We start from the raw sequence: 72089 nt of genomic DNA on the forward strand, positions 1-72089 counted from the left end.
GGAGTAGAAACTAAATAGTGATGCCAGTCTTTAGAGCAATAAATAAATAAATAGTGATGTAAGTCTTTAGAGCAAAATTTACGTTAGTCTTGATGCCCTACTTTTAGTTATATTAGATAAAGTATGTCCATGTGATGAAAAAACTAAAAGGAATGCCGTTCTTTAGAGTAAAACATATAATGCAAGCCCTTTTATGCATAATATATATACTAGCAGATGCTTTTGTCTTTTTTTTTTTTTTTGATAAATCAAAATTTTATTATCCAAAGTAGCAAAGTTCAACAACCAATCAACCAATCAGCAAAAGAACAAAACTAGATAAAAAAAAGAAACAATGATTGGTTAAACTATGCCCCAAGCATTACATAGGAAGAAATTAGAGCTATCTAGTATGTTTATAGATTTCCCTCTAAGCCGCGTGCTAACTACTTCGATGATTTTCTTGAGCAAATTATCAGTGGAACGGGATCGATCCTGGAAAATCCTTTGATTTCGTTCTTGCCACAAGGAGTAAACATAAGCATTCCAAGCAATTTTCAAGATAGTGATAATAAGAGCTTTCCCCTTCCATTTTAAGCAAGCTCGATAAACCATTTCTTCCCAAGGCAGAACGATGAAGTTCATACCATTCAGATGAAGGATAGCTCTCCAAAGATCAACTGCCAAGGGACAAAGAGAAAACAGATGATCCCATGTTTCGTTGCTGTTTATGCAATTAACGCAAGTTCCAGCAGTGGTGATTCCCATTGTTTGAAGTCGATCTCTAGTAGGCAACCTATTCAATAAGGTCATCCACGCAATCAGGTTCTGATTTGGAATGTGCATAGGGTACCAAATAAGCTTGTGCCATTGCACTTTCAGACGTTGTATCCGGATATTGTCCCAGATTTCTTTGGTCTGTAGGGTGCCTGTAGAAAAAAGGGGAAAAGTTGTGACCCTCAAATCGAGTATTCTACGAATACACTAGCTGGTAGAATTCCTAGCTTTTCAAACTGCCAAATGCTTTGATGTTTAAAAACATAGTGATTGAGCCAGGCGACCCAAAGCGAACCGTCTTCTGCAAGAATCTTCCTTATGAGACTTATTACGCAAGCTTTGTTACAAATGGGAATATTTTTCAAGCCTAAACCACCTTCAGACTTAATAGTGCAGATATGTTCCCAACTTACTCTTGCTCCTGCTGCCTTTTTGTCAGTCCCTTTCCAAAAAAAACTTGAGCATAGTTGCTCCACAAATTTTAAGATAAAAGCTGGTAAGATTAATTGTCTACACCAAAAGTTACCGACACTGATTAAAACTGGTCTGATTAGTTCAAATCTACCTGCATAACTAAGGTTTCTAGCATACCAATGGTGCAACCTCTGTCTAATTTTGTCGAGCAAGGGTTCACAGTCCTTCAGAGAAAGTTTCCGGTGACAAGGGTTCACAGTCTACCTGCTTGTCTTTTTTATAGATAAAAAAATGTTATTTATATGCCCCGTTCTTTCCCTTAATTCTAATTAAAAAAAGGAAGGAAAAGAATAAACCTGAAAATCTTCGCAGTCTGTTCCAAATAGGCTGGCTTTGTCGTGCAGTCATCGGGGTAACCCATAGTCACGTATTCGCTAACCATTGTTTGATGGGCTTACCATCAAATGATGAGGAAGAACAGGGTTTCAAAACAATGGCTTAGAGATGGGCTTGCAATGTTTCATTCTTCACATCCATCTGCTATAAGAGACAAAGTGACTGGAATTTCATTTTATAATTTTTTTTTATATTTTTCAACGTATTTACATAATTGAAAAGTTATATTCTTATAAATGTACTATGGTCTGATTGTTTAGGAAAACCAATTACGGAATTGGTTTTCTCCGAAATCTCATGTTTGTTTCACGTAATTCGTTTTTCGGAAAATGTTTTCCAGTGTTTGGTTTGAGGAAACTGGTTGGTCAACATAAAACATTTTTCTGATCAACGGAATTTCCTTTGTATTTTCTGGAAAATGACTTACGGTCTGATTTTCCGTAAGTTATTTTCTGAACTTTTCACTTTAAAGAATAAATATTCAAAATAATTTTATTTTATGAATTTAATATTAATACAATATTTTAATATCATTTTAATCAAAATATTAATTATTAAATATTTAAAATATATTTATTAATATTTATAATATAATATTATATTTTAATATTATAATAAAATAATAAAATAATCAATTATATTATAATAATATAAGATATTATATTTTTATTTTAATAATATATAATAAATTATTAATAAAAATTATATTATTTATTAATTTCATAGAAATAATATTATTAAATTATTAATAATGAATAATATTATTTATATATTTAATATTAATCTAATAATATTTTGATAAAGATATTTAAAATATATTAATTAATATTTTTAAAATATAATATAATACTATTACATTAATAAATAATTAATATAATTTATAATATTTTTATTTCAATAAAATATACCAATATTAATATTTTATTAATAAAATTATAAAAATAATATTTAATATAAATAAATATTTTTAATATTTTAAAAATAATAATACTAAGTTTTATGATAAATAATATTATTTATTGTACTTAATATCTGTAATAAATAATTTTTAAAAAACTCATCAACTAGTGGAAAAAATGTTTAAACATCTTCAAAAAATCGTAAAACATTTTCCATATGTTTTTCAGAAAAATTTAATTCATTTTACGGAAAACTTTTTCCGGAAAACGTTTTCAATAAATGTAATTCATTTTCCAAAATTCAATTTCCAATCATTCATTTTCCATAATTCAATTTCCAGAAAACCAATTACAGCCAAACAAACAAACCCTATATGTTTGTTTTTTATCCTTTGATATACTCCGTCATTTTAGAAAGATCTTACCTCATAATTATTCATAAAGTTCAAAAACAAATAACTCGTACTATCTTATAGATCCGCATAATAAGTCATAAAATAAAATTACTAAACTAGTAATGATTTAAGCTCAAATCTTATAATTTTATGTCTAACTTAATCACAATATAACAATTGGATCATCAAATACTTAGAGAACAAAGAGAGAATAATTCAATTACTCTCTTTTCCTATCGATAAGAGAATCTATTCTACATATATATTTTAGAACACAAATATTCAGTTACTCTTCACTTAAATAAAAAAACATAAATTACCAGATTAATGACTTTCTTTCACACCATTATCTATTATCTTACCCCTTACACATCAATAATTTTATTCTTCATGTAACCCCCTCAGACCGATGCGGTTAACCCGATCCGATCTGGAGTGTCAATTAGGGCACCGGAGCAACCCACCGTAAAAATAGCGAAAAATTTAAAACTTTTATCAAAACATATAACTAACAAAATGATTTATCAGTGTTCAGAAATAAAACAGGTTTTTAGACTCATATATAAAACAAAATACAATTACATGCCCCCTAATCATATGTATCATACTATATAAGGAACGCCGGAAGAACTCCCTTATTGATGTCGATAGCTGCACTGGTACAATTCTTTTAACCTGCAATGGTGAGTAATAGAGTGAATTTCGGAAAGCTCAGTAATACAGAACTACCAGATGATGCTACATGACATGCAGATAAATTGAAAATTCATATAATTTCCTTATTGAATCAAACGTATACCAGTTTGCGGGAAAATCTGGGGTTTCATTAGTAGTTCATCGAGTAGAAGCCATGAAAATCTCAGTTCACAGAAAACATTCATAGTATCACGTTTTCAGGAAGTCGAATAGGATGTCTAGTGTGTTCCAATCAAAACTAGTGAAAATATATAAATCTTTTAAAACCATAGTAGAACTCTCCAACCAAACTCCATTATGAAGTTCCCTAGAACTGCATCCGTAGGGCTTACCCTCAGCACATAGCAAAAGGGGAGCCAACCTAAGGATATACCTTGGGCCTATAGTTCTACCCAAGGATATCCTTAGATCCATAGGGTTACCTTAAGCACACAACAAAAGGGAACCAACCTAGGGATATACCTAGGGATGGCAATGGGTCGGGTCGGGTTTTTGGGCCACCCGACCCGACCCGAGAAGAAAGGGTTTTTCACCCGTGACCCGACCCGACCCGACGAAATTAAGGTTTCACCCGACCCGACCCGACCCGAATATATGACTTAGAAACCCGACCCGACCCGACCCGACCCGAAATAATAATAATAAAAAATTTATTCAATGAAATTAGTGACTTAATTGAAAAAAATTATATATGGAGGGACATTATTGTAATTATCCCTAAATATATAGGATAAAATTATATATATTTTTCGAGTCGGGTCGGGTCGGATTTTTTTCACCCTAAACCCGACCCGAACAGTACATTTAAAAAAAACCCGACCCGAACCCGAATTTTTTTTAAAAAAATCCGACCCGATCGGGTCGGGTCGGGTCTGAACCCGTCGGATTCGGGTTGAGTTGCCATCCCTAGATATACCTTGGGGCCTATGGGCATACCCAAGGATATCCTTAGATCCATAGGGTTACCCTAAGCACACAGCAAAAGGGAACCAACCTAAGGATATATCTTGGGGCCTATGGCCTACCCAAGGGTATCCTTAGGTTCGTAAGAACTTACCAACTGGATCAGAGTTGTGCCTCTATACTACAGATTTCTACCCATATAAAAAAATATAATAGAAATCAGTTTTAGCCGTAAATCATAATACCTGGATCGTGATCCAGTAATATGTCATAACCATGATAATGAATAAACCATATAACCAATTTCCACATGTACACCATAAGTAGTCTAATGATTAACCCAATGGAGTGCCTTGGGGCCTAAGAGCCTACCCAATGATCACCTTAGGTCCGTAAAAATAAATTTCCAGCTTGATCAGAGTTGTACTTCCAGATTACCCATATAATATTCCAATAAAATAATTCGAGTATAACCAGTGAAAAGAGAAAACCATAGTTCATAAATCAATAAATTTCATGTTTCCATAAATCATGAACAATTCATATTTTCCAGTGAAAACTGGAAACCCGATAACACATTTCAGGTACCATAATTCATAAACCACTAAATCAATACTTTCGTTAAAACTCATTTTAAAACATATAAAACCGTCATGTATTACATATGGAACACACTAGAGGATCCAAGTATTTTTCAGTGACATTTTATAGTCATCAGTATAGATAACAAGAAACTTATGAAATTTTGATTGGATTCCAGGAACGAGGTCCTATTGAAGAGAATCGATTACTAACCGATCTAATCAGACATTTAAGGTTGATACTTTAGAATTCCAATATGATTCATGTGCATCAGGAAAGTGTTCAGGAATCTTTATATAGAATAATTTTAGATTCAGATATGACCGGAGTGATTTGAGTTGTTAAGGGAGAAAATGCAGATTCAGAACATTTACCCTCTATATTGATCGATCAGATTATCGAACAACTCCCAGAATTGATGTCTGTTGACTGGTCAATTCCTTGTTCTTCTAGGGTATTCGCTCTTTAATACTAACAATTCTTGTCCATAAATCATCTTCGTAATCATCGTTGAATAGATCTTCCAATGATCTTTATTTTATTTCCACGTTTCAACGATATCATGAAATACTGACATACTTGATTTATGGTTCATGACCCATAAGGACAATACATCATGTAAGTTCAACAGTGTTTCCATACTCATCCAAATCACTTATTTAATCCTCAATCATTGAGGTTACTTAGTTCATTTAGCAATCAAGTCTATCCCGGTTACTTTAGAGTTTTTCAGAGTAGTTCAGACATTTCTGAATTTCGGATACATATTGTACTTTCGTTCAGTTCAATTTGGTATTAGTGGTTGATTTGTCTAACGAATATCCATTTTTTAGTACCGAATGTGCTCTAAAGTTGAGTTGACCTGAATATTCCAGCATTATCATCGATCCAAACTTGAGGAGACAATCAAGGATTCAAGTGGTATCTATGCTATTCAGGTACTGACATAGCATTAGCGATTGTCAACTAACTTAAGATGAGTTCCATAACTTTTAAGGGTAGTACAACACCTATATTTGTTTGAATTCCTTAATTAACCCCAAGACATTTACTTAGTCTAGGATATAAGGGCATTTTGGTCATTTTGGTGCTCAATGTTCTTCAATTCATTTCAAAGCTTGAGGATATCCATTCATTCATTGGCTTTGTGATATTCTTGAACCATTTCCATTACAGGGGTATTTTGGTTATTTTATATATCCAATGTATTTCAATCATTTCCTTCGTCTGATCTTATGATTTAATTCAGACTTATCATCTATTCCATTCCCTTAGTACAATTCTGACAGAAGAGCACCCTCGATAAATCATTCTTCAGGTATTTACTCACAACTCAGAGATTTCCAGGTTAAATGTCTTCTCAGATGTTACTAACGAATTATCAGGAATTTTCCATACAAAAGTAGGATCTCAACAATTAAATTAGTAATTTGTCGGTTTAAGTACAAATTCTCAGGTTACTTTCTCATTCAGAGTCAACTTGGACTATTTTTACCTCTTAAGGGCATTTTCATAATTTCGTAACCATATAATTTCGGTGTTAAACTCTTAACAAGGATAATGTAATTTGGAGATCCTAGGGTTAATTATTTTCTCGGAATAATCCCTGAACTTGAAAATTTATTTCTTATCAAACTTCCAGAGTCAATTCTTGTTTTTTTACAATATAAGGGTATTTTCGTAATTTTACCTAATCGAAGTATTCTCATAAATTTATCACTTAAACCGTATTCGGTTCGAATCTATCCATAATCAAACATGCATAATAGATCAATCATATATATCCACGCATTTATTCATTATCAACATGTTCCATAAAGCATAAAGAGGAAGTAATGTATTACCTCGATTTTCGTGCCATACTGATCGACCATTTAAACTCAATTCGAACGTCCTCGATCTTGAAATCAACTTCCAATAATTCCTCGAATACATATCAACAGAAATTTCATTAAAAACAGAGCTTAATTGCGTAAAATGGATCGAATATGGTGATAAATCAGTGAAAAACAGCTTATCAGGTTTGAATTTGATGAAACAGACTTTAGATTCGGATTCAGGACGCTGAAAAACATAAAATATGATTTTTCAAAAATTTTGAGTTTTTGATCAAAATCAAAGTCAACGGGTTTGACTAACAATTTCGAGGTTTTCGGGTTCGAATTTGGAAAAACGAACTTCGAAATCGGACTCAGGACATCGCAAAACATAAAATATGACTTTTCGGAGAAAAAATGACATTTTAGTCAACGGTCAACGATCGGTCAACCGGTCGGACCGGTCGGGTCAACTGCCCCAACTGTTTTCGAACCTCCTCCACTCGTAGGGACGGCGCGTGAACAGTGATACGGCGTCTGAAAAATTCCTGAAAATTTTCTAATTTTTTAAAAGCATTTTGTGACACTTACAAAGTTCGGTTCACAATTTTGAACGGTAGAGAACTCGATTCCGAAACATTGGAAACTTTGACTTCCTCACCCCTTCACGCGCCGACAATGACAAAGACGAGAAGGGCATCAGTGGACTCGGAAAGATGCAAGGAACACAATGGTGTTGGAGGTGTCGAAAACGGGTGGCCGGATCGACGTGAATTGACTAAAAACCAACAGAGATTGATTTAAAGCCGACGATACTTTCGATTAAGATTTACGAGAAATGACGTCGATTCACGATGAAAGATTTGAGGGGTTTTGTTCATCGGTCGACAACGAACACGATGATGGCTTCGGTTCGTCAAACGGTGACCGGACGGTGAATAGATCGGAGCTCAAAATGGGTTGACCGGATGAGAGGAAATGAAAATTTCTGCATAAAACATAGGGGGAGAGGGTTATAATTTTCTCCAAAAGAAAAATGGTTAAATTATGAGTTTAGACATTGAATTTCATGCACTTTATAAAATGATATTCTAACTTTGCGATTTTACACTTTAATCCCCAATTTCTTCCAAAATATCACTTTAAATTTAATACTTTATAAATCTTAAAATTTAACCCCTAAATTGGGGTGTTACACTTCAGATAGTATATGTCCTCTCATAAATTCTACATATTATGTGTCACTGAACATCATCTTTTCATTCCCTCAGTTTCCACCTTTAATTAAATATATAAAATACCTAACAATGCCTAGAGCCCTGTACTGCACCCCCACGAGAATGAAATTGTGATTGATAGAGTACGTGATGCCATGAATTATTAATATCCTCAAATATATACACTTCAATTCATAATTATCTTAAATTCGATAACATATAAACAAGATATAAATTCACAAATGTTCCAGTCCCACCAAACCATGAGCTGCAGAGAAACACACTTCAGATTGTTGCTAAAGACTGGGTATGTCTACTGAATTAAATCGCATTGCGTGGATATATGGATATGACTTTTTGTTTGTATGCAATATTGCAATGCAGTTCTAGGAAATGCATGTGGGACACGATCAAATGATTTAGGTTGCTTTTGACTTTGATAGACTCCAGCTTTCATTTGTTCCTCCTTTTCTAAATTACTCCATGCATGCTTGGGTTGGGCAAAAATGATCCATCTTTATCTATCCTTTGCAAACACAACAGCTCATACTTGTTCTTAATCTACCATTTACTTATATATATACGTTATGAGCTGGGCTGTCATTTTTTAGTCCTGAAGTACGTGGATTCTACTTTAATTAATGATAATTTACCGGCTAACAGCTGCTCATGCGTTCCTAGGTTGAAGCTCGACCTCCAATTCTCGAATATAAACAGTCATGTGCTCTGCAAAGTTACTCCCGTTTTATATTGCTTTAAACTAAGCAGCAGTGGGAGTTCCCATTCCCAAAGCAACAGTCGGATAATTTTATTTAAAAAAAATAAACAAATAATGAAAGTTAACGTTAATTGAGGCCTAATAGTAACAGTAAAAACCTAATCATAGGGTAAGTAACGTGATTGCCTTTTGCATAGAAAGGACAGAAAGGATGCGTGTTAGGTTACCTACAGTTTGATTACAACTAGTGACTCCTGCATGCCTTTTTTTTCCTTCCCCGTAATTTCGATATGAAAATTGAAAAAATTGGGAAAAGATTAAATCAGACGTAATATATTATTGTACTTTTGAATGCATCCTTTTCCAGCAAAAAAGAAAGAAAGAAAGAAGTTGACGTGTTTTACACTAAAAGATTTGGTTCCCTTTCCTTTATTTCTTCTTCATGCACTTTAATTTTAATGGAAAGCAAAGAAAATAAAATCACCACCTTCTCCTCTTTCTCAACTTTGATTCTTTACACACTGGTGATGATCTCAGACAAATAACAATTACTGTTACATAGATATTTATTTTGAATGGCCATATTGAATTTAGGAATATTTACTTCTCCATCCCATTTACTGTTAAACAGAATCACCCAAATATTCTTATTCTTAGAAAGAAAAAGAAAAACCAAATATTCATATTCTTCACTCTAATTGAGCATCATTTCAATTTGTAAGATTCCTCGAAAAGTTTTGGCTCATCTTATTTGCCCACACAATAAATGGCTTAAAATTTCTTAATTATAATATTATAAATAAAATATACATTTGTTTAAATAGTAATGCCGGTTTACTCGTATGCTCAACTTGATGGTGTTGACTCTCTCAACAACAATTGTTTTAAGTATTCATGATTATTTGTATGGCCAAAAACCATCGGATTTCAGGTTTCACACTTTTGTTGGGTTTATAGTTAAAAAAACAAGTAATCTTAATTATCTAAAATTTAATTACTCTCAATATGTAAAATAATAATCCTCATTTCTAATATCACAATTAGTCAAAATCAAGATGAAGTGGCTCAACTATTAAACGAGACGTGCAAGATAAAAAATCCTAACGTCTTTTAATTCTAATTAATTAATGGCCTAACTTTATTGGTTAATGAGGCCATTGAATAATTTGAATTACTGATGACCTAATTTAATTTCATTTGGACCAATTTCATTTAAATACTTTAAGTTATGCATTAAATTTTATATAAAATAAGTTATTGATATGTTCAAATTTATTTAATTTATTTGAAAACCCAATTGATGTAGAAAATAAAATACTAATGCAATGTGAATATATAAGTTAAATATGAACACATGGTTTTGACATGGATGAATAATTATTAAGAATTATCGTGCTATTTTAATTATTACATACAGTATGAAATTGAGTATAAAGAAACAACCGACGAATTAAATGAAAAGAAATACGAGGTGTAGCATTGAGTTAGATTATTACAATAAAAAATATGAACCGACAACCAGGGATTAACCGTCAGATTAGTATCAAGACAACAGATCGGTCGGTGCTAAATATCCAGGCGGCAAACTACTGATTCCTCCAACAAATATATATATTTCTACTAGTGATGTCGGCGTCCCACCCATTTTGATTATCTTTACTCCCCGCAAAACATCTCTAATAGTCAACACTACTATTTATCTTTGTGGAAGATTTTCTATTTAACTTTCTCTATAACAAATTTTATATATAATAAGGATGAATTTATCATACACTGATATTTACCACTATTTTTTAAAAAATATTTTAAGATTTTTAATAACTTAAAGAATAATTAATACAATTCATAATTAAGTTTTAAATAATTAAAAAAATCTAAATACTTTAAATTTGATTAAAATCCAATTTTTATTTAATAATATTATAAAAATAAGATTTTGAGAGAAAAATTATTCATCTTCTTCAGCCCTCATCACTAACCAACAACCTTTGTCGCTGATCAAAGTGATTTCATTAATCCCTGTCGTCGGTAACTTCAGAATGCGGAGTCACTGAAGTTTTCTTTAATTCCGAATTTGGTCATCGACGATAAAGTTAAAATCGAACGTATCAAAGGTTGCCGCCAATTATACCGGTTGCACGAACCCTTGCCGCTTATGACTTCATAGTACGGAGCCGCTGCCGTTTTCGCTAACTACGACTCCGGTCGTCGTCGAAAAAGTTAAAATAGAACGTATAAAAGGCTTTCGTCAGTCAGACCGGTTTCACCATAACTTCATCTTGCAAAGCTGTTTTCGTTTTCGGCAACCCCGACTTTGACCGTCGTCGACAAAGCCAAAATCAAAAGCATCAAAGATTACCGTCCGTTTTCTCCGCCTTTTCGTCAACCGTAAGTCTCCTCCCTTTTCTCTTCACCCATTGGCAGAACCAAACCCCCCTCCCCCGCGCCTCCTTCACTATCGCCAGCAAACCTCCCCTTTCTCCTTTCCTGTAATGAGATCTTATCACACATTTATGCGTTTAGAATTTAATAATAGTTTGTATTTTTTTAGTTTAAAACTATATAAAATATTTAAATAAAATACTTTATAATAATATTATTTATCATATAAAAAGTTTTTTTAAATATTAATTTAATTAAAAATTTATTTTACAACCAACAACCAGTTGATCTAGTGAGAGGAGACACTATATTCTTAAGTAAGTCCGGAGTTATAATCTTAGCGTTTGTGAATAGAGCAAACTAGGTTGGAAAGATCACCCTCGCCTCTGTAGTACCAAGTCTAAATTGATCGATTAACAGATCAAATACCAATGACTAATTTTAAAAAAACTAAAAATAACATATAATATAATAAAAAATATAAAAAAATAATTAAGATATAAAAAAATAAAAAAAATAATTAAGATATAAAAAATATATTTAATATATAGATGAATAAGAAATATATAACTATATTTATAATTGTTTTTATAAATACTCCGAATTTTTATAATTAGAATTATAATATTAATAAAATTTATTTACACAATTAATATTTTCATCTTTTTTTATTAATATACTCATATATCTTATCAACTTTAAAAATAAATCATTAAAATTCATCACTTATAATGAAGAAATTGATATAAAATATTAACTACATAAAAAATTATATTATTTTTCAAATAAAATAATAAGAGATTCCAGTAGTTCACTTTAAAATTATAATTATAATTATATTCACATATTATAAAATAATTAATTTAATTCAGAAATTAAAACACACGACTAACATTATTTTGTATAGTAAATTCATCATATTTAAACATATAATCATTAATTTATTATTGTATAATCCTAACTCTGTGTTGAAGTGTTTTGAAAACTAAACTTTGGAAACAAATAATGGTGAAGGAACATGGCTTGGCGAGGAGATTAAGTGTTTTAGGAATGAATAAATGGGTAATGAATGTGGTTAAACTCCAAAATTAATTTATAATTTTTTAGCATCAAATGTTCGTCTCGCCTATGGAAGACGCACACCTTCTTTCTACACTTTATGTCTAGATTTTAGAGACTTTTTGTGTATCTGTGCGCTTTACGCATTTTAAAATTAAAATATATTAAATGTATGTTGATATATAGATTTTTAATAATTCTTATAGGATGCTAAATATGCCATATGTTCTACCGTCTAAAATAATTAGATATTAGAGGCATGCAACAGAAAACTACAATTGAAATGATGGGGGAATTTTCATTGGATCTTCATGGATCCAACATAAAAAATATTATAGTACAATTGAAATTTTTAATTACAATTGCAATGGTGGATCACACTAGAGTGAATGTCCAATGAGATTTATTTTACCAAATGCAGTTATGCATATCTGATAGCAAGTCAATGCTTGACATGTGTTTTGCATGGATAAGTATATTTTAATATTTAAATTTTAATTTTTAGGTAAAATTTGGTATTAATTTTTTATTAAGTACTTAATTTAGTTTTAAAAGTTTAATTTGATAATTTAAATTTTTTGTATCCAACTAGGTAATTGAATTTAACTTTAAAGTTTATCTTGGCACCTAAAGTTTTATGATTAAATCAGGTACATAAACTTGATTTCTTAGTTCAAATTAATATTTAGACTATTTTTTGGGTACAAATTGATACTTATAATGATTGACTTATTTGAACCATGAAGACAAAATTTAAAAATATATTTGACCTAAAAAAAGTTTAGATGTTAAATTTAACCTTGAAGTCAATTTCAAATACCTAATTAAACAAAAATTTACCAAATTACATCCTAAAACCAAATTCTATGAATTAATCGCATGAACCAAACGACTTATATATTAAAGAAATTGCTGTTATTTTTTTAGGTTTCGGATTCGAGTAGAATGTCTGTAAGGGTATATAGAAGTTCATTTTTAAATACTTGAACATATTTCTAACAAATAATATCTTATATTCACTCTAGACTGATTAAAAAATATTAATAATCAAAACTGTTATAAATACATAATAATATAGATATGCAAAATTATTAAAATATCACCATACAAATTAAATATTAAAATAATATTCATTTTCAAATTTTATTAAAAATTATGAAAAGTACATTTCACGTAACATGATTTTTTTATGTTACACTGAAAAAATATTATTTTAATAAATTATTAATAGATAATAATAAATGTTGTTTTGGTATTTAATTATTTTTACGATGATATTTGGGTAACTTATAAACACAGCTGAATCTGATACTGGATTTGCATTTGGTCAAAATTGAATGAATCGTCGTAAATTTCATTGTGAGGTGATAAATAAAATAGTAGAAATGTAAAGAGTAGTTAAGTTATGAGGTCGCAGCTGTCTATATTAAAGAAGAAATAAAAAGGTTTTTAATTTTATGAAGAAAAAAGTGAATGAAGCCATGACACGTAGGCAATTATTTGTTAGTCCCAAATCCCAACATCATAAAAAAATAAATATACTGAAATTGATTACTTGTAAAAGTTCCAAAACAATGATGTTACCCTAAGTATCCTAAGCTAAAAGCACATGCGTGGTCAATGTCATCAAATTTTCCTTGTTTTTACCGCTCAACTGTTCAATTAGACTATCTCAATTTTAAAGTTTGCTACAGAACTTTAAACATAATTGGAATTTTTAATCACCAATATAACAATCATTGTTATCAGTTATTACCATTAACTATACGGATTAAATATACAAGAAGTGTTCAATCAATGTCATTTTTTTAGTTTAGTATCTAACAATTATTTCGTTTCAATTTAGTGTCTAACATTTTATTTCGTCACTCAAAATGGATCAAGTCGTGACATACCATTAATTTTTTCCGTTAAGTGACATGTGTCATAATCTAATAATTTTAAAATTTGTATATAAAATTAAAAAAAATTAAATTATATATATATTTTTTAAAAAACACAAATTTCGAAATAACCCCAAAACTTTAAAAATCTTTATTTCAATTGCTAAACCCTCACTGACCGCCGCCCTTTACTGTCGACGAAATTACACCGACCTCACCTCCCCCGACGACCAAAATCCCTATGAATTTGTGACTGATTAACGACCTATCGACAGCGAATCAATAATTTATACCCAACGAGCCCTATGATGAAAATCGCAATCTCAAGCGATTTCGACGGCTAATCGACGATAACTATGATGATTTATAACTAGGATGATGACATGGACTACGTCGGCAATATGTTAGTGTAAGGATTTGGAGATTTTACGGATTTTGAGTTTTTTTTATAATTTAAAAGAAATAAGGTTTTTTATAAATATAATAATATTTTTAATATTTTTAAAAAAATAAATTTTAAAATAAAACGTTAGGCACCAAACTAGAACGAAATAAACGTTAGACGTTAAATTAAAAGAATGGACATAGGTTGAATACATTTTGTATATTTAAGCCTTAACAATAAGTGATATCTGTATATTATATTTTAATAAATTAATATAAACATAATTTTTAAGAGGATGGAATTTAAGATCTTTAGGGGAAGTACATGGACTAACCACTAAACTAAATAAAAATATATATTTTGATAAAACGTAATATTTTAATTAAATTGTAATTGTAATTGTAGTTGATTTAATTTATTTTTCTAAATATATAATTATTATTATAATAAATTTAAATTAAATTAATATCCAGTAGATTAACGACATCAAATTTAGTTTAACTTTAAATATAATATATAAATATATTAACATATATTTAGATTATAATACGCTACATCAATAAACTCTTTTGATATAATATTACAATATCGCACGTTCATCACAAGTAGATAAGAAAAATAGTCGATCGCAAAAATTATGGTTAATAAATATTTAAAGATAATTATTTTAAATAAAATCTTTAATTTTTTAATTTTTTTTTAAAAATGGAGTAAGTTCAATAATTGGGTTGGTAAAGTCTAATGCAATAAAGATCTGAATATAATTTAGTATAAGATAATACCAATTTATTTTATATAGATAAAACAAAAAGCTACAAATATCATATCATATAGAGGAAAAAAGGGGTGATTGGATCGGATAAGAGAAACAGAAATATATAAAAAAGAGTGAACGTGATGGAGATTGAAGACGCAAATGCCAGTTTTGCCCTCTTATCTTCCTCACAGCACTCAGCTCGCAACTCCCACTCTAGGCCCTTTTTATTTTCTTCCTTTTTCTCTGTGTTAGCATTACAAGTTGTAGAACAAGTCCACTGCTTGAAAGCATCAAAACGAGGACAACAAAAAGAGAAGACTCATTTAATACATCAAACAGAGAGTTTATTATTATTATTATTATGTATTAGTATTACTAGTATCTGCCTACCATTCTATTATTATTATTATTTATTTTTTATTTTTTGAGGGAAAAAGAGAGAAGGAATCGGATTAAGAAAGGCTTTCAACTCTTAACCCCAAGTAAGTTATGGATCCTTTTGTTGTGGGGTGGTGGGGAATTTCAAGCTTCATTTATCGGTATTTGTTATTCCCATCATCACCATCATCATATTTCTCCCTTTCTTTGTCTCTCCTTCGAAAAAAAACGGAATATGTTGATTAATTTTTTTTGTTTAATACTGTTTTCCCTCTTGTTTTTTTATTAGTGTTTGTAAGCGGAAGTTTCTCTCTATATTATTTTTTGTTACAGGCTTCAGAAAGTTGAGATTTTGATGGTAATGTAGGTGTTCTGTTGACGGCTCTCCTATTATTCAGCTTTCGTTTCCATGGATTCCTCCTTTGAGGGTAATTTTTTTTATAAAATAGTTCTTGTATTTTTTTATTCTGGATTATCTGTATGATATGTAATCAGGGTATTTGATGTTTTCTTTGCTTTTGGTTTTTAGTTTATTGAAGGTCGTTAAAGGTTAGATCTTTCAAAGGATTCGCAATTAGTCATACTCTTTAGTTTTTTTTTTATTTCTTGGTTTTTTGATTCCGGATGTAGATTGGAGTACATCGGTAAAAGAATTTCGCCTCATACTTGTTGAGTTCGATGGCCCTTTTCTTTTCTTTTTCTGGAATTCATTTTGTATCTTTTTTTGAATATGAGATCATACGGTCTTTTGATCTTCCTCAGCATTCTGATGCACTAGTTTCTTACAAATTATTTGCGTTGCGTGAATTTGACTCTTTATTTGCTGTATTTGCTTTCATAATGGAAAATGCATGTGGTGGCTTTTCTCTGTATCACTCTATACCAATGCATTATATAGATGTATATGAAGATGAACTAACCTAATGTTCTATCATGTTTAAATATTGGCACACTACCATCTTAAATAATCTCATCTGACCATCCTGACGACAGTGAAGAGCCTGAGGTTTTAGAAAGTCAAATTTCACTTTGTTCAAAGTTCAATCCCTTACTTGGGACAGCTATGATATCTTCCTATAACCAATTATGTCAAATTATCCTGTAAAAGATCCTTGGTATTTCACGTGCTGGAACATCCTTTTTATTTGAAGTCAACTTTTAGTTTTTCTGTAGTGGATCGTGGTATACTTTCATTAATCAAGTTTATTAAGGCATCTAGAGAAGGGAGGATTCTAGTCGAGCTTCTTGAATGACTGCTATGATTGGTTAATAACAGTAATTACCTAACATTATTGTTTCCTAGATGGAAAATAAATGTCTATATGAATTCCTTGTTTATTATTTTCAACATTTTGTCTAGTTGATACAAGTAATAGGATGTATGGTTTGTCGTGGTACCTTCTAGTGCTTACACTTTTTCACTTGCTATTTTTTGCTCCCTTTTGAATAGGAGTTGCACTTGATCCATCAAAATGTAGTAAATTGAGTATGGGTGAAAAGAGAGAGTTAGTCTATGAATTATCAAAGAGGACAAACAGGGCCTCTGAAATGCTACAATCATGGAGCCGCCAAGAGATTTTACAGATCTTATGTGCCGAGATGGGGAAGGAAAGGAAATATACTGGATTGACTAAGCTGAAAATTATAGAAAACCTTTTGAAAATTGTAGCTGAAAAGAATTCGGGGGATCGTGAGGGTGTAGCAGATCCTGAATTGCAATCTTCCCCGACAAATGGCCAGAAAACATCCAAAAGGCAGAGGAAAGCTGATCATCCGTGTCGACTGCCTGTTCTGGTGAATGATCCTCCAATCAATAATAGCGGAAATGATATGACTAATGCTATTTATTGTAAAAACTCAGCTTGCAGGGCTAGCTTGAGACAAGATGATACATTTTGCAAGAGGTGTTCCTGCTGCATCTGTTATAAGTTTGATGACAACAAGGATCCTAGCCTGTGGTTAATTTGCAGCTCAGAGCCTCCTTTCCAGGGAAATTCTTGTGGCATGTCATGTCATCTTGAGTGTGCTTTAAAACATGAGAAGTCTGGTTTTCGTAAAGATAAACGGCATGCAGGACTTGATGGGAGCTTTTATTGTGTACGATGTGGGAAAGTAAATGATTTGCTTGGGTAAATACACCTAGATGCTATTTGTTCTCTCCTCTCTCTCTCTCTCTCTCTATTATATATGTATATGTATATGTATGTCTATCTATCTAAACATCCTTTTTGTTTGTTTTCTTTGGTATACTATTCAGTCAGTTTGAGCTTTTGTTTTCTATTTTGCTGTGGTGCTTTTCAGATCTTTTGGGTGATAAAAATTATGGATAACTTCCATTAACCATAATGCTAGAACTTGATATTTACTATTATTATGTTCGAAGATTCTAAATTATTGCTTGATTGTTTCCATTTTATACCTCATGTTGTGACACTATAAGAATGAGGAGACGAATTGTTTTCTATTAACTTTGTCTGGTATTAGACAATCAGACTTTCATCGATTGTTTTCTGCAGTCTGTTTAATCATATAAGACAGCTTTATGTTTTTTTGTTTCTATTCCCTGAATGCACTTTGTTCTTGCCTATGCCTTATGGATAATTTCTGTTCTTCATAAATCATGTTCTATTTTTTCTGATGTTATTTGTTGACTGTAATTTGAATCCTTTTGATGATACTGTCTGTGATGAAAAACTCATTTCTTAATTAGTTGTTTTGACTGTAATCATTATCTTAACTGTTCTCTTGGTTCTTATTTACTACACTTTCCCACTAGCTTTGTGAGAATAAGTAATTGAGTTACAGTAGTTGAATTATCTAATTTTCAGATTCTTTTTCCCAGATTGGTTTATGATAGAAGTTTCAAATTTTAAATCTAATCAGTCCATTGGTTAACTTTTGAGTATAGTTTATTATTCCTCTCTTTTCTGTAATCTTTTAGAGCCAAGACTATTTGTTATCATGGTTTTTATTTATTTCACCTTTCATTGTATATGTTAGCATTTTGACTTTTTCTTTATGTGGTCACTTTTTGTGTGTGTTTAACCAATGATGGTAGGGTTAATGTTATTCTATGAGTTTTAAAGGGTGCATCTAATATGTAGAGCATAAGGACTGCAGAAACGCTAAAGTTACAGTAATAATCTTTGTTGTTGCTGTTTTTATCAATATATTTTCTAAGCTTGCAGAGTAGAGTTCATGACTACCATGTCCCTTTAAAGATTTCATATAAGATTCCAAGTTAATTGAGATTGTTTTCTCCATTAAAGGTTAACTTAGAAAATTTCAACAGCAAGGTTGTTATTTTCATCAAGATGAGGACGAAAACAATTGTGTTGACTTTTTTATGTACTTGAATTTGGTTGTCAAGGAGTATACTACATCATGTAACATTTGCACATATGCTAAGTCCCACTCTAAAGGTTTTTGGTATTCTGTTTTGCCATTGATTTTTTTTTTGGGATAGTTCTGCCACTTTGATATTTACTCTTAATGTGCTGCACTTTCATCATGTTGCATGTAGAGCCTTTTTTTCTCAGAAAAACCTAAATTTCACTTTTGATTTCCACAAACTAGTTGAATTTTAATTAAATATAATACCAATATGCTAAAAATGTCCATTACGGCACTATATAAGGAAGAAGGCGTGTAAATATAGATAAACTAAACCAAAAATATTATGTTAAATGATGCTTTTTTTATTTATTTATTTAATCATGAAATGTCAATGCACAGTTTGATCAGACTGGTTCCATTCACTTTCGATATTCATATAGGTGCTGGAGAAAACAACTGATGGCTGCGAAAGATACGAGGAGGGTGGACATACTCTGCTATCGCGCCTCTTTAGGCCAAAAACTTCTTAATGGTACTCAGAAGTATCAAAAGCTTTCTGAGATTGTTGACGAGGCTGTTAAGATGCTTGAAGCTGAAGTAGGTCCATTAACTGGTGTGCCTGTGAAGATGGGTAGGGGTATCGTCAACAGGCTTTCTTCTGGACAGGAAGTGCAGAGACTCTGTTCTTCGGCAGTTGAATTACTGGACAAAATGATTTTTGATACGATCTCAAATTCTTCACCAGATCTTTCATTACCTGGTAATCCTTGAGTTGTATTTCTCTTGATAAATGGTTTTTTATATGATTTCAAATGAATTGTGTATCCTGTCTAATCTTTTACTTGCAACAGAAGTTCTTTACTCCACAGTCACCTTACATTCAAGTAAGTTTTCAACGGAGTATATTCTGTTGATGTTTTTCATATTGTTCTTCATTTTCAGCAGGTCCAAGTTCAAAATCTCCGGCAGTTGTACGCTTTGAAGATGTTCAACCGACTTCCCTTACTGTGATTGTGGGTTCTGAAGAAACTTTTCCAGATGGTATTATTGGTTACACCTTATGGCATCGCAAGGTTCATGATAGGGATTACCCTGTTAAATCAACTTGTACATTGTTTGTACCAAATAGAAGGTATATTGTCACAGGACTGACTCCAGCTACGGAGTATTATTTCAAGATAGTCTCCTTTGATGGAAAAAGAGAGTTTGGCCCATGGGAAGTTCCGATTTCGACTGCCAGTAGTGGGGATGAAGTACCAAGCTGCCCTGTGATGGGAAGAAGTCAGAGCCCTGCTACCAACTGTAGTAGCCTTTCTAATCCATCCTCTGTGGAGGATGAAACTAATAACAATACCCCACACAGTGATCAGAATGATGACCGGGCTGACAATTATGTGACGTATTGCAAGGACACAGAAAAAATTATTCCCACAAATCTATCCGAAGGTGCCACCAACCGCACTGTCCTTGGTGAAGATGGAATTCCTGCAGATGAAGTTTCTCTGTTGGGTGCAGACCATGCCATGGAGATAGTTGGTCCAATGCCTGATTCTGATGTCTTAGATGTTGAGAAAAAACAGACATCAGAGGATCCAATTAATGAGGAGACGAGCACTGATAATGGCTCTGATGCCCCGGTTCAGACTGGTACTGAATGCGTGCCATTTGTGGGTTGCTCAGAAGCTGGCCTGCCCGTTACTCCCTGCAGGATGGAAATAGTTAAGGATGTACAAGGAAGGAGTGGGAGATGTAAATCCAGCAACAAGGACCGGAAGGATAGGACCGGTAAAGGAGATGATGCTCTTGATGGTAGCTCTTCCAAGAAAAGAAATGGGGAAAGGCGGGACGAAGAATGTGTGGAAACCGGTGTCTCAGAAGTGGACTTTGAGCATTGCGTGAAGGTAATCAGATGGTTAGAGTGTAAGGGACATATTGAGAAGAACTTTAGGCAGAAATTCCTCACCTGGTATAGTTTAAGAGCCACCCCACAGGAGGTGAGGATTGTTAAGGTCTTTGTCGGTATCTTAAGTGAAGACCCAGCATCTCTTGCCGAGCAGCTTGTTGACACATTTTCGGACTGCATCTCAAGCAAAAAAACGTATGCTGGGCTTTGCATGAAGCTTTGGCATTGACGTCAGTGGGTCATATGGTAGCCCTATAAGATGTTTTTGAGTACAAACCTGGACCAGGGCTTGTGTTTAGCATAATTTTTTAGACCCGTAACATATATTCTTCATTCTCATATAGATAGATCATGAATCACCATGATTTATATATTAGCTTTTGTCATTCTTATGATTATGTAAGGATGTCAGAGTTGTTATCCTTTAATATAACAGTTGTTGGCTGGTTTGCTAATTAATGGTGGTTTCAGTTACATTCTTTTATAATGTCTTTATAACACATTGAATGGCAGCCACTTTCCCCTAATAACCAAACGAATGGCAAGTGAGGATCTTTTAATATATATATTATCTTGGGGGAGCTTGTTAATTTTCATCAAGATGAGATTGTTTAGGAGGTTTAAAGTCGAATGGGGTGAGATGAAAGCCCTGGTAGCACTAATATACTGAATTCGCAACACTCGAAACTAAAATTTCACTTAAAAGGAGGCAGATTCTGATTACTCGAGGAATAGACATTGTTACTCCACCAAAAAGCTAAAAATTTATGTAGTGAAACAAGCCTTTTCCAGTTTCTTTTATAATAAGCAAAAGAAGAAGAAAAAAACCTATATTTTTCAGGAGGCTATTTCTCCTAGTTAATTCAGGTACACATTTTATGCTTCTCTGCATATTTTTTTAATGAAAGTTGCGTGATATTTCAGGGTTTAACCTTCAACTGATAAACACACCAACACCAATGGTTACGAGTTGATACTCCAACTGGGAAGCTGATGTTGTTGTTCAGAATGCTAACTGTGACCCAATATTGCATGAAACAAAAACAGTAGAGGTGAGGCTCAGCTTGTTGAAGGAGACAAGACGATAATCAGCATCTTGAATATCACTGGGATACGCTGTTCGTATTCTAGACCTGAATAACGATATTCTTCACCCTCCAAACAACACTCCTTTACTTCCATGTGACTCCTCTGATTTCCTTTGTTTAAACCTCAAACGCCAGAAGAGAAGCTAATTGAAAGATGATCACTGCTGGGGTTTCTACCAAGGAAATGGATGAGTGGTGACGAAGCAAAAACATAGCAGGTAGAGAAAGGAGGAAGATTACTAACAACACTCGAGAGCTTGTGCCTGCTAACCCCGCTGAAATGTCTTCAAATCCATTTGCATGCTCAACTTGGTTATTTCTTACATTCTTTTTCCTTTTAAAAACCCTATATTTTACTACTCCTAAGTAATCGTAATTAATTAGATCGGGATGCTTTATTTTTTGTTTTATACATTCAAATAACAACATAAAGAAAGTTTGTTAGGGTCTGCACATTAGTTAATTTAGTTTTAATTGTTGGTGGACAAAATGTAACTTTATCAACCTTTGGGCTTTAAGTTCCATCCCAGTTTCCTCCTTTAGAAGACAAAGTGATGGTATGGGTCTATTTGTTTTAAAATTTTTTTCTTCAAATGTCAAAAGAATGGACGAATCTAGAGTGAACGTTACGTACTAAAATATACTATTAATGTGATATATCGAAATACATTACAAAACAAATTGTGACACGTATAAAGGTTCAGCAAAAGCTAGCTTTGCAGTGAATCCCATGGACATTTCTTTCACATCACTTTGTCAACCTTCAATTTTGTAATTCAACTTCACATTCATATGCACCAAATCCATCTATTTTAATTTTGCTCCCTTATAATCCTTGTACGCTATTTCAAATAAGACCCGTAAATATTTTATGATTACACGAACTACTAACCATGATAATCCTCATATAATATTTCAAATAAAATCTGTAAATATTTAATAATTACAAGAACCACTTACTATAATAATCCTTATCATTATTGTTTCTTCATAAAAGAGACTCCAAAGATGCATGATAGGACGATTTAGATGTCTACACCAAATATTCATTATCGAATGGTAAATATGTATATGTGTAACCATAAAACAAAATTCACATGCACCAAATCTATTTTGATTTTGCTCTCTTGTAATGCTTTTATAATATTTCCCCCCCTTCCGGTTCTCAAGATTTTATCTTTATTAATCCGGATCGATCCATGCCGTACACCTAATTTAGGTGGGTGAGCCTCGCAACAGAGATTTTATGCATACACAATTATTTGAACTCGAGGTTTGCTTAAACGATACCAAGTTACTTATCGCTAACCATAATAATCCTTGTATAATATTTCAAATAAAATCTGCAAATGTTTAATAATTACACAAACCACTAACTATACTAATCCTTATAATTACTGTTTTCTTCATAAAGAGTTTCCAAAGATGCATGATACGACGACTTGGATGTCTAAACCAAATATTCATTATCTTATGTTAAATATGTATATGTGTACTATAAAACAAAATGATATTAGTAGTGTACCGTTAAACAAGTTTCAATTTAGTCGACTTGATAAGTTATTTTATAATTTTAATTTTAATTTTTTTTTAAGTTAAATCGAGTTTATGAAAATCAAATTAAATTCAATAATTCGATTTACTATTTAAATTTAACTATAAATAATTATAATATTATAGTAATATTTTATTTCAATTAAAACGGTATATATATAACTTAATATTTCTTAATATATCATGTATAATTGAGGAATTTGACTCGAATTTGAAAATTAATTAACTAATTACAAAAAAAAAAATTAAGTTAATATAATTATTCAAATTCTATTTTATAACTCAACTCGAATATAAAATTTCTTCGAGTCGAATTTATAAAATTACGAGTTGAGTAACATCAAATCGAGTATTTTTAACATCAAATCAAATTGAAAACTTCAATTTTACTGAATTGAGTATTACGTGCCACCAAACTCATTTAACATTATTCTTAAAATGTTTGGAAAATTCATATTAAATATTTAGGATCTGCATTTAGCCTTAATTATGCAGCCAGCCTTGGTTCATTCAAAATTTGAAATTAGTCCTTCCAATCATCACAATATATATATATATATATATTCTTTTCCCAACTCCTAACACTTGAATTCTTAAATCATATTTTTACATCACATTTTAAATAATACTCTCTCCATTCCATTAAAATTATCCACTTTAATTTTAAAATTATCACATTTAAAATATATTAATAAAAAATCAACAAATAATAACACTTAAAATTTTTTATCTTTATTTCTCTCTCTTTTAGATCTATTAAAATAAACATGTCAAATCTATCAATCATATTTTAAAGAGAGAATTTTATCGTTTCTCTCCTTTTATAACTTAAATCTGTCAAAACTATGTATTTGGTCATCAGACAGGGGTACATATTTTTCAACTTTTCCGACGACGACAACAGTAAACACCTTCATTCATTCATCATTTCAAGATTCAGACTCAACTCGTGAAAAAAGTAAATTCTGACAAAGGTGTCGGTTAAACATAAGAAACAAGAGAAGAAAGTGCATCTCCTAAAATATATATTCATTTGGTACAAGATTAACCACCAGCAAACATATATATATATATATAAATGGAGGACAAGAATCCCTAATCGACACTTGAAATTTCAAAGCTGAAAATGAGGTTATCGAATCTGTCCTTACAGCATGCAGGTGGTACTGATCTCAAGCCTCCAGTTTAGATATTTGGCGCATCATACTTTTATCAACCACTCCATTCAGCTTTCCTCCATTGGTGATGTTCCGGAGAAGGATAAAGAATGCCCCAGTTCTCTTGAACACTGCTTGCATTTATCATTCAGAACTGGTGGTATACGGATATGTAACTAAACGCCCTCTACGATTACTCGACAGAGGCTGTCCTCTTTTCCAGTAAGGATTCAAGGAAAGCTGAGCACAGTTTGGTAAGGGGTGGAAGATTATGAGATGATCCACTGAATATGGTTTCCCAAGGTCTCTCAGATGGAAATGATGGAACCCAAGGAGTCTCAGGTATCTTCTTGTTAAACTCCGGTAACTCCCCATAGATGGATTCATACCCATACTGCCCTCCTTGTCCTGTCATACAAGATTAAATAATTTTAAAAATTGATAAAAAAATGATCGGAAAAATCAATACACAAAAAACATTGTTTCAGAAGAAACTAATCATAAACCGGATTACTTATGTTTGTGTTCGTGCATTTTGGGTAAAAGAAGAGCCTTCCAACATGGGAACCCAAGCTACATACACGTGATATCCTTCAAGTTCTTATAAACATGGATTGCAAATCTAGCATTTCATAAGAGAAAGAATCACATGTATGTAGCTAGGGTTCCCATTAATAGTGATAATAATCACTAGTGAATGTCATGGACTTGATTAGGATAACAAAGAGGATATGATTATAGAACAGAAGCCTGACCTTTGAGTTCAAGGGCAGAAAGACCCTCCTTTTTGCTCATGTTAACCTCATGAGCATCTTTACAGTATGGATCAAAAACAACATATTCATGATCACCATTCATGTATGCAAGCAGCACCTCAGGTGTTTTACCATCTATAATGATCTCTTCAGCAGAAGATGGATTTACTTGAAGAAAACCAAGAGCCCCGCCCTTGGCCTGAAATAATCAAATAAGGAATCATACAACATAGTTATGCACTATGCGTAAGCCAAAATTGGAGAGTGTTATACACGCGCACATTATCATCAGCATCATCAAAACATGTCTGGTGTCGCAACTACTTGAAAGCCAATAGAGAAAACATAATAAATATTCAACGGCAACGCTAAGACTACCATGTGTTTGTATGTATGTAACATATAGTTCTTCATGACAGCAATAAAGTTTGTTTTTCCCCATTTCCACTTGAATAATCTCCACCTACTCTTGCTTCAATATTTATGATTATTATCCCCAATATAAATCAATATGATAAAATTAGGAATGAAAAACCTTGCATTGGAAGAGGAATTTTCCTATTACCATATGGAATCAAGAACTAAATGCTTGTTAAATGCCCAAAACATGGAAACAATTGTTAAAAAAACTTAAAGATGACAAAAGTTGAGCACTGGTGCCCCCAAAAAGGAAAAATAGTTCTGTTTTAATTTCATGCCATGCGGATTAATTTTTCATTAAAATTACCATCATTAAAAGAAAAAAATACAAAGAACCCAAAAGCCAACTGTAATTTTTATCTCCAGAAAATAATGCTTTAGCAATATAATCTTCTCTATAGTTAAAATAACATAAAATAAATTTTGTAAATGTCAACATTTAATGTTTCTAAGCTACTAGGTCTGACTAAATTGCAAGTAGATTGTCAACCGAAGTTGCAATTCTCAAAATAGTTTATCTTTGGGCATATATATATATATCATCTTCATGAAAAGCTCAGTTTTTCACTCATAATATTGACGCTTAGAATAGAATGAGATCATACCTTCCTCACAGACCAAATTGCAGTAGGAACAGGATCGGTTCCATTGTATAATAAGATTACACCATCCCTTCCTTTAAAAGTAGTTTCATTGGATGATTCAGGAAGCAGAGCCAGAGCAGCAAAGGAAGATGAATTAACTGCAGAAGATATAGCTGCACAAATAAAAGTAACATAAAATATAACATTCCCAGAAAAAATTGAAGTAAAAAACTCATTTTCACTTAACAAATTTCATATGCGTAAAATTAAGAAGGCTACAACCTTATGAGTGCAGAAGCACAGGGCAAAATGCAAGCAGTTTCCAAGGAGAAAGAAAAGAGAACTGCAATTACGTTTTACATCTGCTGCATACTTTATATAACTTGCCTTTTCCTTAACTACTTCAAATTTTAGGTGACTAGCAGAGGGTTTATTAGATCCACGAAATTGGCAGTTAGACATTTGTACTCTAGCGATGAATTTGACATTCATTGTTCAGGCATCTATAAACTCAGCAAATTCAGAAAAAATTAATTATCGCAAAGTTCAGCAATCATCAAAAGGTTGTCATGTTGTTTTCTATATCAAAATGACTAAGTAATTTCAGTGACCTACCTTGAGATTTCAAGAAACAAAGGCATACAACTTAGAGCAGGAGGATCTCAAAATCTCTTGCTTCGATGATCATATTTAGATAGGGGTTTTTTGTGGTGCATTCAGAAAAAAATTAACCTGGGACCTCTCCAGGCCTCAGAAAATCAAAGCTCTTTGCAAGTATACTGTTAGCTGAAAAGAGAAGGAGCTTCACCTTCTATACGAAGCTTGTACGACCACGATAGAGATAACTTTGACATGCTCCAGACAGAAAGTTGTGGATTTGAACCACATGATGCTGCTACAAGATTATCCGACTTCCCAAGGAATGATAGATTTACAATTGGCTGTGCGAAACATAGAGACAAATGAGCATAAACTAATTACTAAACACACATAATACATTTTAATGTTCCATACATTATTTTGTCAAATAGAGAAACTCCCTGGTATGCAAAAACCAGGAAAAAGAAAGATGGTTCATGTTCCACCAAAAGAAAGCATAGGCAGCATAACTAAATGTAATATGGAGAATTTCCAACAGAGAAGGAACTTGAATTCTCAAATTTGTTCCTATACTCTCCCTTGATTGTCCCACTTATATGTTATCCCTGTATTTACTAAATACCTTTTTTTTTAATTAAATACTTCTATCCATCAAGACAAAGGCCCTTTGAAATCAGTATAGTCTTGTTGTTTGCAAAGACTGAGCAGCAGAGATAGTTATTACCAGAAACGGACCAGAGCATAATGGCTAGGCCAAACCCGGCATTTATTTATGTGAAAATTTTCTTATAAATAGTTTTAAAATCACAAATAAGAGAAGACCTGGTAATAACAGTTGAATTACCGTGAGAGTTTCTCCAAGTACAGCCAAGAGGACATTCTTGTATGGGTTCCATAATGTAATAAGGGTTTCAGCCGCGACAGCAAGAACAGTACCATCAGCAGAAAATGCAGCAGCAGTCATTGGCCTTTTTCTGCAAAAGGGAAGAGAATATATTGCAATAGCAGATTTATATATTTTAATCCACATGACGTAGAGAAGATATTGCCAGATATGTATTGCAAACTATCAAACTCTGTTTTTCCAAGCACACCTAAGACCTAACTAGGACATGCCAAGTTCCAGGGTTAAAAATAACTTCTGAATAGGGATTCATTAATGTGAAACACACAAGGAAAACATAGAAAATGCCCAAATGAATTTAAATATAATCAAGTAGCTTTAACTGCAACAAAAATCCCAGCAAAAATCTGCATATGCCCAAGCATAACATTCCATCCATCAGTTATGTCATTTTTTCTTAAAGAATACGGCCTAATTTATGTCTTGAACATATGTAAAACTGACTTCTACGGTGCAAGAATGCAAGTAAATTTAGAATTCATACTTATAAGAACCAACAGAATGACAAGTCCAGCTAAAATTCTGATGCATTTGATCATTCTGTATGATGTCATTGTTGCATCTCCAAACCTGAAATATCAAAAAAAACAAAAATAGAAGATTAATATCATGAAAAAGAGCAAGAAAACAAAACTATGCTGATCCAAAATTACCTTGAAGTCACCACCGAAAGATGAACTAACCACCATATTACCAGAAGGATGGAATGTAACAGCAGAAATGCCCGCATCCCTAAATAAATGTCGAGTATCATTCTGATGTTAACTTCTAACACTGATAATAAAAGATAGTATATTCTAATCTACATGAAATTCAGTTGCAACTTTTGGTATATTAATACAAATATAATAAGTGTGTCAGGACGAAGGATTTCATTTGTAGTGAAAATTCACAATTCTGAAAGCAAATTAGCTTTTTAGGGTAAAATAAAATTAGGAACTGACAAATTTTTTGGAATCTGGACGAGTGATTTTAAAAGCTCAAATATCTTATTTCAAATTCCACATTCGACCTGAAGAGGCGAAATTTAAGAAGTTTCTAGTTTTCTAGTGAGATATCAAACATGCCGAAACTTTTATCATCACGAACTCTTAACTAAAAAATTATTTGCTATACATTTCTAGATTTTTTGTATAATTAACAATATCTCTACATATTACATGATTTACTAACACCACTGCAAAGATCGTACTTTTCTTCACATTTTTCTTATTCTGCCCATAATAGCATTGTTGGTGCTACTACAAATTTTCTTTAATCTCAACAAATTCCAATAATCAAAATTTTATTCTAAAAATCCTTGTCCAAAACAATGCAATTATCTTAAATTGATGATTTTGAAACTCCTCCATCTCAAATTTTCAAAATTCCTCATCTAGATTCACCCTAATAGAAAAACCAAGGAAAAATCGTCACGGGAAAAATTGAACTACGAAATGTTAAAATGCCATATTTTCAAGCATCACGGCAGCATGAAAGTAGAGCTAGAAATAAGCTAAACTCTGGCCAATCATCAGGCATTAATCTCATCAAATTCCAATAATCAAAATTTTATTCTAAAAATCCTTGTCCAAAACAATGCAATTATCTTAAATTGATGATTTTGAAACTCCTCCATCTCAAATTTTCAAAATTCCTCATCTAGATTCACCCTAATAGAAAAACCAAGGAAAAATCGTCACGGGAAAAATTGAACTACAAAATGTTAAAATGCCAATTTTCAAGCATCACGGCAGCATGAAATTAGAGCTAGAAATAAGCTAAACTCTGGCCAATCATCAGGCATTTATTTCCTATTTCGGAGGGAGGGACTAAATGAACAGGTTCACCTGTGTGGCTCATAAACAATTGTTGACAAGCTAAATTCTTTGTTCTGAGACCCTGCTTGCCAAAACTTGAGGCAAACTAGGCCACCTATGCCCTCTTCAGCAAGTTTCACTTCAGAAGTGCTCATCAGAGAGCCATCAACAGAGAGAGCCACTGCAGTCACTATAACCTGTAAAATTAACCTAGTGGATATTAATTACAGTCAATAACGAGTAAAATTCATCACAAGACATAAAACATGATTCAATTTACCGTGGCATCATCGCCTGGTTGATGGTTTCTCTCACAAACTTGAACCTGAAAGACAGCATATTTAGAAAACTTCAACTTACAACTTTTAGCAAAAAAACAGGAACCTATGGTATTAAAAATGTTGTATTCCATTATAGTATAGCAGCATAATTGCAAAAGGAATCCATATACAGGCTACATGTCCAATAAGATTTAAGCAGCAGATATAAAAATATCCTCACCTCAGAAATTCCACGATCATCTAATAGGCTGTAAAATTGGATGCAATAATTCTCTGTACGTAAGGCAGCCAACCCAGCAGTTTGATCAAAAGCAATCCCACTATCCAAGCCTTTGTACATCTCAGGATAACAACAAGGAGCCTGAAACAACCAATATAAAAGCAATTAAGTTATATTAGAAGATAACAGAAATACATTCCAAGGTTGAGGGCATTTAAATAGAGTAACAAAGGTTACTAAAATTCAGATAGTGCTGATAAGAACAACCTTTATCCCCGAAATAGTCTTCAAAATTCCCATTGAAGGCATTTTCAGTAGATGAATTTGATTATCTGCACAAGATATCTGAAGGCCTGAGTTAGTACTTTTTGTAATAACTAAAACTAAATAATGATCTCTTAAAGAAACAAGAAGGCAATAATACATCTGTAGGTAAAAAATATACTAACAGAAGAAAGGGTAGGGTCAGGAGAGTCTATAAAATACAGCAGAGGAGATCCAATTCGTGGCAGAAATTTCTTCTTCCCAGTGTCTAGTTGCCAAACCACAAGCACTCCTTCCTTTCCACCTATATATTAGCAAGAGTCTGTGTTATAAAAGACAATTAACTTCTTTTGAGCGTATGAACAAAAGAGCCAGAGGGGAACAATGAGTGGAAAAAATCGATCTGAAGCAGGTTGCTGTCAACTATTGAAGCCAACCACCAAAAACATTTGTATCAAACTTAACACATTCAAGCACATTCTCTCTTCTCAATAATAATATGAAATTTATCATCATATGCAAATTGCAAGCACTCAATGAAAGAAGCACAATGTCACTAATTTAGGGTCCTCATAAAATAAAGAACACATTCAATTGGTGATTGGCTATCAATATCTAAATTTTGTAACATGACCAATATTGCAGAAAATTCAAAAAATAAAAAAGTCAGACCATTCTCATCTGCATGCCTGCAGTGCAAGGAACCCAAAGGCCTGAATAGATGTATGCAAAAGTTCATATGTTGTACATGTATATCAATTTTCAGTTACCTGAATACAAATATGCACCATCTGAAGAGAAAGAAAGGACATTGACCTCAGCAGAGTGCCAATGCCATGTGGAGCAAGAATCAGCATCATCATTATCCCTGACCCCAGGTTTGTCCTCTTGAATGCTTATCAACTTTTGGTTCTCAACTCCATTGCTTCCAGAAAAGGCTATATTACCAAATCCTCTCCAAGTTAAAATCCTACCTGTCACATCCCCTGCAGCTATAATTCTCTGAGTTGGATGGAATGCAATTGCAGTTATCTTCTTGGTATGGTGTAGTGTTATCTTCCTAACTGCCGCATGCTCAGATCCCAGATCAGGAACCTTCCATATATGAAGCCTGCACTTATTGCGGATGCCAAAGAATTTCCCTGATGGACTAACAGTTAAAACCTCTGCCTTTTTAGTCTGCAAAGCAACAGGAAAACATGGTACGATTTACATATGTGGCCAGTTCTTCAGGTAATCGTCAATTACTAAAATAAATAAACTTCCATAGAAATTTTTAGATTATACCTCTCCCAAGATTAATCTACCAACTAAGCGTGACTTGCTTAAGTTACACTTCCGGATCTGTCTTCTCAAGGCTTTGGTTTTCTCTTGTGTTTCCTTTGTATCTTCCGTAAACACATATGCAAAAAGGTCTTGATGCTTTCCCTTACCCTCAGATGGTATGTCAAGGAAAGATGGAATCACCTAATATTTAAGATGAAATAATAAAGAACTCATTAAATGGTCTTGTAAGGTAAAAAGAAAATCAAATTTTAATATAACAATTATAAATAGAAACTAGTCTGCACTCGTTATCAATGTAAAAAAAAATAAGCAATAATAACAGCTAGTATGCACTTATCTCCAACACACAGAAAAATTAATAAAGTTTGGAGCAAATTAGACCTGATTTGTTTCTTAACAATAGACAACCATAAGCAATTCAATTAGGCATTCATAAATATTGGCATCAAACATAGAACAATAATACACCGATTCATTATTTCTTTTAGTAGCGTTTTTTTTTTTGTTGCTCAAAAGCAACATGTTGGATAAAAAATGGGGATAGGTATTTTCTTCTTATTCAGAAAACTTTTAAGATATTATTTTCGCTATATGGTTACCATGGAGAAGATTGGCACTCGAATGTCGATAGTCTTCATTAGCTCAGGCACAGCGAAATCCCAATAACGAACAGTGCCATCAAGAGAGGCGGTCCAGCAATAACACAAAACCTTTGCGGCTGGACTCGATGGTGGTACCACTACGACCGAGGTGACGAGCGCCGTATGACCCTCGAGTGAGGTTATCTAAGTCCAGCCAACAAAAACAATAATATTGCAACTTCAGAAGATGAAATAAAGAAAAATGAAGCGCAGACCGAGGGAGAAGATTAAAGAAAAACCTGGAGGCCTGTGGCGGTGCTGAAGACGGAGACGGTGTTGGAGGTGCAGACGAGGAGTTTCTTCGCGTCGTTAGAGAAGGCAGGAGGTGAAGACACCATGCTTCGACCACCTCTCATCATCATGGTCGCGGCGAGGGACACCCTTCTCTCGGAAACTATTTGTTGTTAATCTTGGGTCTGCTCCTCTAAGCCCTAACTAAACCCAAACATTTTACCCCTCTTTTATTTATTTTCCCATTTTTATCCCTTTTATTTAAAAATATACTTCAAAAATAGCTTTTAAATTGGTTGAATAAATTTTCTTGAAAAATACCAAACGATGAAAGCTAAAATAATTTTGCCAACTTTTTTTTATTTTTATAAATTAAATAAATTATAACTTGATATGATTTATTTTTTTATAATTTTTAATAAATTATATGTTTTTTATAAAGTATTTTTAAAATAATATTATTCTTTCATCCAAATTTATTAATAGTAAAATCATTTATTTAATTAAAGGATATGTCAAATAATAAATTATTTAAATTATAAAATTAAATAAAATGTAAATTAATTTAAAATATTAAATAATTGTTATTTATGTTTTAATATATCGATAAGTTATTTAATATGATTATTCACGTGTTAAAATTCAAAGGATGATATATTAAATTATTTGTAGGTCCTATTATAATATATATGTGTGTGATTTGGTGGTGTAGACATTTATATCCATTGGTAGCAAATGAAGATGTAGGTAAACACAGAAAGCTGATACCAGAGAAATAATTAGCTTAAGGAACAGATCAGTTGGTAGCAACAGTCCATGGTTGAAAGCACAAATACTGCTCTAAACTTGTAGTTTATGACAGCAATAATTACTTGAAAGCTACCATTTCTATCTAATTACATTGGACTTGAGGGTTAATTCGTAAGAGACTTAAAGAGTGACACAAATAGCGAGACTGGGTTTCATTAGATAATTGGCTAGGAGGAGGCCATTTCAATTCCATATTGTCTCATTACAGGAGTCGCACATATTAGATTAGAACTTGACAATCCCGAATCACAAGAGGTATCGGTCCACGTTGTGCGAGTTGAATTATTCTTATTAGGGGCACCGGATTCCAACAAAAATGCTGCAAAAGGATTTGGAGGGGAATGAATCTCCGTTGCTCCTTCCAACATTTTCACCACCATGCTCATCCAAGGCCTAGAATCCGGCCGATGTTGAATGCACCACAAAGCTGTTTTCACCATTCTCTCCCCCATATCTCTGTCCTCCTCATCTACTCCGCACACCATCATCAACTCAACAACGCTTCCACTCTCAACCTTTTTCCACACCCACATCGGAAACCATTCTTGGCTTTCGGGAAGGTTCCTGTCAAGGTTCCTTCTCTTCCCAATGATCTCAAGCAGTAGCATCCCAAAGCTGTAAACATCACATTTATGTGTAATAGGATATGGCATCCAGAGCTCAGGTGCTGCATATCCCGGAGTGCCCCTTCCTCCGGTCATTGTGACATGAGTGTTATCCCTGTTGCAAAGCTTGGCCAATCCGAAATCCGCCACTTTAGGGAAGAAATTGGCATCCAAGAGAATATTCCCTGGTTTTATGTCGTAGTGGATAATCCGCTGCTGGCATTCTTCATGCAAGTAAGCAATGCCTTTGGCAGTGCCAACTGCGATGGCCTGAAGCCGTTGGAAACCCAGTTTCTTGTCCTCACCGAATAAGAACTTGTCGAGTGAACCATTTTTCATGTATTCATATACAAGAGCTCTCAGATTCCTCTCGAAGCAGAAGCCATAAAGTCGAAGCAGATTAAAATGGTGAACTCTTCCGATTGTACTCACTTCCGCCATGAACTGTTCCTCTATCCTTTTATCAGAATTTCCATACAGGACTTTGACAGCCACCATGGTTCCATTACTAAAGATTCCTTTATAAACAGCTCCAAAGCCACCCGAACCTAGTAAGTTGGTGAAATTATCGGTGGCAATGCGTAGCTGCTGGGAGGTAAATCTGATGGGCTTCTCCCTTTCCATGTCGTTGAGGAATCTATCCATGGTTAGTGTCAAAAACTGAGAGTCTGGGTAAACATTGTTGTTGCTTCCTGTTTGCTCTCTTTTATGGCATACGTATACTAAGATGGATACTTTTACAACAACGACCACTGCAAATCAGTTACAAATCACAATCCATAGTTATCCTTTCTAACTTGTATTAATTGTACAAGATTTGAATCGTGGAAAAACAACCAATAGCAAAAGCAAAGCAAAGCAACTAAAAATTTACCTACTATCACAATGATATATACGGTAGCTCCTGAACTATCCGCTGCATTACCTGTCGCCCCTGGACTTGACATTAATGAAGAGGTGAAAGTAGATCAAAATTAGTAGAATGGATTGACACGGTTTAGTTTAGAAGCCATGTAGGCTATAGATGTTGGTTAATGAGCAAGGACAAAGGAAATGACGTATGTTAATGTTTGCACACTCCGAGAAATTTCACAACACTGGGATCTAGGAAAATCCGATTATTCCAATTACAGTGTAAACAATTTACATTGAAATTGATGCATAATTTGTTCAATTCCGTGTGGGGTACATCGCCTCCTGCCTAAAAAACAAGGCCGGCCGGCAATGATATATATATATATAGGCAGGTTGGGCCCCGACATTTCTATAATATCAGGTATATCCAAGCATCTTCTTTGATATTGAAATAGTACTATAAAGTAAAAGGACATTAATTTCACAGAGAAAATTTTGTTATTCTTTGCCTATTTGACTTTACTACGTGCAAGTTATCTTCAAAAGATAATATCCAATAATCAGAAAATAGATGCAATATTTGTCTTAAACCTTGTGTAGTGGTGACTTTTCAAAAGGATAAACTACAAAATATAGGCTAAAATTAACATTAATTTTATAGACAATATTCTCAAAGTAGGAGTAACCAGGAAATTGGTTCCAGCAGCATCTATGGGAAACAATTTACTAATTAATTTTCATCTGAAAATGGTAGAAAACTTTTACCAAGTATGAACTATAATCAGCGCTACGTATTTAATATTGTATTGATTTCATTTTTTTTTTCTTGGCGTCTCTTTCCGTGAAGCTGTTGAAAAAACAAATGATTGCATGGCTATTAAGAAAAAATTTGGGATGGAAAAGAGGTGAAAAAAACAAACTTTAAAACTGCCTACATGTGACAACTGGAGACTGCTTAACTCCTGTTATGAATTTCGTTCTGATAATAAACATCTTGATCAATTGCTGCTCCTGGGTGATATTACTTGTCCAAAATACTTTTGGCTCGCACTAACTTTATAAGAAAAAGGAGAACATTTGGAAGTAGATAATTTAGTAGGTGGAGGCCATTTCAATTTCATATTTTTTCATGACAGGAGTTGCAGGTATTGAAGTAGAGCGTGGTACTATTGAAGAGGACTCTGATCCGCAGGAGGTATCGGTCCATGTGGTGCGAGAAGGGACATTGTTACTCTCCGTCAAGAAAGCTGCAAAAGGATTTGAAGGGGCAGGAATCTCCGATGCTCCTTCCAACATTTTCACCACCACGCTCATCGAAGGCCTCCATTCTGGCCGATATTGAACACACCACAAAGCTGTTTTCATCATTCTCTCCCCCGTATCCCTGTGATCGTCCTCAAATCCTAACACTGTCATTAACTCACCAACATTTTCAGTGTCTATATTTTTCCATACACACATCGGAAACCACTCTTGGCTTTCAGGAAGGTTTCTGTCAAGGTTCCTTCTCTTTCCAATGATCTCAAACAGTAGCATCCCAAAGCTGTAAACATCACATTTATGGGTAATAGGATATGGCATCCAGAGCTACGGTGCTGCATATCCCGAAGTGCCCCTTCCTCCGGTCATTGTGACATGTGTGTTATCCCTGTTGCAAAGCTTGGCCAATCCGAAATCCGCCACTTTAGGGAAGAAATTGGCATCCAAGAGAATATTCCCTGGTTTTATGTCGTAGTGGATAATCCGTTGCAAGTAAGCAATCCCTTTGGCGGTGCCAAGTGCGATGTCCTGAAGCTGTTGGAATCCCAGTTTCTTGTCCTCGCCGAATAAGAACCTGTCGAGTGAACCATTTTGCATGTACTCATATACAAGAGCTCTCAGATCCCTCTCGAAGCAGAAGCCATAAAGTCGAACCAGATTAGAACGGTGACATTACTGAAGATTCCTTTATAGACAGCTCCCAACCCACCTGAACCAAGTAAGTTGGAGAAATTATCGGTTGCAATCCGTAGCTGCTGGGAGGTAAATCTGATGGGTTTCTCCCTTTCCATGTCGTTGAGGAATTTATCCATGGTTAGTGTCAGAAATTGTGTGTCTGGGCAAACATTAGTTACTTTTCTTTTCAAGTGCTCTGCGGCAGCAGTATACCAAGACAAATACCTTTATTAGAAAGACCACTGCAATGCGTAAGAAACCAGTTAGAAATTACAATCCATAATAATAAAAAAAGAGAGGAATTCAACTGAAACTTTACCTATACCCACGACGGCAAATAAAGCAGTTGAAGCTGAAGCACCGTCTGCAGCATCGACTGTAATTGACAGTAGTGACGAGATAAAAGTAGTAGATTGGATTGACACAACTATATATGCTGATTAATAATTTGTAAAAGAATATACAATAACGTTGACATTGGGCATCTCTGTGGAAAATTTATCATTCAAACCTAGAGACCGGAGTTCTACTTGGTTCAACTCCGTGTGGGGTACATAGCTTCGGTTTTATACACAAAATTCATAACCAAGTTGATGTCTTTGTGGTTATTGAAATAGATTGAACGCTATACCCCCGCTCGTCTATCTAATAAATGCATTGGGTGGACCAAGAATTGATTCTTTAGAGGTTGATTATTCTATGCCGTATCACAGACTAAGAAATCTGTAACATGACTTTCACATTGACCATCATTTGATATTTAAAGCTTCTCTGCTTGTCCTCAGCTTTTGTCCCATGTATGATCAGCCAATCCCGAGGACATATCTTTGATTGAGTTGCAACCCAATCGGCCTACTTATTGGTTTGTCTTCGAATTAGCTTCTGAAATTTTCTTCAATAAATGTAGTGTACCAATAAAAAAAATGGCTCATTTCCCATCTCTTACCATCTAGTTTTCTCTAGCAATGCTCCTAAAGACCTCAACGTATTCTCCATTTTTTGACTACTTTCTTCGATGCTGTGAGACGAGTTATGGTTTTTCATTTTGTTCGTTGTCTGATTCCAAATATTTTGCAGCCGAGTTCTGTTTCTACTCGGGACATGTAATGTTGCAGATTGCTGCTTTTGGTTATATTACACATATTACCCATCTGAAACAATAAAAAAAAAACGGTTGAGGCAAATGCAAGATCCCTCCTTTGCAATTTTTTTTTAATTACAGAATACACATATAATAAATACACTACGTGTCTGTCACTATATCCTAAGAAAAAAGAATAAACCACGGTGAGCATTGCCAGGCAGTTCACACGAACCTTGCAGAAAAAAAAAGAACAATTTTCCAAGTTACCCATTTCAAAGTTTGATCCCGAGCCACAACAACTTGGTACACGAAATTGCATCTCGGGACAATCACCTAATACAAAAGTCCTTTGGCATCAGCAGACCCTGTTTCTCAAGTCTTCTCTTACTTTCCTTTCTTTTTCCCTATTAACCCATGTATCTTCACCAATCAAGTTGCGCGAATTCTATCTCAATCGTGGATTGGACACACTCATTTTGAGCGGATAACGTATTACTATTTCCTTTTCAAGCTGCACCTCCTCATTTAGCCATGACAGTGGTCAGATAACTGAACTTGCCAGAGATAGCTCATGGAGCTCAGTTAGCATCCACTCCTCGCCAGTTTGACCGCCAAGTACAATAGCCCTTGTCCCACCAACAACACAACTACTATGTCCCCAAGCAAACCTTGGGGGTCGCCCTGGCACATTCAGTATCCTCCACGTAGGTTTTTCATCAGTTGGGTCCAGGAGATAAAGTTGGGAAGCAGAGTGAAGACCAGCAACTGATCCACCAAAGATAAGAATTCTTCCTCCAGGAAGGCTCACGGCAACATGATCAAGTCTTGGAGGTGGAGCTATGCCACCCGGATTTCCAGCACCAGGCATTCCGCTCCCTGTTACGCATCTCCAACATGGTTCCTCCTCGCTTAGATCCATTGTGAATACATCACTAGAGCGAAACCGGAGTGGACCACTCTTAGCAAGACCCCCGAACATTAATATCTTCCGACCACCATAAACCGACAGTGTATGACCCAAACGAGAAGGTGGGGTCCATGCTACAGGTATCTCTCTCCACACAGGTTTCTCCATTGAAAGATCAAGCAGGAAAGTATCACTAAGAAGTACTCCAGAATCTGCACAACCACCAGAAACAATCAGCTTGGTCCCATCAAGAGTGCAAGAGCTGTGCCATGATCTAGGAAGAGGAGGAGCCAATCCTGAGATCTCTCGCCAGGTTGGAGGCTTTGCATCCAAATCTAGCACAAAAACATCATTGAGCAGGCCCTGCCTTCCACAGCCACCAAATACCACCAGATTGGATCCATTCACACAAGATAGTGTATGTCCCCAACGACCAGGCGGAGGAGAGCTCACCTGGACATGTTGCCACTCAGGGTTGCTGGAGTTAAGATCCAGTACAAAGGTGTCATTCATCGGTTGCATGTTTACCCCTTCACCACCAAAAAGCACAACACGATTCCCAACAGCACAAGCACTAAAGTTGCAGCGTGAAGGTTCAACAGCACCTCCAACAGTAAGTTTCCTCCATGTAGCTGCTTCAAGAGTGGTCAACTCTCTTGCCAGCCTTACCCACCCAAGTCTCTTTGCACCAGGAACCGTCTCTAAAACACGAGTAGTCTCAAGACCCCATGCATTTTGACAGACCATCCGCCAAAGATCCTCATTTTTTGTCAGCTCATAAAGTCGCCTACAGACAGAACCAACTGATGCAATATCTCTTGGTGTCAATCGTGAAAGTATCTTGAGAGACAGCACCTCATCACTCAATTGCAATATCCCACAAAGCCCAATAGAGACATTTCGGTCCCCAACTACAATAGTACAAAAACCAGAAAATCCAGAAGGGGGACGATCAGATGATTTCAAAGATTCCTTTATTGAAGATCCTGACACTGGACCGAGATCAATATTTTCCTCGGTAAAGAACTGGATTCCAATAACATGAGTGATTGTCTCATCATCTCCATATATAGGTGTAAGACGCAGTCTGTTCATTAATGGAGATCCGTCCTTTCTAAAATTCAACAACTCGCCTTGGAATTCAATTCCCTCCTCAAGGCATCTCCGTATTTCAGAAACAACTGCGGAATCCACTGATGGGTTTCGTCTTTTTGCAAATGGTCCTCTACATTGCAAGAAACGGCTGAAACAAATTACGCTAAAAATTTCAGAGCAAAGCAGAACAACTTACAACAATCAGTAACTGATCACATGATTAATAGTAATTATAATTTCTCTTTCCACAATAAATTTTATGGGCAGCAAAGTGCATAAGTGACTTTTAGAAAGTAGCACTGCATCACCTTTGTCTCCTCCCTTGTTCCAATGTGCAGTTATGATTAATAAGCATATAATCACCAACACAAACAGATGGCAACTTTCGAGGCCTCACAATCACCAAGGGAAGTAGAAATTAGCAAGAAGTTCAATAGTGTAGCAAGTCCACGAAATTTTAGGGTAGAACCAAAATATTTAATATACTTAACACAAAAGTGACTAAAACATGCTAAAACAAAACAAAGTTATTGAGCACTTCAACAAGTATAGAAGAGGGGAACTGCTTGCCAGGAGATGTCCAGCATCTGTAGATCACATGCCCCACTATCAACGTAGTTTCTTAGTGCACCACAAAACGAATAATTAATATATGCATAAATAATACAAAACATCCAAAAGAACCATAAGCAATGTGCTTATAAACACAAGCAACATAAATTTTAACACAATATTTGTTAAAAACAAAGAAAGCCTCCTCAGAGACAACCAAAGTGACAAAGACCTCTTATAGAGATGTGGGTCAAAGATGCAAAACTAGTTGAGAACAATTAGTGGTCCAATTACACAAATTACACTACGTAAGTCAGATATTGGTGTAGCTTACAAAATATTGAACAATAGAAATCAAAGATAATGGCTAAGATCATCAGTCATTTGCTTCAACTTAAAAGTACAGACAAGCACTGAAAGAATTATTTTTACAGCCACAATATAGAAAGAAATTAATAATTCATCCTATCCAACCGCATAAAAATGACTTATTCTTCCAATTCCACCAAACTAACAAATATACAGACTGCAACTTATACAACGAAGTCTCTATAATACTTCTTCAATCATGGATCATTTTAATTAAAAAAAGATGGCAACTAACTTATTTTTTCCAAATTCTTTGAAGTGTCATTTTTCAGCTTATTCACAGGTGTTCTCCAAATGAGTTGTATCTATTATCGTCCATAACTTTGTGAGTAGTCACTAGTCATTAAAATCTTTTCATATTTATTTTTAGCATCTTACAGCATCAAAAGTTGCATAAAAGAAGAATTGAAAAAGAAAAATATAAAGAAAAAGAACATGCACATAACAAATATAAATACATAATCATACACTTATTCAAACTTGGAAGGATTGAGCTGATGGATTTGAAGCACTTATGTAAATACAGAGGATTCTGAATGCTTTTCTTCTACTACTCCCTTGCTTTTCTCTCTTCCTACTTATCAGCCTTCCTTTTTATAAATATGCTTGTACCACAGCATGGTTTTGCGCGGTTCTCCAAATTTAATTATGGTCTACCTGTTTCTAGGTTTTCTTAAATGAAATACTATATCATCACACCAGCAAATCTTAAAAAAATCAATAAAAGAATTCACCCCATCCTTCCCTACCGCCCTGCCAGTGACAAGTTTGCAAGAAAAGACACAAGCATCTGACAAAATACAAAGTACACTAATTCCAAGCCTTCAAATGTCAACCCAAACTATTTCTCTTTATAGTCCCAAGCCAAAAGCCAAAAGTTGCTAAACTCTGGTTCACTGAAAATGTTTTGAAGGAAATCCAAACTATATTGAAAATAAAAAGGTTGAGCAACTTGTGAAAAAATGTTTAGCCACAGCAACAATATTCCAGAAGCGAGTACGCAATTGAGCTCATATGATACTACCAACATATTCATCATAAAAGAAAATCTGATGAATGTAATTTCCTATAACGTACAACATCAACTCTATATGGTAAATTATAGAAATCAGTTAGAATGATGAAGTTATGGTCCCACCAACATATTTTGCTCATGTCTCCCTTCAGAAAAGCTTTGACATTTAAATCATATAGATGTCAAAATGACAAAATAGAGCATTAATGATATTGCTACAAGTTCCAAACACTGTATCTAAATTTCTGACCACAATACTCCAACAAACTGTGCTGAAGCAACATTTAAAAGGAACACTAAGATTGCTAATTCTTTGGCGAATTTAGAGGGCAATCATGAAATATATGGAGATATCATCTCCTTTTCCAAATAAAAGTATAGGATAGAAACATTTTTTTGTCTCATCATTGTGCTAAAAGCATATGATTTCTGGATCCAATGGAATTCAAAGGTATAGGAAGAAGCCCTGTCAAATAAATAAAAATCTCTATCTTCTGTAAATTTTATATGAAATTTTGTTCACTGATATCATTAGAAAATAACAGGAATTATAATATAAATACAAAAGATGCCCTCTAGGGAAAGAGCCTTTACTATCTACATGCAGGATGATTTTGAAGCATTTAAAATCTACCGCAACCAAGACAGAGTGAGAAAAGAATACATGGACGAATCAATGCACAGCAAAATTCAGCGATATGCTGATATGCCATAAAAAATATCAAACTTACCGAATATATAAGCTAGTTAAATACCAACAATGAAAAAACACATTGAAGGTTCTCTTTCCAGCGCTATCCGCCTCTACTAGACCTACATAACATTCCATCTCAAAGTTCACCCCAAAATTCCCGTTAGTTACTTTCTAGTTAATGTATAATTAATAACGCATTCCCACTAAGGACACCAACATCGCACCACATTAAATTTCAAGTTTGTTCCAGAGATATTAAGGGGCTATGCACATAATTGATATGATAAGCTGCCTGAAACATTAATGAGGAGAGCATATAAAAAACCAGCTTATATAGAAACTTCAAAAGAGCACTTCCCAGTTCTAAGTTCATTAAACTGTGAAAGAATTTTGGGTTTCTCTGTAGAACAAACAATATGTAAAAGGTTATTTAATACTTGCTATCCCGGAATACGTTCAACAATCTTTAGCTATAAACACAATACTCCGATCCCCACCAAAAGGCAAATAAAAAAAGGGAATTCATAAATCAACAAATTCTACCGCAGAGATTAAAACATAGTATATTGTGTCTGCACTCAAATCATACACTAGCCAAAAGCAGCATAAGAATCTTAAAGAGCTCCACTTGAAAACACATGAGAAAACAAAATTAAAGAAGAATTATGAACAAACATAAGGAAGCAGAAAAGATTAAAGGGGCTGACCAGTTGCGGCCAAGAACTTCCTCGGCGCGATAGCCAGTAACCATCTCAAAGACGGTATTGACATAAATGATGGGATGGTCGGACTCGAGAGCATCGGTGACTACAAAGCCGCAAGGAGCGGTTTGCAGGGAGGTGGGAATAGGGAAAGGAACAGAGCCTCCCTCATTGAGAAGGAAACCGTCGTCGTCGTCCCCACTCAGATCAGAATTACTATCCCACTCCATATAATTCTAAAACAAGGGAATCGAGGCGGGGGTTCTTCTTCAACCCATGGAGAAGGAAGGAGAGAGAAGAGGATTCAGTGCGAGAGAAGGAGATAATGATGAGTGGTGAGCAATGTTTCGGGGAATTAAGTAAGGGCTTTTGGCGAGGGAAAGGGAGAGATAGACAGTTGTACACAATACATCTCATCTCATGTGCCGCTCCAAATATCTGCCCAAGCTTTCGCTTTTGGGCATTTTCGTTTTTCCATCTACTCTTTTTCTTTTTAAGTAAATTACAAATTTATTCATTGAATTTTACTCTCTTATTTTACTTACCGTACTTGTAATTTTTTCAATTTACTCACTAAACTTTATACATTAAATTTTTTTGTCACTCAACCGTTAAATTTCTAACGTCGTTAAATTAAAATTAAAAAAAAATTAAAAGTACATTAAGTTAAATAGGAGAAAATAAAATTTAGTAGGTAAACATGTAACATATTTTATTATTAAAATAAGTCATGTCAGCACCATGTTACTAAGTAAATGGTCGAGTGAAAAAAAAATTTAATGTCTAAAATTTAGTGAGTAAGTGAAATAAGAGAGAAAGTAAAGTTTAATAAGTAAGCGTATAATTTATCCATTTTTTTTAAGGCTTTCCTACCCCCCACCTTTTAATACTTTTTTATTTAATATAATTTTAAATATATTTAAAATATTAATAAAAGTTGTATGTTCCTTTTAATAATAAAAGTCGAATGTTCAATGTTGACATAAAAGATGAGACACTCGAATCCAAAAAGTTCTACGCTAACACTTTTGGTTAGTACGGATAATGCATATACTGTAAAAACATTACCGTGGAGTTAAGTGTAATAAAAATTAAAATATCAAGTACACGTCATAAATCTATTTATAAATAATTGAGGACTAAATTGAATTAAGAAATGATTATTGAGAGTGTTGATGAATCTCTTAATTTTTTTATAGAAGTCTTTGAAATATTTTTTATCAGATAGTCGATCAAAACTTTCAATACTTAATATTATATTCACACAATTTAAGAAATCGTGCAAATGAAATTAAACAGTTCGTTATTATGGGTTTGAAACTCGTGTCCCTTAATGGATATTAACGTGCAGGTATGATAGCAGTTGTAGATTTTTTTCTTTTCTAAGAAAGTTGGGAGATTCCTGGATAATGAAAGATGGTTGAAGAATCTCCTCGCTCCTTCCGAATAAGTTTGCGAAATATCATCGATCGAACAATTGACCAGACATTGTGTTTTCGAATTTTAATTTCAAGATTTTATTTCTCGACCTTCTAAATATGTTTCTCCATTAGCCCCAACACCTGCTCTTCCGGGATTTCCAATTCTAAAACCATCAACCATTTACTGGAATCACGAAGAGGCTTCAGCCTGCTACAACTTAAATTTTATGAGATGAAAAATAATATTTTCGTATCTATTCCTTACATATCTCTTGAATATTGATAAAATCCCAAGTTCAGACAACAAACAGCTATTGTAATGCATATATAAATTTGAGGAGATATGGATTGTACTTCCAACTTTTATCAGGCAGCGGAGACCGATGAGAGATTATAGACAAGCCGGAGAGCTAGTTTCTTATTGTGTCAAACTCAATTCCCAACGATATCCTCAGAAACGAAAAATTAAATAAAAACTAAGAAATAAAGAGCCTACTCTGTGGACTTATGAATCCAGGCTCCCTCGAACACGAAAAGCTAACCGCTCTATAGACTGGTCATCAAAAGTACTATCTATCTCCTTAATTTTGGACACAAAGTCCATGGCTTCTTTGTATTTTCTTGCTTTACAGTAACCATCCACCACAATCTTGTAGGTGAGTTCATTGGGTCTGCAGTTGTGCTGAATCATATGGTCAATAACATCATCCATTTCGGCAAACGTTCCCTGTGCAGCATAGCCTGACACAAACGTGTTGTAAGTAAAAATACATGGCCGAATCCCTTTAGCTGTCATTTCAGAGAAAATTCTTATGGCCTCCTGCATTAGCCCTTTCCTGCAAAACCCTTTGATCACAGTGTTGTATGACACCACATCTGGTTTTCCACCGGACTTGTGTAATCCTTTAAGGATTTCTTCAGCTTTCCAACACTCTCCTGCTCTGGCATACATATCCATCAAGCTGTTGTAGGTCACAAGATTAGGTGTCAACCCACTTTCACGAATCAAGTGTAGCATCTCATGGGCCCTTTCGTACATGTTGTTCTTTGAAAATATAGAGAGCATTGAATTGAATAAAACCAAATCAAGTTTGTATCCGTTTTTCTGTAATTCATAAAATGCTCTCTCCATACCCTCTACTGCTCTACATCTGCAGTTTGCCAGAACAAGTGTTCTTAACAGCATCCAGCTAGGATAGATATGACCATCACTAATTTCTTTCTCAATCTTCTCTATCCCTTTCACATTCCCTCCCTTGGCATAACATTGAAGCATCAATGAGTATGAGGTTTCACTAGGCCTGAAACCCTTACTCTTCATGTCTAGAATGATAGATTCTGCTGCTTTCCAGTCCCCTCTTCTAGCTAAAGCATTGAGAAGAGCATTGTAAGTCGTAACACATGGTGAGAACCCTACTCTAATCATCTCCTTGTACATTTTTGTAGCATCAATATCTGCCCCACACCGGCCGTATGCACTAATCAAAGTGTTGAATGTATCTCTATCAGGCTCAAAACCACAGTCCTTCATTTCCCGAAAGACTTGGTTGACATACTTGTGCATGCCCTTATTACCACACATGGCAAGCATTGTGTTCCATGTAATACGGTTAGGGGAACAACCATTTTCTTTCATGTCGCAGAGTATCATTATCATCTCCTCAGATCGTGACTTCTTCCCTAACATCCCAAGCACTGCGTTATAAGTACATACATTAGGGACACAACCTGACTCTTTCATCCTACTGAACAATCTCAAAGCCTTTTCTTCCTTTCCAGCTTTACCGTAGGCATTGATGACAGTTGTGTATGTAATAGCATTTGGCCTTACACCTTTCTTTGTCATTGTTTCAATAACTGCAGCCCCTTCATCATAAAACCCCGCCCTAACATACGCAGCTACAAGTTCATTGTATGTCACAGAGTCAGCCGGGCAATTGTTCCCCTCCATTTCTTTCAAAATGTTTAAGGCCTCGGAGTAGACCCCTGCCTTCCCAAACACCTGTAGTAAAGCATTGTAGGTGACCGTCCCGGGAACATAGCCCTGCGACTTCATTCCAGAAAAGAACTCTTTTGCTTCATTCAACAATCCTTCTCTCCCACAAGCTGATATCACAGTACTGCAAGTAAACTCATCGAACTTGAGTCCTTTGCTTCTCATTTCATCCAAAAGTCCTAAAATCTTGTTCCAAGACCGACCCATCCTACCATAAACATCAAGCATGACATTATAGGTAACTAAAGTGGGAGAAAGGCCCATCTCCTTCATTTTCTCAAACATGGATATTGCCCTTTTGTATTTACCTGACCGGGAATACGCATGAAGGATAGTAGTATAAGCTCGAACATCAAGCGAATATTCCTCTATGCGAATCAAATCAAACAGTTTCAGAGCAATTGCATACTGCGACTCTCTCCCCAGAATTCTGACCATTAGTTCAACAACCTGATTGTCTAATTTAAAATTATTGAAGCCTATGTCCGAAACTAGCCATTGAAACAACACGAGAGCTCTTTCCCAGTCCCCTGAAAGGTCTAAAGCTTTCAGTAAGCTAAGCATATCAATTTGAAGCAGCTCAAACTTAACAGAGTCAAATAAATCAGGCAAGGCATTCAAAGGCTGTTCCTTGATGGAATTAAGCATACGCATACCCTGTCTTGTCAAAAATTCAAGACACCCATCTCTGGATAGACCTTCCTCTTCCTCTCTACCGTTGTCTAACTGAAGAACTGAAACTGCAGTGGGTTTTGGATGAACTCGGTGGTGAAATTTTGAAGTGGATTGTGAAGAAATATAAAGAGAAGTGGAACGGGAATCGTCGGGTTTAGGAGGATTAATAATTTTGGGGTTGAGGGTAGTGTTGGGTGGTGAAGAAATGTGAAGAAGGTGCTGGAGAAGAGAGTCAAGAGGGAATGAAGGAGGGGAACGAGATGGAGATGGAGATGGAGGAGGAAGTGGAAGTGGAAGTGTTACGGAGCTGAATTTGACAGGCTCGCTTGATTGAGGTGGTTTCTTGGAAGGGGCAGGATAAACTGGTTTATTGGGAAAGAGCGCGCCCTCCATTGATTCCCTAAGAAGCAATTGGTTGCTGGGAAGCTTTAGAGAAGAAGGGTTTCAGGTTAAGGGGAAGAGATTGAAATTGAATGGAAAAGAGAGAACAGTCAAAAGAATGGTTGGCCTTTCTTCATTGAAGATGGGAATTTGGGTACAAAATATTTGGTGCTGGAGCCTCCAACATTTTAATTTTCATCAGTTTATCTACTCTCCCTCAATGCCACTCCATTACTTTCATGCATACGCCGCGTTTTGTCAACAGATGTTTAGGAATTCTCCATATTACCTATAAAATTTTAAATTTGTCTTCCTCTCTCTATCCCTTACATACATTTGATGTGATTTAGGAGTAGTTTAATTTTTTTTACTGTTTGTGTTTAAAATTTAGTATCCAACTGCCCAAGCAATATATATCAAACTTCTGTTGATTGCTTATTATTAATTCAGTCATTTTTGACAAGCGTGATGTCTTTTTGGAAAGAACTTGTAGTGAGTGAAGTGGAACCTGGTGACTATGGTGGGGAATTAGCAATTCATTCCTTTGCCTCTACCCCAGCTTAGTTGAGCCCAGTCTAAGGTTCCTCATCTTCTTCCAACTTTTGGATGGCACTCGATTCCCCTTAGCCCGCTCCCACATAGGCTACTTAAATAAGACTTATGCTTCAGACCCAATCCCGGTATTAACAGTTAACACATTAAATCTTCACTCCATCCTTAGAGGAATAGTGAAAATTAGTCTATAATGTTTGCATAAATACTGATTTTGATTCTTATTTTTAATAATTTAATTTTTGAAAAAATAATTTTTATAGGATAAAAACATTAGTAACTAAGTATGATCGCATATTGTTAACATGTTATTTTTAAATATTTTAATTATTGATTTAACATACATCATGTCATCCAAAATAATGTATCACATCACCAATTAAACACATATGAAAATGACACGTTAGCAACATATATTAACAATTAGTCAACTAACGATTTTTATCCAAAATAGATTATTTTAACAAAAAAGTCAAAATGATAGACTTAAAAAAATAAAAATAACACTGAGAACTAATTTTATCATTATATCCTTTTGAAACACGTATTCGTGACAAAACTTTCTACTGTTCGACATTTGTACTGGTTTAATTTGCTTTAGACCTACCTAAAATCAAGTCGTGTATCTCCATTCAAATTAGTTTCATAAAATCCATAATTTTCCTTACCTAATAAACAAAATTAGAGGATTGGATCACTTTTTAAACTCTGAATATTTAAATTGAGATATCATTATAAAAGACCATTTCTTTTTGGCTTTAATTGGGCATGAGATGTAAATTAATGCCTCCCAGATCTTCCACATCTAAAACGAAATTAGTTTTATATACAAAAGAATGTATATCCGTACAGTACAGTGGCAGTAAGTTTTAATTAATTAATCCGTGCTAAAAGTAAAATTACGACAATGATGGATGACATGCGTTTAATTAGTTATGTAACCCTTTTCTTGGTCATGAGCCAAATTATCCTTTTAATGCTGCCCCTCACCCTCACAGAAGGGGATGGGTCGTGCTAAAAACAGACGAGGTTAATGAATTTTAGTGTTGGAATTTAATAGAGAGATTCACGGGCTCCAAAAAATGCCTACCTCTAGCGAAGTTGTTCGGGACATGTTCACAAATCACAATGATTTGGCCTTTTTTACAACATCATGATTAATCATTCTATTAAATTATAGTTAGAAACCATTTATTTTGGTTAGGGATGGGCATGGGTCGGGTTTTTGGTCCACCCGACCCGATAACAAGAATCCGTTCGTGATTCGACCCGACCCGATATATAATTTAAAAATCCTGGCCCGACCCGAAATAATAAAAAAATATTATTTTTAATCAATAAAATTAGTGACTTAATTGAAAAAAAAATTATATATAGGGTATTATTATAATTAAATATATAAGGTAAAATTATTTTTCGAGCTAGGTCGAGTCCCATGTTCATCCCTAATTTTGGTTGACGGTGTTGGTTAATGCCGGTGTTCATAAAAGAAAATTCACTTGAAATTGTCAAATGATTCCACTAATTATACGTATTCACGGGTCAAGCTTGGAATGGAATTTTGTAATTTGTATTGCCTTCAGTTTTAATACGGCTCCAATTACCGTTAAAGTAATAAACATTTATAAAATATATAATTATTTTTAATATATAAAAACATTTCAAATAATAAAATGTGTTTTTGAACGATCCCCTATCCTAGACCAACCAATTATTTTACTATTCAGGGGCAACACCAACGGTAGACGGTGGCCCTGGCCACAATTGATTTGGTAAAATTCTTCTTTTGATCCCCTGAGATGGTAGAGTTGTCAGATAATAAAATGGCAAAATTGTACGTCCATCTTAACCCTTTTATTGAAAAAATTCTGGCTTCATCTTGCGTCTAGGCCTCTATGGTATCTAAGCTAATGCCGTTTTTTTAAGTCATCTCGTGTTAATGGCAATGAAGCAAGCAGTCTAGTTAGGTATACGATATTTTCATGCCAGAAAAAGAGTTGCATTTTTAATAAAATGGATGATTGTTTGTATGGTGTTGAATGCAGTGGCAGCTTTGTATCAAAACTCAAAATATTTAAACCGAGGGTGGGTAAAGAAGAGCAATAGAATCCTGTGGAGCCCCAAAAATATTTCCTTCACCTGTTGAGAAATGTAAGCAATAATGGCACTTCCCACTTGTGTAAGTGGAACTTATTGTGTATTTTCCACTCTCTCTTAAAAACTTTGGATGATTCAAAGTATCCAAACCAAACCCAAACTCAGAGGCCATTGCCGAATCAGTTAGTGAGGATAATATAGCCTTTACACCCCCAAACAACACACATGATTCTGAAGAATATATGCAGCTGTTTCATTCATTATTGATGCTTCTAAAAACAAGACCTGTAATGAGGAAAATAATAAGAGGATGGATACTTCATCTAGGGGAGATGCTTGCTTCTTTGGTGCCAATAATTTCTTCATCTCTCTCACTTTTTCCAGTCCAACTTTGACATCATTTCATTCCATACTCTCTTTTTTCTTTTATTGCTATTTTAATGGTTTAGGGTTCGCCTTTTTTGGGTCATAGCCTTCAGGTGGGGACCTTGGGGTTTCAATTTTTTGTTTGATGGGTTGCTGACTCTAAATTTGCGGTTGTCCTGAAGAGCTAGAGTTGACATATTGGAAAATATGGTGGTACAGCTTGATATTGGATCGAAAGACGACATACCATTTGGATTGCTATTGTCATGTTTCAATCTCAATATCTTTGTGACCTAACCCCCACCTCTTGCTTTAATGCCCATGTAATTTAATACATTGAACCTTGTGATTATTGAGGAGAAAAGGAAGGTTAATGTCATGTAATTAAACCTAGACAAGAAGATTCTGCCCTAACAAGATTTTAGGGGTGAGGAAGGTTACTGCCACTTGAGAGTTGTCTGCAACTTATTGATCCCATTCACATGACATTTGATACGCGTTGGCTGGCAGCTAAGTCCACATCACTTTGTCATACCAGTACTCGTATTTGTAGGCTTTTTCCTGTTTCTAATATATGTGTGAACTTGTTATATGGTGAAATTTTAATGGTACGGAATAATTAATAATGTGAAAACAATAATAGATATAATTTATAATACAAGAATAAGAAATACGGTGAGTGTTGCTAGAAATGAAGGGTATATCCTCACGAGAAAGACGGTGATGGTCACATGAACACATGTTAGCTTGCCTTGGGACAACTTTTATTGTGGAGTTTGAATAAAACTGTCCCCCCTACTTAAATAATCCAACGCACCCGACGTTTGATAAAACGATTCTCTTGTTAGAACAATATTAAATAATCTATCTTTGATATTTAATAAAATGATTTTTTAAACTTTGTTGAAAATACCTTAACTCCCAACATTTTATTTTAAGACAAAGTATTTTTGATTTGATGAAAAATATTAGTCGACTAATATTCAACATTTGTAATTGACATGACAAATCTTTCGTGTTGAAAGTAATGATGCGAGTCCTATAATATACGAATTGGAATGAAAAGATCATCTCATAATGGATTTCTGTAATGTTTAGTATGAATTAATTGATAAAAAAAATTAAATAAAAAATAAAAGAAAATTTCAATGGAGATTATCCAACCAACCGGATTACATACGTTGCGTATTTGTATACTAACGTGAATTTTAAACATAAACCATGATGGATGTTCCACAATTTTAACTTGTTTCTATTACATAAACCGTCAATTGTCTATAATTACGCATATAATAAATAATATATGTAATTATCAAAAACATATGTCACATATATACTACAAAACAGAAGAGTAAATCAATCTCTCTTTCGAAAGGACCAACAAAGCATGCTGATTCAATTAGCACCATTAACGGCACGCCCTCTCTCTGTAGAAGTCCATTATTTTTCCCTTTTTAAACGCATAATTTTCGTATTCAAAGTGGAAAATTAATTAGAGACTCAAGGTTGTCAAATAACGACAACTATAATCAGCACCATTTTTGGGACTGTTAATTACCATTTTCAATCCCTAGTCATCTTTGATTCAAACAACTTGCTCTTTCCTTCATTTGTTTTATCATTTCTTTTCTTGAAAGCTTTCTCTTGCAAGGTCGGTTTTGGTAGTCATTGAAAGAAAGAAATCAATTTATGAAATACTTCTAGGGTGTAAATGAATAAAGTATTTGGTGAATTGTTCATACAACATTATTTATATTCGTTTGTTAAGTTAAATAATCGAGTTTGAATAAATTTTTTATGTTCATTTAATAAACAAACAAACACTAACAGGGATGTGTTCTATTCGTTTTTGTTCACAAACAAACTCTTTTATTGACTCGTTCGTTTATGTTCATGAACAAACTCGTTTACATGGTTCTCCTTTTCTTTTTCGTTTTCTTTTTAAATATTGGTGAAGATATGGACTGAATTAAACATGTGGTAAAAGTTAAAATTTAAACTATGAATTTTAAGTAGTTTAAGCACTAGTGGTGTAATTTTATCATTTTTCTTTAGCTTGCAAATGAAAGGATAAAACTAAAAATTGAAACAATTACTAAACCGACACTAAACGAATATATTCACGAACGCTAAATGAACACGTTCGTAAACATATAAACGAACACACTCCCAAACATCAAATGAACATGATCACATACAATAAATAAATGAACACAAAAACTTAAAAAAAAAAAGAATAAACGAACACAAATATAACATTATTCGTTCAAGCTTGGTTCTTTTATACCCTACATACTCTTAATTTAAAATGTTAAAGGAATCCTACAATTGTAGCACTGTGATAGAAATTTATAAGAATTTGCTTCTAAGCGAACAATTTAATTATAACTAAAATTAATAATTTCAAATATATAATCAGAATGTTAACGAAAATTGTTAATGCACAAAGTGAGACCTTTAGTGAATTTAATGGTGTTTAATTGTTTATCTAAATATAAAAGTTGTTTCTAGCCACAAAGTTTTAGGAATTGATTCAAGTTCCATTACCAGCAATTTTTAAATCCCCTTAATGCGAGAGTTTTGGCTATTTCTTGCACCCTCGAGAGTGCGGGAGGATATGAGACGCTTCTCACATCCCATCGAAGATTTGAGGACCAAATTATATGAATAAAATAGAAAAATATACATCTCAGGACTACAATATTAAATCGTTAAAGGATTCATAAATAATTAATTAGCATACGACATTTCATGTGAAGGAGTTGAAACGCCCTTCAAATATCCTAAAAAAATTAAACATGACACACATATAATAATATTAAATCATAATAAATAAAACTTGAACTTTTTTATGAAAAAGTTCAAGGCCTAACATTCCCGATTTCTCGAATTGGATTTTTGAGTTGATAGTCATAATTTCTTTTTAGAATTAAAATATTCATTTAAAATGTTGAAACGTATGTAAATCGATAAGTTTAATAGATTAAGTGATGGTTCAATCTAAGATTAAATTGGAAACTTAAAAGTGATAATTGAAAGTCTAAGGACCAAATTACAATAGAAGAAAAAGTGAAAGATTTGCATGGAAAGTTACTCATTTAAAAGAATAATGAAATTTCATGATTAAGTGTCAAGCTTATATTACTTAGAAATTGATGATTAAGTGAAATTATTGGAATTTTAGAAACTTACTAAATTAGAAAAAATTGTGTAAAAACGCAATAATATTTCTTTATCTGATTTTACGTCATCAAAACCGGTTTAGAAATTGATAAGTTTGAGGACATGGTCTTTGACCTACTTCCCCGTCTCCTACGTTGTCAAATCACTCAAATGTGTCCAAAGTAAGTGCTCAACTCAAACGCATCATTACGTACAATAACAAACGCTTATACTCAAACGCATCATTACGTACAATAACAAACGCTTATACCCAACCTTCATCTACTTTCATAATTTAAAAACATATATGATCAGTATATACGGCACGTCCACTGTCCCAATATGTATATCAAAATAGGAGATAGCTTCTCTTTCGAAGATCAAGAGATTCTAAAACTTTGCGGTCAGATCGGATAGGTCTAGATTTAATAATCAAGTTCGTTATGACACGTGTCACGGAATGGTTGGAGAGTTTTATATCCAGTAACTATGAGACACAAAGGTGACCGCACCGAACGCTTTCCGTAAAAACGGTCCTACTGGCTAATACTAATAGTAGAGACAGGTTAGGTGTACCACCAGCTACTTGCTAGACAGTGTTAACATTCACACACTGCTCATTGGCACATTCCCCTATAATTTACACCCTTTTCTTTTCCTATTTCACTAACCAATGCATTAAAAAACACTTTTTACTTAAATTTGGTATATCCGTGACTGTTCTTAAAGCAGTTTGTTATGTTTTATTACACAGGTATTTAGTTATTATATAGGTAATTTTTTAATGTGAAATTTAGAGACACCATCATTACTATAATAATAATAATGTATAGGTTGCTTAAACGCATTAATCAAGTTCTCAGGACTCTATAAATATTACTTTAGTTTTTAATCATTTTGTATTAAAAAATCATTCTAACAGGAATCCTAAAAGAACTCTTAAAATTAACGCAAGTAGCGTTATACTTTTGATCAATAATGAAAAATTGTCTTATACGTTATACTATGTTAAATGATATTATTCTTTTAAAAAATATCGTTTCATGATGAGTATGAATTTATTTAAATCATAAAATTAGTAATTTTATATAATACATATATATATATATAATATTTTTTAAAAATACCTATAAAATAAAATTTGAGTAATACATCAGTCTCTTAATTTTTTTTGAACAAATACATCAGTCTTTCTTAAATTCAATAATTGAAACATTAAATAATTTTTTTGTGCAAAAATAATAATCCTTTGGCCATATTTTTAGTCGTCCGTTGATTAAATTTAAATGAAATATTAATTGAAATTGAAGGTATTATAATAGTAATTTCGAATTTCTTGATCTTAGAGCTACAGTTATCCCTTGGCACAATTAATTCGGAGTGAGAGGAACTGTAAAATAAATAAATAAAGAAAAGGCCAAATAAAGGGAACAATTAACTAACATTGAACCGAGGACAAGGCATGCGGTCCATACATAACCGCTGCTAGCTCCTGCCCTGGATTAACTCTCTTGTCTTTTACTCCTCGGTTCTGAAGCAAGTACCGATCCAGTACTTCATAAACCATAATACTAAAATAATAAAATACCTACTTTTTCAATAATTTTTATATGCTTTTTATCAGATTGTAAGAGATATGGAGTATTTTTTGTTTTTTCTTGTTATTTTATTTGTAATAAAATTATATAAATTTGATTTTTTTTTCACGTCAAGTCAATGTATATTTCATTACATAATTTATGCATTCAATATTTAAAAAACATTTTTCTCCCAATTTCAAGACTTGATATTGATTAATCTGGACCAACCTACATCGCATATTTAACTTTAGTTGGTGAGTTCCCTAGTAAAGATTTTCTACATTCACGATGGCTCGAACTCGAAACATTACTTAAATGATATCAAACTACTTATCACTTGAATCAACCCCTATTAGTACAGCAAAACACTATATTAGTATTTGAACATCAAACTATTTTTAAGGAGAAGTAATAGTATTAAGCTAGTTACAATTATGTTCAAATAATTATATATAGAATATGATTGTTAGACGTGGTTATTTTTTAAAAATGGATTATTATTGATGTAAAATAAATAAATTTTAAATTTATTAAATGTTATACATGGTTAAGAAAAATTGTGAACAAATATATCTTATAATCACCTTAAGATTATTAGAAAAAAAAATTGAATCACATATATGCTTTATTTTGATTTACATTGCAATACATAAATTCTAAATTAATATATAATTGCACATAAAATTTTAATCTTAATTTAATAATACATATAAAAGTCATTTTCATTCAATAGTATTTATTAAAAACAAATGAAGTAATTTATACAAGAAAAGGTATAAAAATATCACATTAATATAAATTAACATAACTATTTTAACGTATGAACCATTTCACTCCTATCCATGATGTAAAGGATGAGTTTGTTTATTTTTCTCATTTACTATTTTGAGTCAAATACAGTAGTTTTAATCCTTCATTTTTAAATACCAATGTCAAAATGGTTAAGGTATGCATTATAAACTGTACAGTATGTAATTCATTTTTTCCTTTTAATATGTGTCTATGAGGGGTGTTAGTGGGCACATATCATGCTGTTTCTGGACCGTCGTGGTGTAGCCATAGTGTTTGAGAAGCAATTTTCGCGCTTCTTAATTGCCTGCCTTCCCTTTACCAGGTGCTGCATTCTTCAAGCTTCTTTCATTTGTTTTTAGAAGTTGGACTATAAACCAACTTAAGAAGATGCAGATTGCAAACATTGGTCGGATGCGGAGTTCGACGTTACAAAGAGACATGGAAATGAAGCAGCCCATACCCTAGTTAGTTACACTTAGTTTAACACTCATTTTTGTTGTTGGAAGAATAGTTGGATTCCATACATCAATTTGTTATTTCAACTACCATTATTATTATTATTTACTAAATCAAATGATATTTATCTTCAAAAAAAGGTTGAGAATGCTCTGATGATCAAAGATGATGAGATTCTAATATTTTCGTATGGTAAATTACTCACAAACATTAATTTATAAAGAAAATATTAATGTCAGTTTCAACACTAGAGTCATAATAAAATAATATAATGGATTTTATTTCTTTTAAAATAAAACCTTAATTAACGGCAGTCGACCCATATGGAAATTACCATGCAAAGGTAGAAGCATGATTGCATGAATGACGTGATGATGAACCATACATTATACATATACGAACCGACAACTCAGCCGGTAAGAGGAGAGATAGAAAAGTGAAGGCAAACGCAATGACCAAAAAGAGGAAGAAGCAAGGTCCCACCACCTATAGCCTAAACAGAGTAAATAAATCTGGCCAAAGCCAAGGCTTTTATTGTATGATAATATTCGCCTCACTTGTTCTACCCTTGGAGATCTGCAAGCTATATATAAAAGCCCAGCCTTCAATCCCTTCTCCATACCAAAACCAGAGCCTCACGAGAAAGCTAAAAAGAAAACTCCCATTCCTCACCCTTACCCCAACCTTTTGTTTTTAGGGATTCTGGAAATCTCAATCAACGGTTTTCACTTTCTGTCCCAAAATCAAATCTCTATCTTCATTCATTTCATCGTTCCACGAGATTTGACTTCACCTTTTAGTACCCTTTTCTGTACTTGCTCTTGGAAACAAACATGGGTGCTATCAGTCTTGAAGAGATCAAGAACGAGACTGTTGATCTGGTAACTTTTTATATTTTCATTTCTCTTTCATCTTTCTTATTCTTCTGTTATAAAATATGTCGAAAATCATACAAGTATGTTTTTTTTTGCCAAGCTGTTGAGTTTATTTATTATCCGTAAATGAGATACACAAGAGGCAGTGTTCGTAGTTTACCCAGGTTCATGTCAGTGCTCTTCTTCCACTTTCGTCTCCGTCTTTCCCCATTTTCCTTTTACTATGTATAGCCTGCTTAGCTGAGTCACGTAGTGGGAGACTTTCATTCTCATTTTACCCTGAAAACCTTTTATCGTACTAAAAGCAGGATTTTCATAAGAAAAAAAAATACAGATTTTTGTTAACAAGTGGATTTTCGCTTTATTATCTTTGAGGTATTTGTTAACGTATTATCTATATTATTATTTATGGTATGGTATAATATTGTATTAAATGCAGTAATTGATCATTTTATTTTTAAACTAAATCTTTTATAAAACATAAATCATGAAAAATCACTAAAGTTTATCTAAATGTCTCTTTATTAGTCGAGGCTTCACTCAGTTGCCATTTTATTCACAAAATATTATCCTTTGATTAAGGAAACTAATCCCAAGTAAAAGAAAATGGATTTTTTAAATTAAAAAAGTGTTTTTAATAAATTGTTTCAATAAAAGTTGTAGACATATGAAGAAAATTTAAAATAAATTAATATTTTTTAATATAAGACAGTATTTGTTTCAAGATTTTCACTCATTTGACAATAAACTCTCATATAAATTATGATTTTTAAAATGATACTGTAATAAAATAATCTAATATATGTAGAAATTTTAAATAATTATAAGCTATGCTTTTTTTTTGAAAAAAAGGCCAAATAAACGGTGTACAACGTTAGGATAATTTTAAAGGAGTAACTGAAAATAATTGTTTAAATTATATTTTTTATTTAATTGTTTAAAGTTTGTTTTGATAAATTATATTATTAAAATTTTATTCATTCATAACAAATAAATCATATCAATATAGAAATGAAATAGAGGAAAACACTTGTGGTATATTATCCTTATGGCCAAACAGGCTGTCGAGTGAGTAATCTCCACTACGGATCTAAACATGTGAAAGAGGGACATGCCAGATCTGTCTTAAAAGTCGGTCAAGCGTACTAAATAATTATTTGATTTGAATAAATCTTATTTGTTAATTATTACTCAAATACATTATGATTTTAAATTACAAGTTAAATTAAAGATCAAGTATCTAATGGAGGAGTATTTAATATGTTTTGTTATTAAAATTTAAAAAATTATAAAATAATTATTAAACAAGGCAAATTATTATAAAATAATATTTGTTTTATAATATTATTATAAATTAATATTAAAGATTATTTTGTTATAAAAATAAAAATTATTTTATAATAATATGATAAGTTTAAAGACGATTTTATAATAATAGGATAAATTTAAAAAATTACTGTATTTTATAATATAAAAAGTTTAAAGAATTCGTTTGTTTTGGTAGTGTAGGAATTTTAGGTAGTTTTTCCGTAGTACTTCCTTCTTCTGCCCTTTCTCTCTCCTTACTCCTCTATCGTCTGTTACATAAATCCTGCTTAAATTATATAATTAAAATATGGATATCCCGTTTTCATACATTGCACTTAGAATGAAGCGTGAACTACACGGACTAATCACATGCGGAAAAGGTGGGAAGTGTCCCCCTGAGTGCTGACATGGCACGTTTTGATTTTCTCACGGCGCTAGTCAACGCATTCTTATTTTTGGGTAGCATCCCAAGGCCTCGAGTTCTATGACGAGTTCACGGTCCCTTGAAAAATACTTAATATATTTCCAAGTATCTGCTTAAATTTCGGATCCATATCCAAAGGTTTTACATAGGTTATAGTAATTTCTGTATGTAAAGTATGCTTTCATATTATTTCGCACGTCAATTGTGTAAATCAATGCAAATTATTAAATATCCTGAAGTTATTTTTAATGATCTTTAGATTCATTTTATAACACGAACAGAATAAATTGGATGGTGATATTTACAGGAGAAAATCCCAATAGAGGAAGTGTTTGAACAGTTGAAATGTAGCCGAGAAGGACTGAGTTCGGAGGAGGGAGCCAGCAGGCTTCAAATTTTTGGACCCAACAAATTAGAAGAGAAGAAGGTAGATTTCCATTATACAGTGGCCTATCACCGCATTTAAATTTGATTTAAAAATTGCTGTCAAGTCATGATTTGTAATTTTAAATGACCAGGAAAGCAAATTTTTAAAGTTTTTGGGGTTTATGTGGAATCCGCTGTCATGGGTGATGGAAGCTGCAGCAATCATGGCCATTGCTTTGGCTAATGGTGATGGGAAGCCCCCAGATTGGCAAGACTTTGTTGGTATTGTTTGTTTGTTGGTAATTAACTCTACCATCAGTTTCATTGAAGAAAACAATGCTGGCAATGCTGCTGCTGCTCTTATGGCTGGTCTTGCCCCAAAAACCAAGGTATATAATACAAGATTTCTTAATATCCTTCTCACGATGCCTAACAGTTATTTTAGTGATTTAACGGTTTATTATCTGTTCTGAGTATAATGATATTGAATTTGAGTTTATATAGGTGCTTAGGGATGGCAAATGGACTGAACAAGAAGCAGCAATTCTGGTTCCTGGAGACATCATTACTATTAAACTGGGAGATATTGTCCCTGCTGATGCCCGTCTTCTTGAAGGTGATCCCTTGAAGATTGATCAATCTGCCCTTACAGGTGAATCACTTCCTGTGACCAAGAACCCTGGGGATGAAGTCTTCTCCGGTTCGACTTGCAAACAAGGTGAAATTGAGGCTGTTGTTATTGCTACCGGTGTTCACACCTTCTTTGGTAAGGCTGCACATCTTGTGGACAGCACCAACAATGTAGGACACTTCCAAATGGTGCTCACTGCCATCGGAAACTTTTGTATTTGTTCCATTGCCATCGGTATGCTGGTCGAGATCATAGTCATGTACCCCATTCAACATCGCAAGTACCGGGATGGAATTGACAATCTCTTGGTTCTCTTGATTGGTGGTATTCCCATTGCTATGCCCACTGTTTTGTCCGTGACCATGGCAATTGGGTCTCACAGGCTGTCTCAGCAGGGTGCCATTACCAAGCGAATGACTGCCATTGAAGAAATGGCCGGTATGGATGTTCTTTGTAGTGATAAGACGGGAACATTGACACTTAACAAGCTGAGTGTTGATAGAAACTTGATTGAGGTGTTTGCAAAGGATGTCGATAAGGAGCATGTGTCCTGCTCGCAGCAAGAGCCTCTAGAACTGAAAATCAAGATGCCATTGATGCTGCCATTGTTGGAATGCTTGCTGATCCAAAGGAGGTACCCGTTTCTTCCCTCTTCTGTTTCTTGATTTCAGGAAATGGCCCTTGGATGAGTATTTATGTTCAATATGCTATTCATACAGGCAAGAGCTGGTATTAGAGAGGTGCACTTCTTGCCTTTCAATCCTGTAGACAAGAGAACTGCTTTGACTTACATAGATTCAAACGGTAACTGGCACCGAGCAAGCAAAGGTGCTCCTGAACAGGTAATTTTGTTATCATAATTTGCCGCATGTCATATATGAAAATTTATGACTTAATAATTTCATGTGTCTACAGATCTTAACCCTTTGCAATGCAAAAGAAGATGTTAAGAAGAAGGTTCATTCTATCATAGATAAGTTTGCAGATCGTGGACTTCGGTCATTAGGTGTTGCAAGACAGGTTATTCAAGAAGTTCTAAATACTTTTCCTTTGTTTTAATATTGAAAGTTCGCTTACCCTTCTCCATTTCATATACTTTCAGCAAGTGCCAGAAAAAACAAAGAAGGTGCTGGTACTCCTTGGCAATTTGTTGGTTTGTTGCCTCTGTTTGATCCACCAAGGCATGACAGTGCAGAGACCATCCGCAGAGCTCTTAATCTTGGTGTTAATGTCAAGATGATAACGGGTAACTGAATCCTTTTACAAGTTCATCTATGCACGATTCCATCACTAGTAATTCATTCTTTGAAGCCATTACTCACGTACTTTTTGCATTATGTCCAGGTGATCAACTTGCCATTGCAAAGGAGACCGGCCGACGACTTGGAATGGGAACAAACATGTATCCATCTGCTTCTTTGCTTGGTCAAGACAAGGATGCAAACATAGCTGCCCTCCCCGTGGAAGAGTGATTGAGAAGGCAGACGGGTTTGCTGGCGTCTTTCCAGAGCACAAATACGAAATTGTGAAGAAGTTGCAGGAGAGGAAGCACATTTGTGGAATGACTGGAGATGGTGTTAACGATGCTCCTGCTTTGAAGAAGGCTGATATTGGTATCGCTGTGGCCGATGCTACTGATGCCGCACGAAGTGCTTCAGACATTGTTCTTACAGAACCTGGACTAAGCGTTATTATCAGTGCAGTGTTAACTAGCAGAGCTATTTTCCAGAGGATGAAGAACTACACTGTAAGTTTCTCCTTCAAAAGTATTCTAAAGATTAAAGTGGATTTTGCAATGAATGACTTTGCTCTCTTTACTTCCACAGATCTATGCAGTCTCCATCACTATCCGTATTGTGGTAAGTACATAATAAATGAACATCAATATAATCATTATTAATAACTTTAAGTTCCAAATATTGATTCATATTTCTGGTCTTTTGCAGTTTGGATTTATGTTTATTGCACTCATCTGGAAGTTCGATTTTTCACCATTCATGGTTTTGATCATTGCCATTCTAAATGATGGTGAGATTTCATGAAGAGAATGGTCTTACGTAATTCAACTTTTTCTTACGTTCTATATGCTTAGCTAGGTTGCAGCATAGTATTAACAGTTTAAAACTAATTGATTTGAATGTTAATCAGGAACTATCATGACAATCTCAAAGGACAGAGTAAAGCCGTCTCCCTTGCCTGATAGCTGGAAACTGAAAGAAATTTTTGCCACTGGAATTGTGCTTGGAGGCTACTTGGCATTGATGACTGTCGTTTTCTTCTGGGTTATGCATGATACAGACTTCTTCTCGGTATGCGGTCCCAGAAGTTTGCTGTTCATATTTAGTGAAGGATTTTGATTCACTTTTCTAATTATATTGTCTCTGTCTTGTTCGTGTACATGAATGCAGGACAAATTTGGTGTAAGGTCTCTAAGGGACAGGGATGATCAAATGATGGGTGCTTTATATTTACAAGTGAGCATTGTGAGCCAGGCTCTAATTTTTGTGACTAGATCACGCAGTTGGTCGTATGTCGAGCGCCCTGGATTGCTGCTGGTCACTGCCTTCATTATTGCACAATTGGTAAGAATATTGTTTTCTTTATATCCAATTTCGATGCGATGATTCCGTAACTAAAGCTAAAGATGTTCAATTGTGGTGTTCCTTAGGTTGCTACATTGATTGCTGTATATGCAAACTGGGGATTTGCAAGGATTCAAGGAATAGGATGGGGATGGGCTGGTGTCATATGGCTTTACAGTATTGTTTTCTACATCCCACTTGATCTAATGAAGTTTGCGATTCGTTACATCTTAAGTGGAAAAGCTTGGCTCAATTTGCTGGAAAACAAGGTATCCCCTTACGTTACATCTATATCACTTCTAAGAATGACAACTTTTGGACCGCTTACTAAACTTGAATCATGATAACAGACCGCATTCACAACCAAGAAAGATTATGGAAAGGAAGAGAGGGAAGCTCAATGGGCACTTGCTCAAAGGACACTACATGGGCTTCAACCACCAGAAGCTACAAACATTTTTCATGACAAGAACAGCTATAGGGAGTTGTCCGAGATTGCAGAGCAGGCCAAGAGGCGAGCCGAGGTTGCAAGGTACACATCCAGTCACTCTTTCTCCCAACATGGAAAGTATATATATAAGATTGTTTAATGATGAAATGTAATTTTGGGGTGTGTGGTTATTATGATAGGCTTCGTGAGCTTCACACCCTAAAAGGACATGTGGAGTCGGTGGTGAAGCTGAAGGGGCTGGACATTGATACAATCCAGCAGCATTACACAGTTTAGGAGGAAGTTGGAGTTGAATGAGCATGAAGCAATCTAATGAAGGTCTAAAATTTCTACACAAGTGACAACATGTGTGGTTTAGTGTTTATTTTGCTTGCCTGTTAGTATGTAATTCGAGGCCAATAAGGAGCCGAGGCAATGTAATCTTCCATTTTACACACTTATTATCTCTTATCTTCATATCAACTATTCCTTGCCATTCTTTCCGGATGATCATATCATATCAAATACCTGCGTGCCCACCACATGCATTTCATATACCATATCAATTGTGGTAATTTAGCTGTAATCTGTATTCAACAATGGCTTTCACTACCTTAGAATTTGATGTAACCATAATTATAATTAAAATAAAATAAATTTAGATTTTATTATTTTAAAACTTTTAACATTATACAATTGCAGCGAGAGTATCTATAACATCCATAATTTTAAGACATGCGTATAAGAACTGTAAAAGTTTCTTAATTACGTAACAGGTAGCACTTCTATGTTTTTGGTTGAGGGCGTTTGATTATTGACAAAAGAGGAGAGAGAGAAAGCTCTGATGATCTTTCAGTCCTTATAGTTTTATAAATTTTAACTTTAGTCTCTTTAATTTTAATTTCATATATTTAACTTTTCTATTATTTGGAGTCCAATTGATAAAATCATCAAAATACTTCCATTAAATTGGATAATGTGACATTTAAAAAATTTTCTCGAAATATCAATTTAAGAAGAAAAAAAAAATCAAATTTCACATTATTTCTTTAAAAAGTTGAATTGAAATCCTTTATAACCTTGGACTCGACATTTTTATTTGTTTATTTGGCCTTCCACAGGTGTAACATTATAATATTCTCAAAAGACTTCTTATTTAATAGAAGTCTCTTGATTAAATAGGACAAAATTCTTGATTAAATACTAAAAGCATGATTAGAACAAAAATGGACAAATAAATTTTTTGTAATTTGGTGCAATTCATTCGGTGAAACACAAAGCATTTTGAAATCTAACCTCCTCATTGACTAATTGACATTTTTTTTATGAATAAAACTCTTGCTTATATAGTGCGAGCAGGGAATTCTATAAAAGCATGACGCAAGAACAAATGCAGATTAATCATTATTCCAAAACAAAAAGGTTAACGTCTAGAACCAATGGGTCATGTTCAACTATGATTAGGACTATACTCGTACAGGAAAGATCTTATCAAAAAGGAAGAAACAAATCTCAATTTCACATTAACCTTGATTTGGATTTGGATTCCACACTTTTTTAAGATTATAAAATTCTCAATTCTAAGATTTCTGCTATGTATATCGACCAACATAAAATACAGCAGTAGATATTAGCTAACCTGAACAACTATTACATGCAAAGATTGCCTTCTAATAATTTAATCACAACAGTTTGTCAATTGACAACGAAAAATGATTGTGTTCAGGTATCAGCATGATAAAGGATATGGAAGCCATAAACTTTAAACACTCACAAGGCTGAAAACTCAACTTCCTGATTGCAAGGCCTGTATGCAACAAATGTGCTATCGTCTGAGAAGGAACCTGGATTAAAGCAAGTAATTCCAGTATATTTGAATGCCTTCTGCTCACTTCTATCGCCTAAAACAATCTGCACAGAAAGGCCATGGAGTAAACAATATTAGATCTTTGCTCTAAACATGAATCGCGATAGCAGAGATGAATCTGATCTTCCAATTGAATCTATTATAAGCGACAGATCCTTTGAAATGTGTATTAATACGCACTCCAATCTGGCAAGCTAATAGATGCCAACCTAGGGTAGTTCCTAGGTAGGACATGAAACATCTGCAAACAACTTCCTCAAATACTAAAATGTTATTTAGTTAGATTCGGTTTCCCCCTTCTTCATCCTTTCCAATATAACTTTTTTAATGCCTGAAAGCAACCAAAAAGAAATAAAAGTAGGTGGACGAGAACATTACCGTATGTGGAGTTGGATATAGATGGAGACAATGGTCATAATTCCAAATGATGGGTTGTACAAAGAGAGGAAGTGGGCAGAGATGACTTTGGTGGGTTATAGTGGCAACAAGCTGCAAAAGAAACCCAAACAGTCAATCTCATAACAACAGAAGAACAATTAAATAGAGTAAGTCCCAAATAACTAAAAGCTGTTTTGGGAGTCAAGGTTACATGTTCAAATGGATCATCTGTTTCTTCACTAGAAGGGGGAATCAAACAAGAACGACGCATTCTATAGAGTAGATCTTGACGAAAAAAGACAATTTCCTGGGTGTAGAACTTTACTCTGCATCAAACCAACAACATCATTTGAAAGTTAAGACATTCCATATTTTAGGGGGAAAAGTGAACTCTTAAAGATCAACACCCTCGACTACTGCCATTAACTGGCTTTTGAAATCACAGAAATGATTTTGAAAACAAAGTTTGTACTCAAAAGAAGCTCTCCACAAAACATTAAGCTATCTTATCGTGAGATTAGAATGATTAACCTGCAGGGATTACTAGAAAATATGGCATTTGGAACATGTTTCTGGAGCTCTTCAGTAAGATATTTTGGTAAAGGACACCGTGGTAGGGTCGTTGATGGGCCTGAAATTATCAAAAGCAAATATACTTTAGTGATGCTTCTCTTTTAAGCAAATATACTTTAAATATACTTTAGTGATGCTTCTCTTTTAAAGAACAGACAGTTATTATGGGGTAAACCCTTAATATACCTGGATCACTGGGACCCGGAATAAACAGAAACTTGCTCTGCTCTTTCAGACGGGGATGGGCTTCTATCATTCGCCCTAATTTTCCAAATTGCAATCTGCAGATTGAAATAGAAAGTTATTCTCCGATCATTTTCCCCCAGAAGTGATAAACACATAGAATAACAAGAATAACCTACTTCAAGAATCCTCACCTGAGACTTGAGAAGGAATGAAAGGAGAGATTACATGGGTGAGAACAGAAGTCTCCCATGAAAACAAATAAGGAAGGAACGATTTCCACATTCTCAAATCCATCAAGGACAGTCTCCCAGCTTTTCCATAACCTTCTCTACCAACAATATGTTATATATTACATCAAGTTATTCAGCAAACAGATCACATAAAAATAACTAGAGCCCATCTATTACCTGTTCATTGTCTAGCCAAATGTCAGATAGTATGACAAACATGTCATTTACTGCTCTGTTTTCCAGATCTGCAAGTCTGAGCTATTAAGGGGGTATAGGAAACTACAATCAGTTTATACGGACCACTACAGGAAACTTCAAAGAAGTTAAGGCATTTTTCTAATTATTGAACAGAAAAAAGGGAATAATTAGGATACTGTATCCTCTTTTGTTAGTGTACCACAGCCGAAGAAGTCATGTCCAGAAAGTACTTTAAGTGATTTATCTCTGTGCTCTAAGGGAGGAAAACCACAAGTATTTACCTTCATCACAAAGCAAAGTTAGTACTGCCAGAAAAAAATGCAATTTCAATAGAAATCTTGAAACTATATATAGTAGGGTCCAGCTAATGGACGCCTATAAACACCAACTAAAGATTACTTAATTATCATTGTAGAAAAGCTTCTTAAATTTAATACATAACTCAATTTTTCATTAAACAATTATGATTTCTTAGGGTTGCAATGCTGTTCAAACTTCAAAGCGTGCACTGAGCTTCAAAAAGTAGATTTACATTGCTAACAATACATATCTCCCTGGAGGCCTCATAAATGAAAGCTGAATATAGCAACTGTAGGGAAAATAAAAGATAACACCAACCTGAAAAATTCCCTCAGCAAGCATTTCACCTTCTGCTACAATTATGGTGTTCTCAGTGAAAAATCCTGTAGTTATTTTGTATTGGCTGTCAAAGAATGCAATAATTTTCTTTCTTTTTTCAGTTTGATTTGAAGTAAGCAATGACATTTTCCACAATTAGTACTTTATGAAGCAGGAGAAAAATGAATGAAATAGAATTAACATATGAGCAAATATGATAATCAATTATGTAAAAGGATATTGCTTTGGAGAAGTCTATTTCAACAGCAGCAGTGAGGTCTTCCAAGTAAAAATGACCGTCCTCCAACTGAGAGATGACACCCATTACCCATCTCCGTCCTCTTTGACCAACCAGAGATTGTATTGTTGATAGCTGCCAACAAAATTGTTTTCCTTGTGAAATTCAGAACCCCAGTAATATTTCTGAATTAGACCACATAAAAAATGAAATTGAATAACATCGCATTGCTTCACATTACATGCATAGGTGGCGGAGCCACATATTTGACACCCTCAAAAATATTGAACTTTTATATATAAAAAATTTATATAAAATGATATTAAAAGCAAAATTGACACCAATTTAAAAGAGTGTTATGTATTGGTTTTCTAAATGCTAACACCACATTCTAAATTTTCTGACTCTGCACCTATACATACATACATATTATAAAGTAGTGCACACCTGATAACTTTGAGAGGTTTCAACATCAGTATCAAAGGCGGGTTTAATAAAATGCTGATCACGAGAAACCCTTTGGAACAGCAACAAGAACCTATCTCTATAAAGAGCTGCTTTTGCAGAAGCCTCCCCGTGGATGGGTAGACAACCCGTATGTCTACAAATATCAAGCAAGCCTCGAGATTGGATCCAACAATAATAGTTTCAACATGAAAACAAAGACGAGGAAGAGCGTTTTACATACTGAAAGAAATGCTTCTTGATGGGGTCGTATCGAAATTTGGGGACAAGAAAGGCATCAACGACGCGAATTGAAGAAGAAGAAGAAGACGGGGATTCCTCCTCAGCTGCTTCGGCTTCCAAAAGAAGACTGATTACTGGGTGCACCGCCTCCTTGTCGATTATGGATGATTTCACTGCTTACAATTATAAATCCAATTACAAAGAGTGTGAAAAAATAATTAGATAATAAAAACCCTAAAATACAGAAATCGAATATATATGCGTGTGTACAGGATTGGTGATCGAGGTGATCGAGGAGCAGATCGATAGCCTCGTCTTCAGCATCTTGGAAGCGATTAACGAAGGAAAGAATCTCTTCAAGACCATCCATCTTCAAGCCGTATCCTCTTATCCTCAATTTCTTTTCAATCTTCTTACGAATTTGCCCACTCATTTTTGCTTTTTCCTTTCTTTTTTGTTTCACGCTCCCCTTCCTTCACTCTGGCGAATTGCAAGGGGAGTATAGATTCGCACTTTTACCACCGATGTTGGGCGGGAAACATTTTCTCTCTTTTGTAAAAAATGGCGGGAAACTAGTAATTGAATAATTACTTGCCCTAAATTTAGTATTTATTTGTCATTCGCACAAAATAAATCCTTTTCTGAAGATGATTGATGGAGAGGGGGTGAAGTTTTGATGCTTACTTTAAAACTAATAAATAACTGGAGATTGTGTGATGAAATTTTTAGAGATTCGCAAACAATCGGATTACTTAGTCATTATCATATCTAAGAATTTTCAAATTCTAAAATTGATTGTTTTTCTACAAAATGTTATTAAATTTATATTTAAAAATTGTATTTATTTTTATCTTAAAAATTAGCATATACATCTCTTATTATTTCAATTATAATGATTTTTCTTTATTTTTATATAAAATACTTTAGTTCTTTTATATTATTAATGTAGCAAAATTTAATTAGTTTAATTTTTAAATAAGTTTTACGCCACTTATTAACATAAAACATTAATTTTTATATTGTATTGATTTTAAACTAATAAAAATAATTTAAATGTCAATCCAATTAAAATTTTAAGATATTTTAACTTATTTAGATCAATATCAACGTATACTGAGTTTAATAAAAACAATTTGTTGCCCTTCTGTTTCCAAGGCTTCACCTTCATTAATCCGGATTGACCCGCGTTGCATGACTAGTTTTGGTAGGTGAGTCTCCCGATAGGAATTTTCTTCATATACAACAACTCGAACTCAAGACCTAGATTAAACGGTATTAAATTACTTACCTCTTTAACTAACCCTTGTTGGTACTGAGTTTAATATTTTAAAACCGCTTCAACTTATTTTTATATTAACATTTTTATTTTTATATAATTATATTTAAAATTATAATATAATTATTTAGTTGAGTTTTGAAATTAATTAACAATTTTAATATTTATAGCCAACTAACAGTAAAAAAAATTTGAACGATAAATTGTTTCATATACCTTTTCTACCATATCATCAATAGTTTCAACCAATTAAAACCATCCACGTTAACTTTTTTCCCACGTCATTTACACATAATAAGAACTTTATTTTGTTACCAAAAAATAAAAAAAAATATTTAGAGTTTACACATAATAAGAACTTTATTTTGTTACCAAAAATAATAAAAAAAATATTTTCTAAATCAATTTCTTCATTAATATATATCAAAATTAAACTTATATTTAGAGATTATATTTAGAGTTTCCTAATCTTATTTTCGACACTCTCCTCTTCTTTTTGTTTCTGGGTGCACATGCAGCTGTTGCCAGGACATTCCTTGGATCCGGAGAAGAAGAAGACGATGAATATTAATATTAGCAAATAGCTATAAGGCCAGTAAACTTTTGAGAGACTTAGATATAGTGATAAATAGATTTATCACTGTTGTATTTAACTGTGAGAATTTAATATTTATTTTTATCATCAGAGGTCTAGAGTAGAGGAGTCACAGGGTTGGTAGATGAATGGATTATTTACTACTTGCATTCCTCTACAAATTAGTAGAGTTTTAAAAGTATGCATTTTAAGTTGGTTGTAATGTAAACAAGATATCTACGCATACTATTAAAATGAGTCACAGGGTTGGTTGATGGCACTTGTCTCGTACAAAGATTTAATGACCAATCATGTTCCCATATGGTCTGCATATAAACAATATATCTATGCTCATTTTCTGTGATCCTATTGGCGAGCGTCTCCAAACAATGGAGGAAAAAGTTCATCAATTCAGAAAAACTCAATGTTTTCATGAAACTATTTAAAATTACAATTTCAGTAGCCATCGATATATATAGGCAACGAATGGTACGTACTTTCAGCTTCACGAAAACGATGTTACCTGTTGTTTTCTATCAATCAAGCAGTTGAACAGCTGCAATCAATTTTTGAGTTAAAGCAACACGGACGGTCATAACTCCAGCTGCAGGTCCGCTAAGCCGAACTTTTACGACGTAGTCATTTATCTCCACAAGCACAAGTTCTCCACCTCCAGTGCCTACCAAGTATGGTCTAATCTCATCTAGAACCTGCAATATAAAACCTGGCTTTAGATCTTTGTTTACACGTTTATCCTCTTTCTCCAGCACAAAACAGTATTCATCATCGAGAGAAAAAAAATCACAAAGAATTTCCTAGGGCAACTTGAGACTAATAACGAGCATCTGAAATTTAAACTGAATGCGACTGCACCATAAAGCAGTGAATTGAAAGGGTTTCAAAGCGAGAATACTCGGTGTTCAACCAAAATCCTGGTTTAACCTCTACTTTTGCATGTAAATCTTTCCACTTAGACTGATACATGCAGATAATAAAAGTATTTCACTATTTTGCTGCTGAAGTCAGCAGTAGAGTCTGCATTTTTTCTGTCAAAATATTATTTCCAAGCTCTTTACCACCTTTCTGAGAAAAAGTACATAAAAGAAACCAACTACATAAAGTTACATATTGACAGTTCCCAATTTACTGAACAACCTTTATCTACACAGCTGTTCCTATCTTTCAGCAAGAAAGGTAAACAATTTATTGGTTCCTTTTTTCCCTCGTTTTTATTCAACAGTTCATGTTGCCTTCATCATGAATTTATCAAGTAAATGAATGAAAGTACAAGCATCAGATAATTAAGCTATGAAGAAATGAGGGGGAAAAGGTCTTGAGTTCTCGATCATTAGAGCTTCAGCCATCTAACCTTTTCAATGTTCTCTTCATTCAACTCGAGTCCTGTCTCAGTGTCCATGATCTGCTCCACTTCCAAAATTTCAGGAATTTTATCTCGGAGGCGAGTTTCGATTCCCATCTTTAGGGTCATTGTTGAGCTCGGACACGAACCGCATGCTCCTTGCAACTTCAAGACCACAACGAGACCATCTATTTCATGCAAAGCCACATTTCCTCCATCAGCCATTAAACCAGGACGTACCTCATCCAACACCTTCTCTACATTCTCCTCGGTTAGTGGAAGGACACAGCTGGGCGAAACAACAAACCCTTTGGCATTGGAAAAGCAAAGCTTTATTCAGATTTTCTAGTTCCTTTCATTAACTTCAAGTTCAGTGACTAATCGTATTTATAATGTTATTAAACCACAAACGCATCCTGCCTGTTTCCATTAATTAACACAATTTCATCACAGGAATTGTACCATTTTCAACTCTTAACTACTTCTCTTGAGGAATACGATGAAGAAATGAATTTATCTAAAACGCC

The 72089-nt window shown here is 33.9% G+C and overlaps 7 protein-coding genes and 2 pseudogenes across 8 annotated transcripts; 2 read left to right on the forward strand and 7 right to left on the reverse strand.

Annotated features, from left to right (window-relative positions):
* The first annotated feature begins 15636 nt into the window (after nucleotides 1–15636).
* On the forward strand, nucleotides 15637–21357 carry LOC120219063 (VIN3-like protein 2). 2 transcript variants are annotated; one of them, XM_039215908.1, is made up of 6 exons: nucleotides 15637–15741; nucleotides 15971–16065; nucleotides 17088–17766; nucleotides 19414–19733; nucleotides 19916–21128; nucleotides 21201–21357. In XM_039215908.1, the coding sequence occupies exons 2-5, from the start codon at nucleotides 16047–16049 to the stop codon at nucleotides 21103–21105; spliced, it is 2208 nt and encodes a 735-aa protein (XP_039071839.1). In that variant the 5' UTR covers nucleotides 15637–15741; nucleotides 15971–16046; the 3' UTR covers nucleotides 21106–21128; nucleotides 21201–21357. The 2 variants fall into 2 exon arrangements, with proteins under 2 accessions (XP_039071839.1, XP_039071840.1); XM_039215909.1 differs by having other exon boundaries at nucleotides 19919–21128.
* A 3161-nt stretch (nucleotides 21358–24518) lies between these two features.
* LOC120219064 (WD repeat-containing protein 75-like) lies at nucleotides 24519–32867 on the reverse strand. The gene is made up of 16 exons (XM_039215910.1): nucleotides 32670–32867; nucleotides 32389–32574; nucleotides 31790–31969; nucleotides 31273–31681; nucleotides 30688–30806; nucleotides 30506–30583; nucleotides 30239–30379; nucleotides 30018–30062; nucleotides 29768–29934; nucleotides 28592–28670; nucleotides 28423–28508; nucleotides 27879–28008; nucleotides 27243–27375; nucleotides 26456–26607; nucleotides 25431–25629; nucleotides 24519–25083 (listed from the first exon to the last, which is right to left on the reverse strand). Exons 1-16 carry the CDS (start codon nucleotides 32790–32792, stop codon nucleotides 24869–24871), a joined length of 2442 nt encoding a protein of 813 aa, XP_039071841.1. The 5' UTR covers nucleotides 32793–32867; the 3' UTR covers nucleotides 24519–24868.
* Nucleotides 32868–33481: 614 nt separating this feature from the next.
* Nucleotides 33482–35082, reverse strand: LOC120219065 (rust resistance kinase Lr10-like). The gene is made up of 2 exons (XM_039215911.1): nucleotides 34951–35082; nucleotides 33482–34828 (listed from the first exon to the last, which is right to left on the reverse strand). The coding sequence occupies exons 1-2, from the start codon at nucleotides 35021–35023 to the stop codon at nucleotides 33639–33641; spliced, it is 1263 nt and encodes a 420-aa protein (XP_039071842.1). The 5' UTR covers nucleotides 35024–35082; the 3' UTR covers nucleotides 33482–33638.
* A 908-nt stretch (nucleotides 35083–35990) lies between these two features.
* LOC120219066 lies at nucleotides 35991–37260 on the reverse strand (annotated as a pseudogene).
* Nucleotides 37261–38197: 937 nt separating this feature from the next.
* On the reverse strand, nucleotides 38198–43679 carry LOC120219067 (adagio protein 1). Its single transcript, XM_039215912.1, has 2 exons — nucleotides 43290–43679; nucleotides 38198–40100 (listed from the first exon to the last, which is right to left on the reverse strand). Exons 1-2 carry the CDS (start codon nucleotides 43511–43513, stop codon nucleotides 38492–38494), a joined length of 1833 nt encoding a protein of 610 aa, XP_039071843.1. The 5' UTR covers nucleotides 43514–43679; the 3' UTR covers nucleotides 38198–38491.
* A 1396-nt stretch (nucleotides 43680–45075) lies between these two features.
* On the reverse strand, nucleotides 45076–47839 carry LOC120219069 (pentatricopeptide repeat-containing protein At2g18940, chloroplastic-like). Its single transcript, XM_039215913.1, has one exon. The coding sequence runs from the start codon at nucleotides 47766–47768 to the stop codon at nucleotides 45210–45212; it is 2559 nt and encodes an 852-aa protein (XP_039071844.1). The 5' UTR covers nucleotides 47769–47839; the 3' UTR covers nucleotides 45076–45209.
* Nucleotides 47840–57389: 9550 nt separating this feature from the next.
* LOC120219070 (plasma membrane ATPase 4-like) lies at nucleotides 57390–63674 on the forward strand. Its single transcript, XM_039215914.1, is given in 18 exon segments — nucleotides 57390–57642; nucleotides 59676–59795; nucleotides 59887–60123; nucleotides 60239–60908; nucleotides 60911–60999; nucleotides 61085–61207; nucleotides 61281–61385; nucleotides 61468–61480; nucleotides 61483–61611; nucleotides 61710–61832; nucleotides 61835–62112; nucleotides 62192–62224; nucleotides 62312–62393; nucleotides 62514–62674; nucleotides 62774–62947; nucleotides 63034–63216; nucleotides 63298–63479; nucleotides 63578–63674. Coding segments are annotated over 18 exon segments (2847 nt in total). The 5' UTR covers nucleotides 57390–57594.
* Nucleotides 63675–65053: 1379 nt separating this feature from the next.
* LOC120219071 (DNA polymerase epsilon subunit B-like) lies at nucleotides 65054–68829 on the reverse strand. The gene is made up of 13 exons (XM_039215915.1): nucleotides 68623–68829; nucleotides 68354–68525; nucleotides 68113–68266; nucleotides 67669–67800; nucleotides 67428–67505; nucleotides 66986–67090; nucleotides 66789–66869; nucleotides 66573–66709; nucleotides 66382–66476; nucleotides 66154–66253; nucleotides 65834–65948; nucleotides 65623–65733; nucleotides 65054–65288 (listed from the first exon to the last, which is right to left on the reverse strand). Exons 1-13 carry the CDS (start codon nucleotides 68783–68785, stop codon nucleotides 65148–65150), a joined length of 1584 nt encoding a protein of 527 aa, XP_039071846.1. The 5' UTR covers nucleotides 68786–68829; the 3' UTR covers nucleotides 65054–65147.
* Nucleotides 68830–70723: 1894 nt separating this feature from the next.
* Nucleotides 70724–72089, reverse strand: part of LOC120219039 — a 1760-nt pseudogene continuing 394 nt past the window's right edge.

The sequence above is a fragment of the Hibiscus syriacus genome, unplaced genomic scaffold (genome assembly GCF_006381635.1).
Source record: "Hibiscus syriacus cultivar Baekdansim isolate YM2019G1 unplaced genomic scaffold, ASM638163v2 tig00110204_pilon, whole genome shotgun sequence".
Taxonomy (NCBI): domain Eukaryota; kingdom Viridiplantae; phylum Streptophyta; class Magnoliopsida; order Malvales; family Malvaceae; genus Hibiscus; species Hibiscus syriacus.

Coding starts and splice junctions, on each gene's coding strand:
- LOC120219071 (XM_039215915.1), bottom strand. CDS start 68,785: ATGAGTGGGCAAATTCGTAAGAAGATTGAAAAGAAATTGAGGATAAGA. Junction 67,801..68,112: donor AAACCTCTCAAAGTTATCAG/GTGTGCACTACT, acceptor TTTTGTTGGCAG/CTATCAACAATACAATCTCT. Junction 66,710..66,788: donor TTTGGCTAGACAATGAACAG/GTAATAGATGGG, acceptor TATTGTTGGTAG/AGAAGGTTATGGAAAAGCTG.
- LOC120219065 (XM_039215911.1), bottom strand. CDS start 35,023: ATGTCAAGTCCAGGGGCGACAGGTAATGCAGCGGATAGTTCAGGAGCT. Junction 34,829..34,950: donor ATATATCATTGTGATAGTAG/GTAAATTTTTAG, acceptor ACTGATTTGCAG/TGGTCGTTGTTGTAAAAGTA.
- LOC120219067 (XM_039215912.1), bottom strand. CDS start 43,513: ATGGAGTGGGATAGTAATTCTGATCTGAGTGGGGACGACGACGACGGT. Junction 40,101..43,289: donor GAAGTTCTTGGCCGCAACTG/GTCAGCCCCTTT, acceptor AATTTGTTTCAG/CCGTTTCTTGCAATGTAGAG.
- LOC120219064 (XM_039215910.1), bottom strand. CDS start 32,792: ATGATGATGAGAGGTGGTCGAAGCATGGTGTCTTCACCTCCTGCCTTC. Junction 30,380..30,505: donor AGACTATTTCGGGGATAAAG/GTTGTTCTTATC, acceptor TGGTTGTTTCAG/GCTCCTTGTTGTTATCCTGA. Junction 28,671..29,767: donor ATTGTTTATGAGCCACACAG/GTGAACCTGTTC, acceptor ACATTTATTTAG/GGATGCGGGCATTTCTGCTG.
- LOC120219063 (XM_039215908.1), top strand. Junction 17,767..19,413: donor AAAGTAAATGATTTGCTTGG/GTAAATACACCT, acceptor ATATTCATATAG/GTGCTGGAGAAAACAACTGA. Junction 19,734..19,915: donor ACCAGATCTTTCATTACCTG/GTAATCCTTGAG, acceptor CTTCATTTTCAG/CAGGTCCAAGTTCAAAATCT.
- LOC120219069 (XM_039215913.1), bottom strand. CDS start 47,768: ATGGAGGGCGCGCTCTTTCCCAATAAACCAGTTTATCCTGCCCCTTCC.